Raw genomic sequence first — 72,089 nt, 5'->3', positions numbered from 1 at the left:
AGGCACTGTGTTTAGTGCTTCACAAATAGAATCTCATTTGATCCTAACAACAACCCTTTGTGGTAGGTATTATTATGACCCTTATTTTACAGTTGAGGAAACTGAGGCAAGCAGAGGTTAAGTGACTTTTCAGGATCACATAGCTAAAAGTGTCTGAAGAGGGATTTGAACTCATGTCTTCTTGTTCCAGGCTCAACCTTCTGTGCACTATGGAGCCACCTAGCCACCAAAAGACTTTCCATGGGCAATGTCTACATGAACTTGGACAAAAGCATACTAACAAAGAAGTGTTGAACAAAGATGAATTGTGCAGATTTGTTGGCCAAAACAGAGGATTTTATGATGGAAATTCAGGATCAAGTCTTTGACACCAAAAACTACAAAAAGGTTATCATTAAGGATTGAAGACTTAGTGATCAATGTAGCCGATCCAAAAAGAACAGTGGAGAGAGTGCAACATAACCCTTCAGAATGTGAGTACTTACTACCTATCAAGTACCTAGCATGAAAAAGTCTCATAGCTAGAACTGTGCATCAGTATTTACTCTTTCATGGGTTGACAGACCACAAAATCCCACTGCTGTCTGCCTGCTTCTTCTCAGCCATTCTTGCTAGGTCTTCATCTAGGTCACATAAAATAACCCTGGATGTTCCTCAAAGGTCTCTTTCCCTCTTCTCTTTTCCTCTCTATTTTGCTTGGCGAGCTCATCAGCTCACATAGGTTCAGTTTTTTCTATGCTGATGATTCCCTGATCTAAATATCCAGTACTACCTCTCTCCTAAGCTCATGTTACATCTTTTTATTCAACTTCAAAAAGCCATTATTTTATCAACCTGTGTAATAATCTGTAGAACACTGACTAAAGTGGAATAATAGCAGAATAATGTCCTGTCCTAGGTCTGTTTCTATCTGAACCCAATCAAAAGGATGAGAAGAGCAAGATGATGACAGTGAAGATGATTCGTTGTTGATAATTTTTTGTTTGTTGATCAGTTGTCCAACTCTTTATGGCCCCATGGATCATAGCATACCATCAATCTCTCCCAATATCAGGGTCTTTTCCAATGAGTCCTATTTTCTCATTATGTTGGCCAAAATATTCAAGTTTCAGCTTCAGTATCCGACCTTCCAGTGAATAGTCTAATTCATTTCTTTAAGTATTGACTGCTTTGATCTCCTTAAGGTCCAAAGGATTCTCCAAAGTCTTCTCTAGCACCACAATTCAAAAGCTTTGATTCTGTGACCATTAGCTTTCCTTATAGTTCAACTCTCTCACCCTTACATTGCTACAGAAAAAAAGCATAATTTGACTATATGGACCTTTGTCGATATCTCTGCTTTTTAGTATGTGGTCAAGATTTACCATAGCTTTCCTTCCAAGTATCAAATGTCTTTTAATTTCATGGCTGTATTCACCATCTACAGTGATGTTTGAGGCCAAGAATTTAAAATATGACACTACTTATATTTCTTCACCCTTTGTTCACTGAGAAATAATGGTACCAGTTGCTACGATCTTCGTGTTTTTTTATATATTAAGCTTCAAGCCAGCTTTTACATTCTCCTCTTTCACTCTCACCAAGAGGCTTCTTAATTCTTCATTTTCTGCCATCAGAATGGTATCATCTGCATATCTGAGACTGTTGATATTTCTCCCAGGAACCTTAATTCTAGTTTTCGATTCATCCAGCCTAGAATTTCTCATGACATACTCTGCATATAAGTTAAATAAATAAGGTGACAATATGCAGTCTTGTTGTATTATTTTTCTATTCTGAAACCAATCAGTTTAATGCTCAGTTCTAACTCTTGCTTCCTGGCCCACATACAGTTTCTTCAGGAGACAAGTAAGGTGACTTGGAATTCCCTTCTCTTTGAGGACATGCAGCATTTTGTTGTGATCCACATAGTCAAAATGAGGCTTCAGTGTATTCAATGAAGCAGAAGTAGATGTTTTTTCTGGAACTCCCTTGCTTTCTCTACAACCCAGCAAATGTTGGCAATTTGGTCTCTAGTTTCTCTGCCTCATCAAAAACCAGCCTGATCTTTTGGTAATTCTCGGTTCACATATTGCTGAAGCCTGGCTTGCAGAATTTTAAACATAATCTTGCTGGCATGTGAAATGAGTGCAATTATTTGTTAATTTGAATATTCCTTGGCATTGCCCTTCTTTAGGACTGGGATGTAAACTGATCTTTTCCAACCCAGTGGCCACTGTTGAATTTTCTAAATTTGCTGGCATACTGCATACATAAGTATAGCAACATCATCTTTTACGATTTTTAAATAGCACAGCTGGAATTCCATCACCTCCGCTAGTCTTATAATTCACAGTGTTTCCTAAAGCCAATTTGGCTTCATCCTCTAGGATGTCTGGTTCTAGATCACACCATTGTGGTGGCTATTGGTGATGTTAAGAAATTTATTGTGTAGTTCTTTTGTGTATTCTTGCTACCTCTTCTTACTACTTATATTAAATACTATTTATATTCAGTCTCTACCATTTTGCCTTTTATCATGTCCATTTTTAGCATGACATATTCCCTTGATATCTCTAATTTTCTTGAAGAGATCTCTTGTCTTTCCCATTCTATTGCTTTCTTCCATTTCTTTTCATTGCTCATTTAAGAGAAACTTCTTATCTCTCGTTATCATTCTTGGAATTCTGCTTTCAGTTGGGTATATCTTTCCCTTTCTCCTTTCCCCTTCTGCTTTCCTTCTTTCTTCAGCTGTCTGTAAAGCCTCATCAGACAATCATTTTGCTTTCTTGCTGTTCTTTTTCTTTGGAATGTTTTTTATTGCTACCTGTTGTACAATATTGAGAACCTCGGTCCCTTGTTCTTCAGGCACTCTATCTACCAGATCTAATCCCTTAAATTTATTTATCACCTCCACTTCATATTCATAAGGGTTTTTATTTAGGTCATACCCATGTGGTCTGATGGTTTCCCCTACTTTCTTCAGTTTAAGTCTGAATTTTGTGATAAGTTCATGATCTGAGCCACAGTTAGCTCTAGATCTTGTTTTAGCTGATTGTATAGAGCTTCTCCATCTTTGGCTGCAAAGTATATAATCAATATGATTTCTATATTGGCCATGGACATGGTGATGTCCATGTGTAGAGTCACCTTTTGGGTTGTTGAAAAAGAGCGTTTGCTGTTGCTAGTAAGTTATCTCGACAAAATTCTATTAGTCTCTATCTTGCTTCATTTTGTACTCCAAGGACAACTTTCCTGTTACTCCAATTATTTTTTGATTTCCTACGTTAGCATCCAATCCCCTATGATGAACATGACACCTTCTTTTGGTGTTATTTCTAGAAGATATTGTAGGTCTTCATAGAACTGATAAACTTTGACCTCTTCAGTATCAATTGTTGGAGCATAGACTTGTTTTACTGTGATGTTGAACAGCTTGCCTTGGAATTGAATAGATATCATTCTACCATTTTTTGAGATTATTCCCCAGTACTGATTTTCTCACCGTTTTATTGACTATGAAGGCCACTCCATTTCTCATAAGGGATTTTTGCCCACAGTAGTATATGTAGTGATAATAGCTAACATTTATACAAGGCTTTAAAGTTTGTAAAATGCCTTAATGTGATATCTTCCTTGGTCCTCACAGCAACCCTTTGAGGTAGAAGTCACAGGTATTTTCATCATTTCCATTTTATAGATTAAGAAATGGAATCTCAGAGAGGTTAATCAGCTTGCTGGTCGTAAAACAGCTGCTGAGTCTCAGAGACAGGATCTGTATGTAGGTCTCTCTTGACCCTAAGTTTGGCACTCTTCCCACTGTCCCATTTGGCCTCAACTGGAGGGATAGTTCTGCCTCCATTAGTGACTAATTGTGAATTTAAGAAAGGTTTCTTAACTCTCAGTGCTTTGTTTTTCCTTCTATAACTACAGGGAACCAGGAAGATATAAGTTTGAATCCTGCCTCAGACATTTGCCAACTATATGAGCCTGGGCAAGTCATTTAATCACTATGTGCCTCAGTTGCCTTATCTGTAAAAAAAAAGATAATAATGGCACTTTCCTCATAGGGTTATTATAAGGACCAAAAGAGTTAACATATGTAAAATGCTTTGCAGACCTTAAAGAACTGTAGAAATGCTGTTATTATTGTTGTATTAGTTGTGATTGTCATGGGTAGCAACATATTGCTTCTTGGTCTATTAAACATTAAGATCAATTGTAGGGCTGTTAAAAGGCATGATCAAGGACACTCTTTTGTATATGTGTGCCACCATCAGCTAGCTGTGGGCACCATCTTTCAATTGAATTGGTGTTATGGAGAATGTTGTAATGGGATTTTAATACTATTTGCTCTTTACTTCAACTGAATGTCTATAAGATCATTAATCATATTCATAAGAATTACTATTACATATATTGACATAGCATTTTGAGGTTTGCAAAGTACTTTGTATACATTATCTCATTTAATTGACAAAACAGCCCTTTGGGTTAAATCCTAAAGGGGAAATTTATTTTGCATTTTACAGATTTATATTTTACAGGTAAGGAGAATGAGGCTGAAAGGAATTAAATGATTTGTCCATTCATTTTCACTTAGAACAGATTTTGTCACCCTGTGATACCTTCATGTCCTCCAAGAATACCCTTCATTTCCATGCCATTCAGGTTAATATAGAAACCAATTAAGTTGAATAAATTCCACCCTCAAATCTACACTGGGGAAAAATGAGGGAAAGAAACCCCTCAGCTACTCTAGGAAAATTAAAAAAATGTTAACATTGTATAAACTTTGAAGTGCTCGTTATTGATACATATACTGGTTTTACTAGTGTAAGGATCTTCAGTTGTGAAAATTCCCTCCATTGCTAAAGATTAATAACTTTTATATTTATTATAGTCTAGAGAGATGCTTGGGGGCACTGGGAGATTGAGTGTTTTACTCACATTCATACAAGATGTCTGTTTGACATAGGATTTGAACTCTGGTCATCCTAACTCCAAGGCTCACCCTTTATCTACTATGCCAGAATGCCTCACAAAGTGTTATATCAAATCAGTTGTCCCTCTAAATGATATCCTTATTTATTATTCATCTTCAGTTGGGGCAGTCTAAATTCATGGCTACTGGAACAAGGTCAGGGATCCGTAATTATTCCCCAAACAAGAAGGCCCATTGAACCACATAGAATGGGCAGCTTATTTTTAGTGGAGTCTTAGGACCAGGTTAAGACAAAAATGCATCATTCTATGTATCTGGTTACCTCACAAGAGTTTGCTTGGTCTTTTCTAAAGCAAAGGCCTCATTGGGTTTTGGATGGTCCTTACAGTAAACCACAGCAAGTTTCCCTGAGCATTTTGGCCTCCATAAAATTGGGCATGTGAGCTCAGAGGAGTTTTAGCATACACTGACCAGGTGGGAATGGAGCTGTCATTCCTCTCAAATTTTGGCAAAAGGACCCCACGTTGTTGAGCTCTACCAACTGTCTTTTCTGAGAGTTCTCTAGAAACCTGTTATGAGAGTATAGCATTGCATCTAGATGGTTCTGTGTAATATTATGACTCAAATATTATCTCTATAACATGGAAAATCAGCTGGGTGGTGTAGGGCCATTGCTCAAAGTTTAATTTCAACCCCAAAGTTGGGCAATGCCCTATCTGGTTACTCTGGTTGTCCAGCATATCAAGGAAAGTTTCCAAGGAGTGAGCAAGACAGTGGATTCCTCAGAGCACAAGTATCATACTTCTCCCTTCTTTGGTCCACATGATGCTGTTTTCCTTCTGTGCCTATGGTCATGATTCTAATGGAGACCAAAAGATGAAAAGAAAAGGGAAAAGGTAGAAGAATTGGTTGGAGAGGAAACAAGGAAAACATTAAGAAAAAAGAGTAAAGGAAGGAAGATAAGAGAGAAAAGTGAGAAAAAGGCAAAAGAGCAAGGAAGGAGGGCAGGTCTTGCCATTCCTTATGCCTAGAATGCTTGCCAGTTCCCTTTCAGATCTACCCATCCTTCAAAGTCCAATTCAGATATGAATTCCTCTAGGAATCCTTCCTTGACATTCTGCTATGTTATGGCAATGACTCTCCTACCTTCAAGAGGCACTTTCTTTACATCTCTCTTATATACTTACAGAATATTTTGTATTATGCTTATATTTTGGGTCATATTTTCTTAAAATACTTTGAGATTCCCTAAGATTAAAGACAATCTAAATTTTATACCTCTCCCAGCATCTAGCAGAGGAGACTCTGTTCTGTGGATCTTAATAAGTGTTGAATTGATATCTGACCTGCCCTCTAGACTATTAGACCTCAGAGACCATGGGGTTGGGGGTTGGGAAGAAAACTTAAACCACTAAGATTTGGAACTCCCACCTTGGGGTTCATGCTTTCCTTATTGGTTAGCATGTGAATACAAACTCAAATGGCTCATTATATTTAATCAGGTCCAGCCATGCATCATATTCTTCCTCCACCATCTACTTTCCACATACCTTACATGCATACCTCTTCTCCCCATTGCTACTGGAAAGGGTGTGTCAGTCAATTCCCCTGTTTCCTTTCACCATCCTGTGACTTTCCAGGCCAAAGCACTCCATCCCTGGCCTATATGTGTTGTTTTTCTTATTAGAATATAAGCACCTTGAAGGCAGGGGCTGTCTCACTTTTGTATTTATATTCCCAGTACTTGGCACAACATTTAGCACATAGTAAACATTAAAAACATTGTTTTCATTCATTCATAAAAGAAAAGAGGGCAGGAGGGGAAAGAAGAAGAGAGGAAGGGAAGAGAAGGGAAGAGAGGCTGAACTAAAACATCTGGGAAATAGAGGCATCCAATTCTTGAGGGTGTGGATTACCTCTTGTGTCTGTCCCTACTCAGGCCGCCCAAACAGCCCAGCACCTGATCAACATGACCTTATATGAGGGGCAGCTAGATGGCACAGTGGATAGAGCACCAGCCCTGGCTTCAGGAGGACCTGAATTCAAATATGGCCTCAGACACTTGACACTTACTAGTTGTTTGACCCTAGACAAGTCACTTCACCCCATCACCTCGCCAAAAAATAAATAAAATAAAAAAACCCTCATATCACCATCACTTGGCTCTCTCTTGGGTCTATAAGCATGCCTGGTCTTGGTGAAACTCTTATCATTGCTCGAGACAGTGTTTCCTTTGGTGAGTAGTGAAAATTCATCCTGGAAGGAAAGGTGATTATTCCGTGTGTGTGAACTGCTCTCTCTACTCACCCCATAAGACTTCTCACCACTCCTTTGTTGCCACAGTAGGACTCAGCATTGATGGAGCCAGACAGTGAAATGCACCCATCTCCAGTTTTATGAGGAGAAGGAGCAAAAGACAGAGGAGGGAAGATAAAATTTTGTAGCTGACATCCCTTGTTCGGCTACTAATCTTGTGTCCTCACACGAGTTGGCACACACTCTGATTCTGAGACTTCTGCCCTGTTCCATCTAGAGGCTGGTAATCTCAAAGCCTTCATCGTTGAGGTCAGCCACCAGTGAAGTGCCCTGGATGCTGGGGCAGGATTTAGTGAAAGCCTTTCTCAGGGGAAGATCTGAAAACAAAAGAGAGGTCTTTTCTGACCAAAACAGTATAGGTATTGTGAAAATACTCCCGAGACCAGCATGTCTCTTTTCTATGAGTTACCTTATTATACAGATGCAGTAGACACAGAGTAAGCCTGTTTGCCAAAAGGAGCCAATCAGGAGCCTGCAGTGAGCCAAAAGTCTTGTTCAATCCCAGATGCTTTTGCTGGTGTGCACTGACTGACCTTGCTGAGCTGCACACCTCAAACCAGCTTAAAGCATCCTTGTGGTGCAAAATGTCCTGTTTCTGTGTCCCACCTGTCCCTGGAAGAGACTGTCCACTCTTTACCCTCACCCACCCCCAAACTTCTCCTTTGTGGTTTTTAAGCATAAATTGCTCCTGCCTCTCCTAGGCTGTGGGCTCCATTATGTGGTTGCCCTGCCACGCACTTCTAACATCTTTTCCTTTCAATAAATATTTTTTCCCCAGCTCCACCAGAATTCCTCTATGTTTAAGGGCTGGGTTTTTTGAGGTGGACAGTATCATCTTGCATAGAAGCAGGAGGATTGATGATAATAAAGCCGCTTTCCAGGCCTAACATCTTTTGGGATTCCTGTAATGCCTTGCAAGTTTGATACTTCTTCCAACATGATAGTGCTTTCATCAGTTGGGAAATGAAGTAGGGGTCATTCTAATTAGCTAGTGGCATAGAGACACAGGGCAGCTAGGTGGTGCAGTGGATAGAGTGCTGGCTCTGGAGTCACGAAGACCTGAGTTCAAATCTAGCTATGTAACCCAGGGCAAATTACTTCATCTCTGTTTGCCTCAATTTCCTCATTTGTAAAATAAGCTGGAGAAGGAATGGCAAACTACTCTAGTATCTTTGCCAAGACCCTAAATGGGGTCATGAAGAGTCAGATACAACTGAAATGACTGAAGAAATAGAGATACAGGGGCAGCTAAGTGGTGCAGTGGATAGAGCACTGGCCCTGAAGTCAGGAGGACCTGAGTTCAAATCCAGCCTCAGACCAAACACTTGACACTTACTAGCTCTGTGACCCTGGGCAAGTCACTTAACCCTTATTGCCTAAAAACAAAAGTAACAAAACAAAACAAAAAAAGAAATAGAGATACAAGACTATGCTTTTAGTGGAAAGAGTGTTGGCCATTGAGTCAATCGCTAGATCAGCAAGAATTTATTAAGCCCCTATTGTGTGCCCAGCATTGTGCTAGAATCCAAAACAAAAATGAAATTGACTTGTCCTCAAGAAGCTTACATTCTATTAAGGGAAGCAACGTGTACATATATAAAATATTTGGGGGTGGGTGGAGAGAAGGCAACAGCAGTAGAGGGATCGCGAAAGGGCTTACAAAGAAGATGAAATCAGAACTAAGGTTTGAAAACCTTGGTTCATCTTGGGCTTTGCCACTTGCCCTTGGGAGAGTCATTGAGACTCTGAGCCGTAGCTGACTTCTGTGTTAAATGAGGTTGATAAGCTGAACCTCATGTGTTTTTTTTTATTGATTTATTTTGATTTATCAACAATCACTTCCATAGGCTTTTGAGTTTTAAATTTTTCTCCTTCTCCCTCCCCCCATCCCTCCCCAATATGGCACACAATTTGACACGGGCTATACATATATATATATGTATATATATATATATATATATATATATATATATATATATATATATATATATATACATATATATATATGTGTGTGTGTGTGTGTGTGTGTGTGTGTATATATATGTGTGTGTGTATGTGTGTGTGTGTATATGTGTGTGTGTGTATATATATATATGTGTGTGTGTGTGTGTGTGTGTGTGTGTGTGTGTGTATATATATATATGCATTCCAATTAAATATATTTTCACATTAGTGATGTTGTAAGGGAAGAATTAGAACCAATAGGAAGAACCATAAGAAAGAGGATACAGAACAAAACAGAAGAAAAAAAATAGCAAATAGTATGCTATGATCTGCATTCAAACTCCATAGTTCTTTCTTTGGATGTGGATAGCATTTTCCATCATGAGAAAATACTTAGAAGAGAAGTCTTAGATCCTTGCATTGCAGAGAAGGGCTAAGTCTTATCAGCGTTAGTCATTGCACAACATGGCTGTTACTATGTACAACATTCTCCTGATTCTGCTCACTTCACTCAGCATCAGTCCATACAAGTCTTTCCAGGTTTTTCTGAAATCTGCCTGCTCATCATTTCTTATAGTAAAACAGTATTCCATTGCATTCATATACTGCAACTTGCTCAGCCATTCTTTAATTGATGGGCATCCCCTCAATTTCCAATTCTTTGCCACCACAAAAAAAGCTGCTATTAATATTTTTGTACCTGTGGGTCCTTTTCCCATTTGTGTGATCTCTTTGGGATGCAGCCCTAGGAGTGCTATTGCTGGGTCAAAAGATATGCACATTTTTATAGCTCTTTGGGCATAGTTCCAAATTGCTCTCCAAAATGGTTGGATCATTTCACAACTCCACCAACAATGCATTAGTATTCTAATTTTCCCACATCTTTCCCAACATTTATCATTTACCTGTTTTGTCATGTTGGCCAATCTGATAGGTGTGATGTGGTACCTCAGAGTTGTTTTGATTTTCATTTCTCTAATCAATAGTGATTTAGATCATTTTTTCATATGACTGTAGATGGCTTTAATTTCTTCATCTGAGAACTGCCTGTTTATATCTTTTACCCCATTTATCAACTGGAGAATGACTTGTATTCTTATAAATTTGACTTAATTCTCTGTATAGTAGTTTAGAAATGAGGCCCTTATCAGACACACTGGTTGTAAAAATTATTTTCCAATGTTCTACTTTCCTTCTAATCTTGGTTGCATTGACTTTGTGCAAAAACTTTTTAATGTATTGTAATCAAAATTATCCATTTTGCATTTTGTAATGTTCTCTGTCTCCTGTTTGGTCATAAATTCTTCTGTTCTCCATAAATCTGATAGGGAAACTATTCCTTGTTCTCCCAGTTCACTTATAGTATCAGCCTTTATATCTAAATCATGAACCCATTTTGACTTTATTTAGGTATATGGTGTGAGATTTTGGTCTATGCCTAGTTTCTGCCATACTCTTTTCCAGTTTTCCCAGCAGTTTTTGTCAAATAGTGAGTTCTTATCCCAGAAGCTGGGGTCTTTGGGTTTATCAAATAGTAGATTATTATAGTCACTGACTACTGTGTCTTGCATACCTAAACTATTCCACTGATTCACCACTCTGTTTCTTAGTATCCAGGTAGTTTTGATTGCTGCTTTATAATACAATTTAAGATCTGGAATGGCTAAGTCACCTTCCGCTGCATTTCTTTTCATTAGTTCCCTTGATATTCGGGACCTTTTGTCATTCCAAATGAATCTTGTTATTATTTTTTCTAGCTCTATAAAATAATTTTTTGGTAGTTTGATTGGTATGGCACTGAATAAGTAAATTAGTTGAGGTAGAATTGTCATTTTTTGTTATGTTAGCTTGCCCCTACCCATGAGCAACTGATGTTTTTCCAATTATTTACATTTGACTTTATTTGTGCGAAAAGTGTTTTGTAATTGTGTTCATATAGTTCCTGGGTTTGTTTCAGGAGGTAGACTTAAATATTTTATAATATCTACAGTAATTTTAAATGGAATTTCTCTTTTTGTGTCTTGCTGTTGGGCTTTGTTGGTAATATATAGAAATGCTGATGATTTATGTGGGTTTATTTTATAGCCTGAAACTTTGCTAAAGTTGTTTATTATTTCAAGTAGTTTTTTCTTAGTTCTCTAAGTATATCATTATATCATCTGCAAAGAGTGATAGCTTTGTTTCTTCTTTGCCTATTCTAATACCTTCAATTTCTTTTTCTTCTCTTATTGCTAACTCATGTGTTTTTTTTTAAAGTACAAACGAGATTGTATATAGAAAGCACTTTATGACATGCATTACATGTGTGTTATCTGCCATCTAAGTAAAGACAGCCTGAGGCATCATGAGAAGGATCATGGAATGGGAGGCCTAGACCAGGAAGGCACCTCAGAAGCCATCTTGTCCAGGCTCACACCCTAGTGATGAAGTTAATTGACTTACCCAATCTCATACAGGGAGTTAAGAAGTATTCAGAAATGAGGAGCATAACCAGGCCTTCTGACTTCCAGTCTATTGTACCTAGCTCACCTTCCAATGTCTAATCAGACCTGAGCAGATCCCTGAAGGCATTTAGCTCATTTGAAGTCTGTCTGGACAAAGACAATCTTCTACAAGACAGTCTTCTACCATGCTACTCAGGGTCTTTCACAAATTTATTCATTCTAATAAATCAAGGTTTCCCCATTTAGTTTCATGCTGTTATTCTCAAAACTCCTAAAACCAGTTTCCTTTTCCTGGCATCATAAGTTTTTACTAGAGTTAAAAAAGAAATGGGAAGAAATTATGATCAGCCTTACATATGTAATTTAATACCACCATTTCAAAGGATTCTCTTTCCAAACAGACGGCACAGCAGCTGAAATTCTACCATTATAAATTTACTCCTTTGTATTAAACATTTCCCTCCCAAATGCTTTGTAATGCTTAAGTAATAATACCTTGCCTTTACCTGGTATTTTTATGATTTTTAACTCAGCTTTGTATTTTCGTATTTCACCTTTGCAACAACTATTTGAAGTAGGCATGCAGGTATCAATGATCCCATTTTACAGATAAAGAAACTAAGGCTTAGGTGGTTGGTTTGTTTGATAAGTGGCAGAGTTGTGGCTACAACCCAGGTATCTAGGCTTCTAGTGAGTGCTGCTTTCATTGAAAGAATGCCGTAGCTGTAGTCAACTGCATTTGACCATACAGAAAGGCCTATTGTTCCACTAATACCTTCATTGAGTTGGGTTTTGAGCATAAGTACTGAAGGCATCAGAAAGAACCTAACAGCTAGAAAGGTATTAGGGTGAGGGAGAAGGGAGCCTTATCAATCAGTAAGTATTTATTTGGCCTGTCACATGATTAAAAGAAAGAACAAAGGGCCACGATTCAGAAAGACTGGAAATTCTAGCCCCAGTTTTGACATTAATTGCTCCTGTGACCTTGTGGGTGGATGACTAAGTAAATGATTTTTAAAGCACCTTTCAACTTTCTCAATTTTATGATTCTGTGTGTATAGGGACTACCCAACAGATCGTTGGGTAGATCAAACTCTTGGCCTCAAAGAGTTCACATAACTAGAAAGTGTCTGAGGCCAGATTTGAACTCAGGAAGATGAATCTTCCTGACTCCAAGCCTTGCACTCTATCTACTTTATTACCTAGCTGCCCTCTACTTGGAGGGGAGGAATTAAAAAAGATAGTCTGCTTCAGAAGGAAAAATCAGGGCTCATTCCAGGCTGTTTAGTACTCTTACAAACCCACAGCATTAAATTATAGCTGCCACAAGCTCTGGTTTGCTTCTGTCAGTGCTCCAGATCCAAAATATTATGGTCAGGGTAGCTTTCTACAGGCTTAGCAACTGATTATAGACAAGTTTCACCAGGGGTTTAGCCACAAAAGGGAGGAGAAATAAAGGATGAGATCTAGTGGAAATAGAATGATCAAATGAGCAAATTTACAAAAAATTAAAAATGAGCAAATTTTAAGGATGGGAGAGACATGGATGTGTTTATAGGGAAGAAGACAGAAGACAGGGAGAGACTGAAGATTAGTGTAAGAATGGGGATGACTGAGGGGTAATCTGCTTGAGAAAGTGGGTTGTAATGGAATCACATATGCATATAGAGACATTTGCCTTGGCAAGCCACCCCTTAAAGAGAGACAAAGTTGAAGGAGGAGAATGTAGGGAAAGTCATCTGAGGGATGTGAGGGGAGGAACAGGGGTGAAGAAGTGCTCAGTGAATGGCTTCCATTTTTAGACTCTCCAAGGGGTAGGGGCTCTTATCTACTTTCAAATGACATGGATCAAAATTCAACCCATCTATCAAGATGTTCAGTCTCTCCTCTTCCCAGAAACTTACAATTAGGTGGAGGTGGCTCTATCAATTCTATTGCCACATAGCCTCCAGGCTATTAATTTGGGTCAGGCAAACAGTCTTATGATTATGGCCATTTCAGGGGTGTGACTGAGACCGTGGGAGGCAAGGGCAGTTGGAATCTGATCTGTTGAGTGAACACCTACTTTTTGTAGAAGCTGGTTGTCACCGCAGTGGAGATGCTGGTTCTACATTGGAATTAATCCAGATAAGGACTTCTGGATCTATCTGTACAAGAGGAGGCTGGTCTTCCTGCCAAACTTCATGCCTATATGGCTACTAAGGACAAAATTCCTTCTGATTTTACTCTTGTAGGTATAGTTGAAGACAAATGGGCTCAAGTAGTTACACCTATACTCTTTTCTCAATAGTACTTTCTCTTTCATCAAAATTTTTATCTTGAGCAGACTCTGTTATTATTGTTAAATACTTTTTCAGTCATGGCTGACTCTTCATGACTCCATTTGGGGCTTTCTTGGCAAAGACACTGGAGTGGTTTGCCATTTCCTCTCCAGCTCATTTTATAGATGAAGAAACTGAGGCAAACAGGGTTAAGTGACTTGCCCAGGGTCACAGCTAGTAAGTGTCTGGTGTCAGATTTGAACTCAGGAAGATGAGTCTTCTTGATTCTAAGCCCAGTGCTCTATCCACTGTGCCTTCTAGCACTGCAAATGAACAGTGAAGCAGCTAGGTGATACAGTAGACAGAACTCTGAACCTGGAGTATAGGAAGACCTGAGTTCATATCCAGCCTTAGATACTTAGTAGCTGTATGTCCTTGAGAAATCACTTAGCTGCTTTTTGCTGCAATTTCCTCAACTGTAGAATTAGGATAGTAATAGAAACTACCTCCCAGAGAAGGAGGGAGGAAGGAAGGAAAGGACGGAAGAAGGAAGGGAGAGAGGGAAAGAGGGGAAGGAGGGAAGAAGAAGGAAGGGAGAGATGGAGGGAAGAAGAAAGTGAGGAATGAAGGAAGGAAGGAAAGAAGGCAGGAAGGGAAGGAAGGGAAGGAGACAAGAATTTGTTAAGAATTAGAAAAAAGGGGGGCAGAGCCAAGATGGTGGAGTGAAAGCAGTGACTTACTTGACCTCTCCCCCAAATTCTTCCAAATACCTATAAAAAATGGCTCTAAACAAATTCTGCAGCAGCAGAACCCATAAAAAGACAGAGTGAAACAAATTTCTGGCCCAAGACAACCTGGATGGTTGATCAGAAAGGTATATCACACCAGGCAGGGAGAGGCGCACAGTGCAGCATGGGCACGCAGGCCACAGTGAACCGGGAGCAGGCCTCAGAGGACTGAATCATGGGCAGCTGTGGCAGTTTCCAGACCTCTCAACCCCAAAACACCAAAGACAACTCAGAAGGTCAGTGGGAAAAGTCTGTTTCTGTGGTGAGAGAGAAGCTAGGTCTCAGTCTCAGTTCCTGAGCAAGTGTGGCCCTGGGGTGGTGGCTTCTTTCTGAGCTTCCGGCCCACAGACTGAGGGGGAATCGGGTGGCTGATCGGAGGGGGATTGCAGGGATCTCTTTGCCAGTGCTGAGGCAGGAATCTCTTGCTTTGCCCATGCTTGGATCTGACTCACAGTTCTGGGTGGCAGTCCTGGGGTAAGGAGGAGCACTGGCATGGTAGAGCTTGTAGTGGCTCTGGAGAGGAAATCTTCCTCACAGTTCCAAGGTAGAAAAGAGTGCTTGTGGTCACTCATAGACCAGAGCACAGGCCAGGAAAGGAGTAAACACCTCGCCCCTTATCATACCACCTTGGAAGAACTGAAAATTTATGCGTCCCTAGAAGTATCTCTGAAAACAGCTGTACAAACCCCCAAATTTGGGACAGTACATTCTCCACATTGGGAGCAGACCTCGACCTTAATAATGAGTTTATAACTCAAGTAATTGGCTGGGATCATGAGCAAACCTCACAAGAAGTGTCAGACCATAGAATCTTTTTTTGGTAACAAAGAAGATCAGAACATACAACCAGAGAAAGACAACAAAGTCAGAGCTCCTACATCCAAAGCCTCCAAGAAAAATATGAATCAGTCGCAGGCCTTGGAAGAGCTCAAAAAGGATTTTGAGAAACAAGTAAGAGAAGTAGAGGAAAAACTAGGAAGAGAAATGAGAGTGATGCAAGAAAATCATGAAAAATAAGTCAACAGCTTACTAAAGGAGACCCAAAAAAATACTGAAGAAAATAACACCTTAAAAAATAGCCTACCCCAAATGGCAAAAGAGGTCCAAAAAGTCAATGAGTAGAAGAATGTCCTAAAAAGCAAAATTGGCCAAATGGAAAAGGAAGTACAAAAGCTTACTGAAGAAAATACTTCCTTAAAAATTAGAATGGAGCAATTAGAAGCTAGTGACTTTATGAGAAATAAAGGCATTGTAAAACTAATCCAAAAGAATGAAAAAAATAGAAGAGAATGTGAAATAACTCATTGGAAAAACAACTGACTTGGAAAATAGATCCAGGAGAGATAATTTAAAAATTATTGGACTATCTGAAAGCCATGATGAAAAAAAGAGCCTAGACATCATCTTTCAAGAAATTATCAAGGAAAACTGCCCTGATAGTTTAGAACCAGAGGGCAAAATAGAAATTGAAAGAATCCACCAATCACTTCCTGAAAGAGATCCCCAAAGGAAAACTCCCAGGAATATTGTAGCCAAATTCCAAGGTTCCCAGGTCAAGGAGAAAATATTGTAAGCTGCCAGAGAGAAACTGCTAAATCTTGTGTCATTCTGATTGTGCTTCACAATACTTGAATTGTTTCTTTCTGGCAAAACTGAGTATAATCCTTCAGGGGAAAAAAAATGTCATTCAGTGAAATAGAGGACTTTCAAGCATTCTTGATGAAAAGACCAGAACTGAACAGAAAATTTGACTTTCAAATACAAGACTCAAGTGGAACATAAAGAGAGAAATCTCTCTTCAAGAATGGAGTCAAAGATGGTTACTTGTGACTTGAAACTGGTGAGACAAGAAATAATATGGCTGACAAGCCAGCAATGGCTACATTCCAAAGGTATTGGCCAGAGGAAGGAGTGACCTTTTTTTTTTTTTTTTGGCTTCTAACGGCAAGCACTGTCCAATCTAGACAGCCACATCTGGACACATCAGTAACAATCCTGATTTTTTTTTTCATTTGCCCTGAGGTATTATAAGGACATATTAATCTTTCAAAGACTCTTCTGGAAGAGTTCAGGTCCTAATCCAGTCCACTACAGACACTAGCTGATGAGAACTGTGGGACCTAATGGGAGGCAACAACTAAGTTGATATATGGTTTTTTTAATTTTTTAAATTTTTAAATTTTTAAATTTTTTAAATTTTTAAATTTTTTATTATTATTTTTTATTATTTTTATTATTTAATTTTTTAAAATTTTATTTAAATTTTATTTAAATTTAAAAAATTTTTTTTACTCAGTTGATATATGTTTTTCCTTTTCCTGTACTCATTCAATACTTTATGGGTAACCCCTGGGTTACGAGCCTTTAGTAAGGGGGGAAAAGGGATTGGGGTTGGGCAATATTTTACAATTGTTAAAGAAATATGGAGAAGAATTTCTCATTTAGATCAGGCCCAGAACTTCAGGCTAAAATAGTGTACTAATATTTTATAAAATGATACCTAATTATATAATTGGGTGGAGACAGGAGTTTCTAAGCTTCCACATAACCAAGTCACTTAATCTCTCTGGGTTTCAGTTTCCTTATCTGTAAAATGGGTATAATAATCTCTTCCCTGCCTATTTCACAAAACTGTTGTGAGGAACAAATGATATAATTAATCTACTAAAGGGCCATTTAGGAGAGGTTCCTTGACATATTGGGTAGTGCGCCAGCTTTGGAATTAGTGTCATCTGGATGCAAGTCATCATGGATACATACTAATTGCATGACCTTGAACAGGTCATTTAATGTATCAATGCTCCCAGACAACCTTCTAAGACTACAAATTACAGAAATTGCTATCTGTATCAAGGTAAGGAATTTCTATAGTGAGAGTGTTCCATTTGGAAAAAAAAATCACAGGATTTGATTTTTAAAACCTTAAAGGGCTGTAAGTATAAACTAGTATTATAATCTTCATTATCTTATTGTAGAGAGAAAAGGGAAAAAAAAATTCAGTCAACAAACATTTATCAAGCGCCTACTTATGTGCCAGGCACTATGCTAAGCTATGGGCATACAAAGAAAAGCAAAAGGCAGTCTGCTTTCAAGTAGCTCACTGTCTAATGAAGGAGAAAATATACAAACAGCTATGCAGAAAAAAGACACATACAGGTTAGAATGGAAATAGCCAAAAAGCTCTTACTATGTGACAGGCTCTGTGCTAAAATGGGTATTAATGTTGCTTCTAATGCTGTTGTAGTCAGCTCACATTCCCTTTTCACCCATTTAGGAAAATACTCTAGGAAATATCCTTGGTTCAAAGGGACTCACTCAGTGTTACAGAATTTATAAAACTTGAGGGTTCTTATTATAGGATCATAACTTTGGAACTGGAAAGAATTTTAGAAGTTAACACTGTTCCTTTCTCTCTTGCTCCTGTTGAATTTGTTCTATGCCCTCATTGCATGCTCAAGATCTCTTCCAATTCCCCTAGAAGCTTTCTTCTGAAAATGCTCTAAATCCCTATTGATTGGAGAAATGTAAATCAAAACAACTCTGAGGTACATCACACTTATCAGATTGGCCAACATGACAAAACAAGAAAATGATAAATGTTAGAGATGATGTGGGGAAATTGGAACACTAGTGCATTGTTGGTGGAGTTTTGAAATGATCCAACCATTTTGGAAAGCAATTTGGAAATATGCCCAAAGGGCTATAAAAATGTGCATACCCTTTAACCCAGCAATAGCACTTCTAGGGCTATATCCCAAAGAGATCATACAAATGGGAAAAGGACCCACATGTACAAAAATATTTATAGCAGCTCTTTTTGTGGTGGCAAAGTATTGGAAATTGACAGGATGTCCATCAATTGGGGAGTGGCTGAACAAGTTGTGGTATATGAATGTAATGGAATACTATTATGGTATAAGAAATGATGAACAGGATGACTTCAGAAAAGCCCAGAAAGACTTGTATGGACTGATGCTAAGTGAAGTGAGCAGAACCAACATACATTATACACAGCAACAGCCACATTGTGCAATGACTAATACTGATAAATTTAATCTTTCCCAGCAATACAAGGATCTAAGACATCTCCAAAGGCCTCATGATGGAAAATGCTATCTACATCCAAAGAAAGAATTACGGAGTTTGAATGCAGGTGGAAGCATACTATTTATTACTTTTTTTCTTTCTTCTGTTGAGTTTTGTTTCCTCTTTCTGGTGGTTCCTCTTATTGGTTCTAATTCTTACTTACAACATCACTGATGTGAAAATATGTTTAATAGAAATGTATATGTATAGCCTATATCAGATTGTGCACTATCTTGGGGAGGGTGGTGGGGAGGAAGGGGGAAAAATTTTTAAACTCAGAAGCATATGGAAGTGATTGTTGGTAAATCAAAATAAATTAATAAAAAAATAAATTAAAAAAAAAAGAATTTGTTAAGCATCCACTATACGACAAGCACTTTGCTAGGTGCTTTATTGCTATCTCATTTAGGAGGAGAGAGAGGAGAAGAAGCTGAATTGCCTTTCCAAAAATGGCATTAAAATTTTATGACATCCTCCCCAAGCTTCTCTGAAAAATGAAGGCCCACTTTTTGAATTAAAAAAATATTCTTCCTGTGATGTTTAAAGTTTTTTTTTATTTGAAAGAAAACTTAGTAACTACCAATCCCAACCATTTCCAGAAGCCATCACCACTCTAAAACACTCCACAAGTGTTTAACTAGCTCCCAAAGACCTCCAGTGAGGAGAGAAGAGAGGAAACAAGCTTTCATTAAGCACCTACTATGTGCCAGTCACTGTGGACTGTCCTCATAACAGCCCTACAAAGTAGGTGATGTTATTATCCCCATTTTACAGTTGAGGAAACTGATACAGACAGGTGAAGTGACTTGCCCAGGGTCACACAGCTAGTAATTATCTGAGGCTGGATTTGAGCTTAGGTCTTGCCTTCTCCAGGCCCAGAACTTTATCCATTGTGAGCTCTACCCACAATGAGGCATGAACTCACTGCTTTTCAAGACAGCATGTTTCACTTTGGAACAGGACTAATTGTTGTGAAGCTTTTCCTGAAATCAAGCATAAATGTGCTTTGCAACTTTCTACAGATTGATACTGTTACTGTTCTCTGGGGCAAAACAGAAGGAGTCTAATCAGTCTTCTACAGAACAACCCTTCAAATACTTGAAGACAGCTCTTGGTCATGTCTGCCCTGAATCTTCTCTTCTCTAGTTAAAACATCCTTGACTTCTTCCACTGATGCTGCTCAAACATGGTGAAATCGAGGTTCTTCCCCATCTTGGTTACTCTCCTCTGGATATCCTCTGTTGATCAATTTCCTTCTTGAACATTTATGTTCAGAATTGAACACGATGCTCCAGAAGTGGTCTGACCAGGGAAAATTAGAGGGACCTTTTTGTTCCTGAGACCTTTGACTTTCTTAATGGAGTCTCAAATCATATTAGTCCTTTTTTTTCTTTTTAAATTTCCATACCACACTAATGACTCATTCTGAGTTTGCTATCCACTGAAACTATCAGATCTTTTTCAGACAAACTGCTATCTAAACATGACTCCCCCATCCTCTATTTGGGAAGTTGATTTTTTTTATCCCAAATATAAGATTTTACATTTGTCTCTATTGAGTTTCATCTTCTTAGAATCCGTCCAATTGCTTAGCTTGACTAGTTTTGTCCAACAATGTGTTGTTAGCTGGATATTAGTTTTTCTGAAGAACAGAAGCTTAGGATCACCTACATGGTCACAGAGGGTCACATGGTACATGTGGGTGGTCTGCAATACAGCACAAATCAGAAGAAGTTGTACAAATGATATTATCAAAAATGAATCATCACAAAAGATGAGCATTCTTTGTGCTCCAGTGGCATCCATGAAGATGTATAGAGTACTCAGGTGAGTCTCCACTCCTCTTATCCCCAGCACAGTGGGTAGAGCCCCAGGTGGTAAACTCATGGGAACATTTGGGCAACAGTTACATAGGAAGGGCAGACATGAATGAATGGTGATTTTCATTGTGGGAGGGAACTTCCACTTCATTGAGACGACAGATCCATGGGCACATGCTCCTCTTTCCCTCATCAAAGTTGGAAATGTAGGTCAATTATATTGTTGTAGTAGGAAAGTAACCAATGCACTCAGTTTGCTGTCTTCATTATGGTCACATTGGCAGAAGTCAAGAAAGAGGAGGTTTGAGAGAAGAATTTCAGAAGCGGAGGATGAGGCTGGAAAATGAAGAGACCTAGAGTGGAAGCAAGCCCTCTGAAAAGAGTGTGTGTGTGTGTGTGTGTGTGTGTGTGTGTGTGTGTGTGTGTGTGTTAGGAGATAAGTAGAGGAAATGTGCCTTTTCTCTTTCTTAGAATTGCATCATTCAGAGTCTTTCCACATCATGAACTCTGGGCATTGTGTATATTTTTATAGGTGGAAATACACCCCATTTGATAATTCTCCCTGAACTTCAGAAAAGCTCTAGCAATGGCACAGAAAGAAGGCTTTTGACATGCTCAGAACAAAACTTGCCTTTCAGGGAAAAAGGTTTGAGAGGCAGGTCAGTGACCATGAATGAGGCTGGAGAAGGTGCAAGATTCAGGTTCTATCTCACATCTCTGTACCCAAAGACCCATCACCCTAGGCAGGGGTAGGGAACTTGTGGCCTTGAGACCACATGTGGCCTTCTAGGTCTTTGGGTTCAGCCTTTTGACTGAGTACAAGTTTTACAGAACAAATTATTTTATTAAGGAATTTGTTCTGTAAGTTTGGATTCAGTCGAAGGGGTACACTTGAGGACCTAGAGGGCCACATGTGGTCTCCAGGCCCCAGATTCCCCACCCCTTTTAGACCTTTCTTTTCCTAAAGTACCATCTACTTGGGCCCTATTATTTTCTCACACGTAAATTTTGTGAGTTTCAGATTTCTCATTTGTAACATAAGGAGGCTGGATTAGGTGATGTCTAAGGACATTCCTAGCCTTAAATCCTATGATAATAGGAATTCTCCTCTTCCTTTCCTATGATCAGGAGCTGTCCATTAGAGATGTTGTTATTGTTGTTGTTCAGTTGTTTTTCAGTCATGTCCTACTCTTCACGACCCCATTTGGAGTTTTCTTGGCAAAGACACAGGAGTGGTTTGTCATTTTCTTCTCTAGCTCATTTTAGAGATAAGGAAGTGAGGCAAACAGGGTTAAGTAGTGACTTGCCTAGGGTCACTCATGTTTCCCCACTGCCTCTTGGTGTTCCCCCCAACTTCTCCTCTTCCCTCTCCTCTCTTTTCCTCTTTTTTCCTTCCTTCCTTCCTTCCTTCCTTCCTTCCTTCCTTCCTTCCTTCCTTCCTTCCTTCCTTCCTTCCTTCCTTCCTTCCTTCCTTCCTTCCTTCCTTCCTTCCTTCCTTCCTTCTTCTCCTCCACTCTTCTCCCCACCCCCATTCCCATACTTTTGAAAGCATCAGCTTTCACAGCTCAAGCCTCAGAGAATAAGATAATTTTGGAAGGAATTACAGGCAAGCAAAACACATTGAAGGGAGGGTGGTGCTGAAGGTGGGTGGAAGGTTCGGAAATACAATTATCCGTGTTAAAAAAAAAGTTACATGAGGAAAGAACCCTTCCCTTAATGTGGATAGGTAAGTACAAAAGGGGTTATTATCATTTTAGACTCGCCATCCCACTGGCAGAGGAGTGGACATTATGTGATTCTCCTTCCTCTTCCCCTCAACAGGAGAGGATTGATGTTGAAATTGGGAGTGGGAGAGCTGCTCCAAGATGAAGTTGGAAGGGGTGGTGGGCCAAAGGGAAAGGACTCTGCTTCTAGACCAGTGGCAAGCTTAGGAATATGTTGGGAAGGGGATCAATTAGCCTTTGGCAGCTGTGCCAGCTGATCTGCAGCTACATTTTCAGCTAAATAAACTTGTCAATTTTTTATGCTCCATATTTATTTTTACATCTTTGAGGCAGTAGAATGACCAGTGGATTTTTAAAGAAACATATTATGAACTTAAACATATCAACAAAAACAATCATATCAGCACGCAAAACAAGGCACAAAATAATATCCTAAACCTCTAGTCTCTCATAAGACACAACCCAAATAAATTAACAAGTAACAAACAAAGAAAATACTTTAAACTTTTTCAGGTTTGCCTGAAGTTCTGTCACCTTTAACTCTATTTTCCTTCTTTCTCATCCCATCTCATCTCATCTTAGTCATCTTTCTTTCTCTCCATGTAGTTGTCAGTATGTATACAATTCTGATTCTGCTAATTCTATGCTCCATCACCCTGATTTCATCCAGATTTGGGGAAAATTTCATAATCATTCTTTTTATACTACCATAATATTCCTTTGCATTCATATGTAGAACTCTGGAAAGGTGTGTGACTTTATTGGCATGGGAAACACCTCCACCAACACTCTGGTCTTCACCTGTGTATGATTTAATAGATAAATCATAAGGAGTTGCCTGAGGCATGCAGAGGTTAAGTGAATTGCCAAGGGTCACATAGCATAGTACTTTTGTTATTGTTTTCCTTCACGACCTGTGATTTCATTTGTGTAGGAATCACCCTTCACCAATGCAGATCAGCAACTCATCTGATTTATAGCCTTAGAGAGTTTCCCGCCGCACCGAATGATCCGGTAACTTGCCCAGGGTTACACAGGTAGTATGCATCAGAGGTGAGACCTGAACCTAGGCTTTCTTGACTGCAAGCCTGGCCTGTAGGTAAGGGAGATTTAAGATTAAATCCTATCTTGGATTATTTCTGGCTATGTTGCCTTGGGAAAGTCTCTTAACCTCTGCCAGCCTCAGCTTCATCCTCTTTAAAATGAGGTTAATAATATAATCTATCTGATAGGGTTGTTGTAAGAATCAAATGAGTTGCTATATGTATATAAATTAATTTGTAAACCTTAAAGCACTGTATCACTTATCCTCATTATCCACCATGCCATGTTGCTTTTCACAGTTAATTTATGTTACAACTAATTCAGTCACTCTCTGATTTTTTTTTTTTTGCAATTACAAATAGAGAAGCCGTGAATATTTTTTATACAGAGAGGGCACTTTTTTCCTTTTCCTTTTTTTTTTTTTAAGGTTAGAGTTCTAGCAATGAAATTGCTAGGTTTAAAGGAATGATTAGTTTGGTGACTCTTAGTTTGTGCCATATTGCTCTCCAAAAACAAAAAAAAGTGCCAGTCTGTAGTCCAACCAAAAATGGATTAGAAAAACACGTGATTTGGAGCCAGAAAACCTGGGTTTGAATGTCAACTCTGCCACTTGGTATGTTTTTGACCTTGGATTAACTATTTGCTTTCTCTGGGACTTAATTCCTTCAAGTCTAAAATGGCTGACCTAGAAAACTTCCAATATTTATTCCTATAATTCACAGTTACTTAGCAAAGATCATTTTGAATTAACCAAAGTCAAGTAAGAGTTGAACAAGTTGTGTTACAAAGCTGTAGTAGACTACTATTGAGAGGCAGTCAGAGGATAGGAGAAAAGGAATTAGCAGAAAAGAAGAGAAAATGGAAACCCAAGTGTTCCCTCTGGTGGCTAAGAGAAAGAAGTCATTGGTCTGCTCCCACGCCCCCTCTAGAGAATTAGAGGTCCAGGGAGCAGAAGAGCACATATACATGTGCTGTATGGTGACATTAAAAAAGAAAAATACCATCATCACAGAGTTCAAACAAGGAAAACCCATGGTATAGTGAGTGGGATTAGCTTTGAAAATTCAGTCATTCTTTCTTCTTTGAAGTGCATGTTATTTCATCCCTGATGCAATCTCTCTTGCTCTTCCATTCTGCCTCATGTATAACTGTGAGGAACCAGTACTGTTTGGTTTCCCTAACGTTAGGTCAAGAATGAATTTATTTCTCCTCCAACAAGCCTCCCAGATGAGCTACAGAGTTCATTCTCACTTTGTTTTTCCCACCCTCTCCTTGACACCAGCCTTTGCCCGGGCAATATACTTTTCTTATCACTATGCCCTTTCCTTTTTCAATGTGGTAATTTCCCTAAAGTGAGCATCTCCAGTTTAATGCGATAGGGATTCTACTACTTTGAGACTCTCAACTTATTCCAGGCATGAAGTAAAGAGCATGGTACAAATTGGATTCAAGTCTCAAGAATCCTTAGGGTGTATCAGGTGTATATCAGGAAAGTTGGGTAGCATAAGGGGAAAAAAGACCAAGCTTCAGCCTTGGGGACAGGTTTGGAAGCAAAGGAAAGGTACAAGAGGAGCCAGGATGAACCCATTTGGTCACTGAGGGAAATCTGGGAATTCCTATCTTTCTGAGAGCTGAGCTACTATGGAAAACTTAAATTTTGCTGCTTATAGATGCTAGAAAAATAACAGAGAAAAACAACTAACAACCACCCCCCCAAAAAAAGATTTAATTTGCCTGTGTGATGACAATGGTAGTTAATCATGTATTTAAGCTTCTGGACTGGGAGGCTAGCTCTCTGTCACCTACCTATACTGTAGTGCTTCTCAACAAAAAAGATTAAAAGAGAGAATGCCTTATTTATATGATAAAAAATGGAAATCACCCATACCCAAACTTATAGACAGTCAAAAAAGAAAAAGAAAACCAAAACAACCCACCTCCAACTTTCTGCAGGACTCTATGTAGTCATTTTAACTTATAGTACTACTTTGAATAGATTAGGGTTGCCAAAGAGGCAGTCAATCTTTCCCTCTGGACCTATACAGACTACATGACTTATTGTATCAGCAAAGGACAAGGTTTAGGTTTGTTTGCCCACCTTTTGGATCTGTACCACATTACTCCTTGGTTCTGGTCTTCAGTTCCATGCTTCCCCATCATGCCAAATTTTCCTCCTTCCTTCAGTTCATCTCATTCCCGCTACCATTTCATTATCCATATCTGGCACTATCTTGTTCCTTCTGAGTGTTCTTTGGATGCAGTAACCTTCAATGCAAACTTCTCTTCAGTCTGTTTGAGAATTGGTGTCTTTGCCTTATACAAACTACCACCTGTTCTGCTGTTGGCTTCTGGTCTGAGCAGTCTCCATTCTCTCTATGTCTCTATCTCTCTATGTCTGTGTCTGTGTCTGTGTCTGTCTGTCTGTTTCTCATTTGCATCTCCATTATACTATCCATATGTTTCTTCTTATATAGATGCAGCTCTATCTATACACATGTGCTCTGGGGGATGCTTGACAAATGCTTACTTCCCCAGTAATTTTCTGATTGTGACAATTTCTGATTGTGGGTGTTACATTTCTCCATGTTTAGAGTATGATGAATGAATATAAGTTTTAAGCTTTGGGTCTTGTTCCCAGGACATTAGCCAAGTTATTCAACTTCTCTTTCAAACTCTGTAAAAGTGAGTAGTTGCCATACATGTTATAATTAATGAGCTGCATAATTTATTGTTCTAAAACACAGTAAATGCAAAATAAAACTGTAAATATTGCAAGTAATAGTCTCCATTAGAAATGAGTTTCAAAGTTGTTCAAATGTGCTTTTATATGAAAAGGCAAATCACAAAAAAACAAAGCCAAACAAAACTGTGACTCAGATGATATGAATTAAACCAATTATATTATCATCATCAGCAATTTAGATTATGATGGTGGATAGAGAGCTGTTGTTAAAGCTAGAAAGACCTGGGTTTGATCCCTGCTTCCCACCCACATTGACTGTATGAATGTGGGCAAATCATGTAACCTCTTAGTGCTCTAGGCAACTCTAGGCAACACCTTACAGAGCAGGTGCTGACCTGCATTGGAAGAGGGAGTTTCCTCACCTGGGAGTTCCTTGAATCAATGAAGTCATGGGTCCAGGCTCTATCTCTCTCTCTGGCATCATCACTTCAAACCAAAACAAACCAAACCTTTGGAAGCCTGCCATTAAGGAATCCTCCATTAAAGTCCTAGTCCAGGGGTGGGGAACCTGTGGCCACGAAGCCACATGTGGCCCTCTAGGTCCTCAAGTAAGGCCCTTTGATGGAATCCAAACTTCTTCAGTCAAAGGGTCTCACTTGAGGACCTAGAAGGCCACATGTGGCCTTGAGGCTGCGGGTTCCTCACCCCTGGATTAGTCCATTGCATCATTGTAGAAGGAAGATACCCTTAAATTTTTTGAGGCTATGCGTATCCTATGGCAGGTTGTCCCAAGCTAGAAAGGTTTAGATATGGGTCCAGTGATGCCTACTGTTTGTGGCCCATCCTGGTTAAGTTCACAGTGGCACATAATCAGGTTTATTGCAGGATAATGAATTTTGCAACCCCATCACCTCTCAAAGCCACCTAATGAATTAAGGCAGATTGTAACCCGAGTCAGCAAAAGGTGTCCCCATACTGACAGAATTATAGATCCTTGAATTATTGAAGCATTCTTATAAGAAACTGGGCCTGTTTGGATCTGGATTGTGATTTCCTTTCCCCTGCCCACTCCTGACTCACTGGAGGAGTTGGCCTGCTCCTTGCTTCTTCTTGCTATGTTCAGGCCTTTTCTCGTCTACAATCATTCAACATGTGCCTCAACTCCTTTGAAGTTTATGCCAACTCATTATGCCAAATTCTTAGAGCTAGCTACTAACCTCCAGGATACCTCCTGCCTTTCTTAATGACTTTGGAGCCTGTTTTACAGACTTTCTCTCTACTTTGTTTGTCTACCTATCAACTTCTTGCCATTATTCTTGAAGACTTCAGCATTCACATTGATGATCCTTCCAAGGACTTTTTCTTCTACAATTCCTTGACCTCAACATTGATGACTTCCATCTTCAGTCTCCTTCAGCCATACACTGGATTAGCCATGACTTAGATTTTACCATCATGCCAAATTGCTTTACCTCTGGAGAGGTTATTAAAGAAGTAGAGGTCACAATGAGGATGATTCTATCTATGAGTCTCTGCCTATGAGGATGGCAAAGCATAGTTCTAGATATTTTGGTTCATGCTAAGTCAAACACCTTTTGGAGTATATGATCTCAAAATTATAATCTTAATCGGAATTGGTCCTAGCAGGGAAACCATGCACAGGCACATACTTCTCCCATACCACTTCAGCTGCTATAGAAGACTTCTGCTTATTTTGGTTAGAAGTTTGTACATACCAGCTGAAATGATTGGTCAGGGCTAGAATGTTCCTTATAGTTCTCCTTCTCAAGGGCTCGCTGGACTTTCCGGGCAAATGGTACTAGAAGGTAGCACTTTCCATTCATTGTACTGAATATATTGATAGTATCTTTCAGAAAAGATGGAGATGTTTGGAGTAGACAAGAACGCAACTGGACAAATTCAGAGCAGGCTAAAGAGCTGGACTCAAAGAGTAGCTGTCAATGATTCAATATCAGATTGTCAAGAGGTCTCCAGTGAAATGTAGTAGGGATACAAGTTTGTCCCTATGAGGTTTAGCATGTTTTTTTTTTTAATCAATGAGTTGGATAAAGGGATAGATGGCATGCTCATCAAATCTTCAGGTGACACAAAACTGGGGGTGGAGGTTGGGGAAGTGGATAGCTTGTACACTAAATGAGATGCTAAGGATCCAAAAAGATCTTTAAAGACTACAGCCATGGGTGCAGTCTAACGAGGTGAAATTCAATATGAATAAATGAAACTCTTATAAAATTAGTTTCAGAAATATGGGGATAGGGAAGGCACGGTTAGATACCAATTTGCAAAAACTAGTTTGGGGTTTCATGATTTGTAAGCTCAATATGAGTCAGTAAAAACAAAAGAGCTAATGCATTTTGGGGCTACAGAAAGGACAAAATAGTTTCTAAGTGTACGTGATGGTTCCTCCTCCCTTCACTGTGGTCAAACCTCATCTTCAAGCAGACGACTGACAACCATTTATCAGGTATCTTATAATGGCAATTTATTTCTTGTGTGGGTTAGACTAGGTGGCTTTCTAGGTGTCTTGTAGCTAAAATTTTGTGATTCTGTTAATCTATAGATTCATGTAAGGAAATCTAGGAACTGACTACCCCACCTAAAATTACAGCAGGGCACCAGGCCAAGCCCTGGCGCAAAGCCCCAAGTCAGCAACTAATTCTAGAGAGATGTCTAAACCAAGGAAGACACAAATTAGTATAAAAATTATTGCGATTCTGGAGATTCTCCACAAAGGAGGAGAGACTAAGCCTAACACCACTTTAAGAGAATACTTAAAAGAAAAAATACATTTCTACAAGGATTATATGAATACTTAGGAGAAATGAAATAAGAAATTAAAAAGGAAACAAGTGCTGGAGGAAAGAATTGAAAGAAGAATAAGTGGCTTTGAATAGCAAGTGAAGCTCTACCGAAGTAACAAATTCCCTGAAAACTGGAATAGACCAAATAGAAATTAATGATTACACGAGATAGCAGGAAACATTAGAAAAAAATCGAAAGACTAAAAACAAGTAGAAGAAAATACGAGGTGTCTGATATCAAAAGCAACTGGCCCGGAAAATACGATCAGTAGAATCAGCGGACTTCACAAAAGCCATGATTTTTAAAAGTCTTAGACCTTACACTTCATGAGATTATGAATGTAAACTGATCATACCTATTAGAACCAGAGGGCAGAGTGAAGATAGAAAGAATGTCACCATCCTGTCATCTGTTTAAAGAAACCTCCGTGTATTCCACAGCCAAAACCCAGAACTTCATATCAAAGAAAAAAAATACTGCAAGCATCCCGAAAGAAGCAATTCATAAACCAAGTGACCACAGTCAGAATCACATAAGATCTTGCAGTTTCTACTGAAAAAGAAAGGTCTTGAAACACAGTATTTCAAAAGGCAAAAGATAAAGTCTTTAAAAATAGTTTACCTTCAGAATAACTTATCCTTGAAAACTGAGTATCATGCAACTGAGTGGGGTTAGGGGAGGGGAAAATGGATCTTTAATGGAATAGGAGACATTCAAATATTCTGATGAAAAGACCAGAGCTGACATGTGTTTCTGACAAGCGAAGATAAGAGTCAAGAGAAACATGGAAAGGTGAACTTATTTGAGCAATTGGAAGAGGCTGCGTGAAGATATAATGTACCATTCTAGTAAAGGGAGAAGTAACAAGTGTGTCTAAAGAACCTTAGTGTCTTCAAAACATAAATAAGAAAAAATAGAGCTCTTGGGTGTGGCTTAGTTCTATTCTGAGTGTTTGAAGGAGGGAAAGAGAGGGGTGGCTTCATGAAATGCATCAGTGTTGAAAGGAAGAAGGGACTACAACTAGTTATTTCTTACACTTGGGGTGTGTGAAAAGAAGAGTGTTGTGAACATCAGATGAAGCTCATTCTGTTTTTTTTTCTTTATAGTATTAGTAAGAGACAATAGAAAATCTTGGTTAGCATAAACTGATGCAGAATGAACAGAACCAGAAAAATAACGAGGGATAACAATGTTGCAAAGAAAAACAACTTGGAAAGACTTAAGAACTCTGATCAATTCAGTGATCAACCATGACTCTAGAGCACCTATGACGAAACATGTTACCCACTTCCTGACAGAGAAGCCATAGACTCAAGGTGCAGAAAAACAAACATTTTTGGCTATAACTGTGTAGATTTGTTTTGCTTTATTACATATATTTGTTAGGTTTTTTTTTCTTTCTCTTGTTCTTTTAATTGTCTGTGTAGTGAGGAGGTTTGGGTTGAGGAAAGGAGCTTGTGGCCCTGGAATCAGAAGGACTTGAGTTCAATTCCTGTCTCAGACACTTACTAGCTGTGTAATCTTGGGCAAGTCCTTTAACCCCATTGCCTCAAAAAAATGGAGAAGGGAGGTTAGTAATACTATTGCAAAAAAAAAAAAGAGGCCACTGAAACATCTTTTAAAGTGCACAGAAGAGAATAGAAGGAAGCGCAGACCAGCAGGGTAGTTTTGAAAGTGTTAACTGTTTCAAAGTCTATCCTGCTCTACGGGAAAATAGAAGGGGAAGGGATAAGAGAAGGGAGGGGGGAGAGATAGAAGAGAAGGCAGACCAGGGGAAGGGGTATTCAGAATGCATGCCATCTTGGGGTGGGGGAGGGGTGAGAAATTTGGAACTCAAAAACTTGTGGAAGTGAATATTGAAAACTAAAAATAAATAGATTCATATTAAAAAAAAGTGTTACTGTTTCATAACCAATCTCTTTTTTTTTGGTTCTGTTCTGCATATTGAAATGTTCTTTTTTTGTATTTGAGTTCAAAATTTAAAAAAGAAAGAAGCAGAAATCATTGGTAACTTTGGAGAAGACTGGCTCAGTTGAGTTTGACTATAAAGGGAGAAGAGATTATAGGACAATAGTTTGAAGAGCTTGCCGAGTAGGATTTAATAAGGTTTTAATTTTTTTTTTTATGGGTGAGCCAAGCTTATTTGTAGGCAGCAGAGAACAACAAATTGAGATAGAGAAGTTGAAAATAAGACCGAGGAGTTTTGCAGGGGAAATCTTCTGGAAAATGTGGGAGGGAATAGTATCAAGGACATCTGTAGAAAATTTGGCCTTGGTAAAGTGAGGGGCAACTTCTTTATAAGAGACTAGAGTAAATGAGGCAGGGAGAATAGGGGATATGTCAACATGAGATATTGAGAATAACGAAAAAATAGCTCTTACAAATATTTAAAACATTGCCCAGTGAGTTAATCAGAAGAATTAGGAGGATTTTGCAAATGATTTCCTGTAATTTCTGAGCTAAAGGAAAAAGTAATATGAAAGTGAGTATTGGAACAGATAGGGGGCAGGATGATATATAACATAATGTTATATATTCATAATGTTTTATGTTCAAATTTTATGTTCAGGTTTTGACCCATTTATTACTAATAATTGATACCTGCAAACTTACATTAATAGAATCTTAAAAGGAAGGAAGCATGCTTGACATGCTTAGTAGTATGCTTAAGTGCCTACTACATACCAGACACTGTACTGTCTTACAAATAATATCTCATTTGATCCTCACAACAAACTTGGAAAGTAGGTGCTATTATGATCCTCATTTACAATTCAGGAAACTGAGGCTAACAGCAGTTAAGAGACTTGCCCAGGTTCATACAGCTAGTTAAGTGTCTGGGACTAGATTTGATTCAGGTCTTTCTAACTCCAGACCCAATGCTCTATCCACTGTATTGCCTATCTAGCTGCTCTGTAGCATGTACCCTAATTTCCTTAAAAGTTCATTCCTCTGCCTTCCCTGCCCCCCGGATTGTATTCAGTTTTGCTGAATAAGCTATTCGTGGCTCGAACATTGTGTTCGAAGTTCTATGCTCCTTCATAGCTGTGACTGCTAAGTTATGTGCTTTTGTGACCAAGGTTCCACAGCACTTGAATTCTTTCCTTCTGGCTACTTGCATTATTTTTTTCTTTGACCTGAAAGCTCTGGATCTTGACTATGATGTTCCTGGAAGTTTTCACTTGGAGTTTATTTCAGGAACTGACTGGTGGATTCTTTCTATTTTCACATTTTCCTCTGGTTCTAAGAGACTTAGACAGTTTCCTTTTAAGATTTCTTGGCATATAATGTCTAGGGTCTTTTTTGGGGGGGGGGTGGCCATGGCTTTCAGGTAGTCCAATAACTCAATAATCTCAATGTGTTTTCTAAGTCAGTTGTTTTTGCTATGATATATCTTATATTTTCTTCTATCTTTTTTTAGTTGACTTTGTTTTTAATATTTCATGGAGTCATTGGCTTCTACTTGGTCCATTCAAATTTTCAGGGAGTTTGTTGCTTGGACAAAGCGTTGTATCTTATTCCAAGCTCTTATTTCCAATTCTTTGATCCTTAATTCTCATTTATTTTCCAATATTTTTCTCTATCACTATCACTTCATTTATGAAAACACTTTTAATCTTTCAAAAACAATTGCTTTACCTCTTCCAGGAATTCTAGTTGAATTTGTGTCCAAGTTGTATTTTTTTTGAGGCTTTAATTGAAGTTGTTTCAGAGTCATTCTTTTCCCCTGGGTTTGTGTCTTGAACTTCCCTGTCACCAAATAGTTCTTTTCTTTTCTTTTTTCCTGTTTCTTTGCTCATTCTTCAAGCCAACTTCTTGGCTTTTGACTTGATGTTAGAGCCAGGTTCTGTACACTTCTGTGGGAAGGTCTTAGTTGGTCCTCTTGCTGCTTTCTTGGGTGTTGAATGTTGTACCATTCCAGGATCTCAGGGATAGCTCAGGCTAGACACCTGCAAGCTTTCAGTGCTCCCAAAGTGGACTGATTTGTGGCAAAGCCTGATCATTGCCTCCCTGGTCTGAGCTCTGAAAGTTCCTGACCTGGGTTTGAGTCTGAGCAGCAGCAGATTGCTTGCTCCTGTTAGCTAGCCTGAAAGTTGTCCTGGTTCTGAGTGACAGAACTGCAGGCTTCTCTTCGGTTTGGAATTTCTGCCCTGTGACACACAGCAGGCTGTGACTCTGCTCTGCTCTGTGAACTGCTCACAGTTACTACATGCTTCTGGACTTGCTCCTTTCTTGGTGCGTAATCTAGGGTGTACAACCACTGCTTATCCCGGTCCCCCTAGGTTCAGGTCCCCTCCTCAGCCCACCCTGGTTCTATGACCTAGAACTGGTAGTGCGCATCAAAGCTGTCGGTTGGCACCTCTTCTTATGGAAGTGCCCCAGTTATGGGTCTGGGAGATCTTCTTGCTCCATTGCACAAACTGTCCCTAGGTTCTGGAGTGCTAAAATAGGTACTCCTGCCCAGACCCTTCCTCAGCATCCACAGACCTCTCTGTCTCTTGATGCTGACCTAGACTAGAAAAATGATGCACTGTGACTGTTTTTTTTTTTATTTCCTTATCAGGATATGATGCATTTCCTGTATCTATTTGGAGGAGCTGTGGGTGGGGATGGGGAGAGGATGCCACTGCATTTCTTCCTGCTATTCTGCCATTTTGGCTTCTAATGGTGTTAATTTCATTGCCACTGGTAAAGTATACTCACTTGCTTGTGTCCATCAAAGTAAAATAGGAACAGATAAGAAGTGTCATTGAATGATATCCAAGCTTGCTTCAGGATCTAAATTCTATGAAATGTGAGCTGTTGTTATTGGGGAGGGGCTTTATCCTCATTCTTACCATAAAATGAACTTACAGAGTATAGATGCAGGAGTGGGGAACCTGCTGCCTCAAGGCCACATGTGGCCCTCTAGATCCTCAAGTGTGGCCCTTTGACTGAATCCAAACTTCACAGAATAAATCTCCTAAATAAAAGGATTTGTTCTGTAAAACTTGGACTCAGTCAAAAGGCTGCACCAAAGAAACTAGAAGGCCACATGTGACCTCAAAGGCCACAAGTTCCCCATCCCTGGTGGAGTAATCTTGCACTGTGTCTCTTCTCCCCTGTCCTATTATCCCTTCTGTCTCTCAAGTTTCTAAATGTATAGAAAGATCAGTCCTCGTCTATGGTGGGAATACATTTTCTTTCTGGCTTGCTCTCGACTTAGCCATCTTGACACAATCCTGCCTAATCCCACCCATCTTCTTTTTGTTTTTATAAGAAATGATTTATTGGTGATTAAGTACCATTTGTATATCATAGTCTTTTTGGAAGCATTCTACCTCCAAATTAAGCCTACAAGTGATGGGAATTCCCAAGGCAGTTTGAGGCCTGGTAATTTTCTGTCCTCTTCTTTCCTACTTTATTTACCCCAATATTTCCCTTGAGTTCCTAGACCATTTTTTAATGCTTGTAATGAAATTTCATTATTGCTTGGTCCAGTTTTACAAAGTGTCCCCTTGGAAATTTATTGCTATAGAACTGAACCTGAAAATTCATCTAGATAATATTATGACTTTTATTATTTTTTCTTTGGTGCAGCGCAATCTTGAACACTGACTATCTCTTGACCTATTTATATCTTCTTTTCTATGTGAAAAGAGTCTTAGGAATTTTGTTTATATAAATCTTGCATACGTATTGGCAGATAAAACTGATAGATATATTATCTCTTTTGTGCTTATTTTGAGTGTAATTTCTCTTATTACTGATTCTTCTTGAATTTTGTTAATAATGTATATGAATGCTGATGATTTTTATGGATTTATTTTTCATCCTACTACTTAACTGAAGCTATTAATTATTTCTGTTTTTTTCTTTGCTGAATCTTTTGGTTTTCTAAGTATATCATCATGTCATTTGGAAAGAGGAATAATTTCTCCTCCTTTGAACTGATTTTTATAACTTTCATTGTTCATCTCTTATTTTTTTATATCATTCAACAAGTATTTAATTACTATTTGTTTATTTTCAATTTTAATGAAACCTGATTTGAGAGAATATCAATAATCTCAAGGTTATTACAATCAATCAATATTTTAATGAAATCTACTGATTTCAGGGAATATCAATAATCTCAAGGTTATTATAATGAATCAATCCATTAATAAAGGCCGTACAGTACTAATGTACATCTCTTTTTTCTCCTTTTTTGTTGATATTCTTCTGATTGGAAAGACAAGTGTAATATAGAGCAGCCCTAGGTCATATTCTTTCCATTGTTTTCCAACCTAGAATAATTTCTGAGGGAGTGTCTTTATTTTAAGGTCAAGTTAGTGCTGATATTTCTGTTGGATAAAAATAGGTTAGTCTTCATTCTTCAAAGATAACTTCCTTGTCCATTGGCTAGAGAAATTGGCATAGCACCAATTTCTCATGAAGATTTTCAGTTTGACTATCAAAGATGTTATAAGTATTTGGTGACCATGATAAGCAGATAAAATGCTGATCTGCAGCCCTGCCTACAGCAACTTTGGCTTCCAGGTCCATAGTAATATATTCACACTTAACTCCTTGAAGAAGAGTGATCAGCTTTCACATGCTGATTAAAAACCACAAAAAGCTACAAAAATTGAGTTCTCAGATTCAGAAAAAATCAACTGTATATTCCCCAGGGTCCCAAATTGATTTCTGATATTGTTCCAAATAAATCCTGCCCCACCGTTAGCTCCTAATTTTATTAGTTTCTTCTGTTCACCAATTTCTAACCAAGAAACAAACACACCCACCACTGATAAGTAGAAGCTTCAGTTTGAAACCAAAACCCAACAGCAAATAGAAAAGATGGAATAGAATTCTCTGTTTAAAGAGCAAAAAACCCTATTCCTAGAAATATCACAAATAATAATTAAGTTAAATCTTTTTTTTCTTCACTTGATATTTCAGTTACTTGGTCTTCTACTTGTATTTTAGTGGTAGTAATAATTCCTTCGCTCTTGGAGGTAAGCATAGAGGGGAGTACTGTTACAGGGGTAGCAGGGGCCTGAGTAAGTTCTTTCCTTTAAATTAATTACCTCTTGATCTCCAAGACCAACAACATCTTGTCTGTGTCTCCCACTTTCCCCTGTTACACTGGAGTTGTACTCTGACTTGTCCTTGCTAGTACCCTCTATGACTCTAGTACCTGATGGATTTCTATGCCCATGCTTTCTTATTCCTGTCTGACCAGAACTATGAATAGATTGATTGGAATCAGATCTGTGTGTATTGCGTGTCCTGTACTCTGCCTTATCATAGCCAGATTCTGAGTGACCGGATCTGTCGCTGTATTGCTCATGACCTATCTGTCCATGCCTAGATCCTGACCGTCTAGAGCTATCTCTTGATTGGTTGTGGCTAGATCCATGTCTTCTAGTTGTTCGGGACCCAGAGTGATCCCGACTGTCACCTGACTGCCTGTGGCTTGTCCCTGACTGTCCCTGACTGGATTCTGGCTTTCCTCTACCCCCAGTAGGACCATCTCCTGACTGGTGATGACTTGATCCTTGTCTCCTTGGACTTCTGGTCTGGCTATCTCTTGACTGTCCAGGATCAGATACCCTTCTTCCTGTACTACTTGTTCTGGACCCTGATTGTCTGTGGTTGGATATTGATTGTCCATGACCAAACCTGGACTGTTTAGGAGAGGATACTGATTGTCTGCTACTTGATTGTCCTTCCTTGTCACTGAAATGGCCAGAGCTTGATCTCTGCTTTCTAATGGTGCTGGATCCAACATGATGTGTATTATTACCTGACTGTTCATGGCTTGCCCCAGAGTGCCCATGACTTCCTGTACCCATGCTGAAATCAGGATAATCATGTCTGAACCATGAATGCCCATGCCTAATGAATGTCATTTGATCTGGCTGCTGAGGACTAGAATTCCTACCGTTGGTCCTACTATCTCCAGAGTGCCCATAACCAGTCTGTCCATAATCATAGTCTGTATTCCCATAGCTACCGTGTTTCCAGCTGTAACTTGAGGCATATCTTAGTGTTCCATTACTTAGTGAATGCTCCTGAGAGGCACCAGAGACTCTATGGCTGTCACTGGATTGATGTCTTCCTGTTGTCCTTGATTCAGGTTGTCCCTGACTGGATGAGGACTGTTGATGACCAATTCCTGAATGCCTGTATCTGTCTCCTGATTGCCCTTCACTATGATTGGATGAACCATGACTGGATCCCTGTCTTTGGCTTGAACTAGATTCTGAGTCTGTGGATGCAGCCTGTCCATGAGGAGAGACTGAATCTGTGGAATGGTCTCTTGTTTGTCCTCCATTGTCACTTACCTGGCTAGAACTGGATCCCTGTCTTTCTCTTGTCCTAGAGCCATGATGTCCCTGACTGGATGAGGATTGTTGATGACCAGATCCTGACTGTCTAGAGCTGTCTGTGGATTGCCTTTTACTATGACTGGATGAACCATGACTGGATCCCTGTCTTTGGCTTGAACTAGATTCTGAGTCTGTGGATGCAGCCTGTCCATGAGGAGAGATTGAATCTGTGGAATGGTCTCTTGTTTGTCCTCCATTGTCACTTACCTGGCTAGAACTGGATCCCTGTCTTTCTCTTGTCCTAGAGCCATGATGTCCCTGACTGGATGAGGATTGTGGATGACCAGATCCTGACTGTCTAGAGCTGTCTGTGGATTGCCTTTTACTATGACTGGATGAACCATGACTGGATCCCTGTCTTTGGCTTGAACTAGATTCTGAGTCTGTGGATGCAGCCTGTCCATGAGGAGAGATTGAATCTGTGGAATGGTCTCTTGTTTGTCCTCCATTGTCATTTACCTGGCTAGAACTGGATCCCTGTCTTCCTCTTGTCCTAGAGCCATGATGTCCCTGACTGGATGAGGACTGTTGATGACCAGATTCTGACTGTCTAGAGCTCTCTCTTGATTGCCTTTTAGTATGACTGGATGAACCATGACTGAATCCCTGTCTTACCAATGTCCTGGTATCACTAGGTTCTCTGTGACCAGATCCTGAGTGCCCAGATGTATCTCCTACCTGTCCATGCCTGGATCTTTGACTTCCTCTTGTCCTTGAACCAGACTGTCCTTCCTGTGATGAAGTATATTGATGACCAGATCCTGACTGTCTAGAACTGTCTGCTAATTGCCTTTTACTATGACTGGATGAACCATGACTGGATCCCTGTCTTTGGCTTGAACTAGATTCTGAGTCTGTGGATGCAGCCTGTCCATGAGGAGAGACTGAATCTGTGGAATGGTCTCTTGTTTGTCCTCCATTGTCACTTACCTGGCTAGAACTGGATCCCTGTCTTTCTCTTGTCCTAGAGCCATGATGTCCCTGACTGGATGAGGATTGTTGATGACCAGATCCTGACTGTCTAGAGCTGTCTGTGGATTGCCTTTTACTATGACTGGATGAACCATGACTGGATCCCTGTCTTTGGCTTGAACTAGATTCTGAGTCTGTGGATGCAGCCTGTCCATGAGGAGAGACTGAATCTCTGGAATGGTCTCTTGTTTGTCCTTCACTATCACTTGCCTGACTGGAGGTAGATCCCTTTCTTCCTCTTGTACTAGAGTCCTGAGTGGATGAAGATCGTTGATGACCAGATCTTGACTGTGTAGAGCTGTCTCCTGATTGACCTTCACTATCACTGAATTGATCACAACTGGAAACCCTTTTGGGACTAGAATGGGACCGTGAGTGTGCAGATGAAGACCATCTATGTCCAGAAATTGAGTCTCTAGAGTGGCCTCTTGATTGTCCTTCATTGTCACTTGCCTGACTATCACTTGCTTCACTTCTTCTTGCAGTTGATCTATGTCTTCCATGAGTGGATGAGGATTGATGGTGACTAGATGATGAGTGTCTAGGGCTGTCTCTTGATTGGTCTTCACTGTTACTTGAATGGCTATGGCTGTCATCCAGCTTCCCATCCTTGCTGGATCTTGACTGTCCATGACTTTGTCCTTGTCTTTGTTGCCTGCTTCTTGTTGACTGTCTGGAAACATCATCTTGCCTTTCAGACTCACTCCCTGATGTGTGGTGACCAATCATTCCCTTATCTTGTTTCTTTGACCTTTTTGACTTACTGATTTTTGAATTCCTGTGTGTTGAGCCTGTTTGTTGATTCTCATTCTCCCCATGATGGCCATCTGAACTAGACCCCTTTCTTCCCCGTCTGGATGACTGTCCATCTGCATTGGATCTATGATGATCAGTACTTGTACTTGGCTTGTGTCTCTTTCCCCCCTGCTTTCTTGAGCTGAGCCCATTTCTCTCTTTCTCATTCTTCCTTGAGTTATGGTGTCTTTTCCTAGAGTCTTCTCTGTGTTCTGAGTTTGCTGAGCTACTTCTCCTTCTCTTCCAAGGAGAGCTGGACCATGATTGGTGCCTATGCTTTTTTTTCTCCTGTGAATGCCTAAAACTGTATTGAAGTTCTTCTGCTTCTGTGTTTGATTGATCAGAACCAGAACCATCTTCTTCTTCCTCTGTCTCACTCTGTTCTTCTTGGTTATGGTGATCTTGGAATTTTTGCTTTGACCCTGATGCTTCACAATACTTTTTGCTGATAGATTTATTGAAAGACAGAGCCAGATCGACTAACATTAGAAGAAACTCAGCAAAGTCCACTTGATTGTCATGGTCTTGGTCCAGGATATGCATGATACCTTCCACAACTTGAGGATTTTTTGGTTTCTGTATCAGAGAAAAGAATACAGGAAGAGTAAATCAATATCTTATCCATTGTGCAAATGTGGGTACTTATTACACCTAGATGGGATCCAACCAGGAATATCTCCAGGCTGATGCAGGCTAATATTGTGCAACTGATGTCCGTAGAGACCAAGAAGAAAAAGAAGGTTCTCAAAGAATAGCAATACACAGCGAGGTTACTTAGGGATGAAGATGAGTAGCTGCAGATGATTGTGAATGTAAGGTAGTTGCTACATTTTCATTAAAATGAATCAAGTGTTAAATTGACCAAACTGTAATTGAGTATTTTGGACTTGATCAATAGGAGTTCTTCTTGTAATTGAATACAAACTTTGGATGTTCCTTTTTACTTCTCCCTGCCTGTAATAATTGCTCTTTCTAGGAGAGACTTCTTCTTTAGGGACAGGTAGCTTATTGGTATAAATTAATGTTCAAATTAATTAACGTTAGAAGGAACCAGAGATATAGTGACGACACTGGATATCTATGCCTAAGTTGGAGGTAGGAGTTTCAAATTATGTAATGAAGAAGGACAGAGAGAGTATTTTGTTGTTGTTGAGTCATTGTGACTCCTGTGGAGCTTTCTTGGCAAAGGCACTGGAGTGGTTTGTCTTCTCCCGTTGTCCCCATTTTACAATTGAGGAAATGAGGCAAACAGAGGTTAAGTGACTTGCCCAGGGTCACACAGCTAGTAAGTATATAGATTTGAACTCAGGTCTTCCTAATGTCAGGACCAGCACTCTATCCACTGCACTACCTAGTTGTCACAGAGAGAATATTACATGCCACTGAAAATGAATTTTGTCCTCTTCCCATTTTCCCCCCCACCATTGACTCTCTTTAGTCTAATAAGAAGTTCATTGATTAAATTCTACTGATTTTGGTCCAGTTCTATTAATTCGGTTACACAAACATTTGTTGATCCTTTACTCCTTCCAGGTAGAATTCCAGGGAATTCTATCTGGAGGACTTACAAATGGGTTATCAGGTATATGGATTTTTTGTGTGTTGCTTTTCAGATCCTGAGGTTGTGTATCAAGAAAATAGCTTCAGGGGCAAAGCCAAGATGGCAGAGTTAAAACAGTGATGTGCTTGAGCTCTCCCCCAAACCCCTCCAAATACCTATAAAAATGGCTCTAAATAAATTCTAAAGCAGCATAACCCACAAAAAGACAGAATGAAACAAATTTTCAGCCCAAGCTAACCTGGATGGTTGATCTAAAAGGCATATCTCACCGGGCTGGGAGTGGAGCACAGTTTAGTGTGGGCATGCAGGATGCAGAAAACCTGGAGCAGGCCTCAGAGGACTGAATCATGGGCAGCTGTAGCCACTTCCAGGCTTCTCAACCCAGGAAAGCCAAAGACAACTTAGAAGGTCAGTGGGAAATGTCTGTTTCTTCTGTGAGAGAGGAGCTAGGTCTCAGAGCCAGTTTCCCTAGCAGGGAGCACTGAGCTTGGAGCACTGCCCTGGGGCGGTGGCTGCCTCCTGAGCTTCCAGCCCACAGACTGAGGGAGAATCGAGTGGCTGATCAGAGAGGGATTGCAGAGATCTCTTTTCCAGTGCTGAGGCAGGAATCTCTTGCTTTGCCCATGCTTGGACCTGGGTTACAGTTCTGGGTGGCAGTCCTGGGGTGAGGAGGAGCACTGGCATGGTAGAGCTTGTAGTGGCTCTGGAGAGGAAATCTTCCACATAGTTCCAAGACAGAAAAGAGAGCTTGTGGTCACTTATAGACCAGAGCACAGACCAGGAAATGAGTAAACACCTCGCCCCTTATCTTACCACCTTGGAAGAACTGAAAATTTACAGGTCCCTAGGAGTATCTCTAAAAACAGAAACCCCCGAATTTGGAACAGTACATTCTCCACATTGGAAGCACACCTTTACCTTAACAAAGAGTTTATAACTCAAGTAATTGACTGGGATCATGAGCAAACTTCGCAAGAAGTGTCAGACAATAGAATCTTTTTTTTTTTGGTAACAAAGATAAAAACATACAACCAGAAGAAGACAACAAAGTCAAAGCTCCTACATCCAAAGCCTCCAAGAAAAATATGAATCAGTTGCAGGCCTTGGAAGAGCTCAAAAAGGATTTTGAGAAGCAAGTAAGGGAAGTAGAGGAAAAACCGGGAAGAGAAATGAGAGTGATGCAAGAAAATCATGAAAAACAAGTCAACAGCTTGCTAAAGGAGACCCCCCCCAAAAAAAATACTGAAGAAAATAACACCTTAAAAAATAGCCTAACCCAAACGGCAAAAGAGGTCCAAAAAGCCAATGAGGGGAAGAATGCCCTAAAAAGCAAAATCGGCCAAATGGAAAAGGAAGTCCAAAAGCTTACTGAAGAAAATACTTCCTTAAAAATTAGAATAGAGCAATTAGAAGTAGTGACTTTATGAGAAATCAAGACACTGTAAAACAAATCCAAAAGAATGAAAAATTAGGAAACAAAATGAAATATCTCATTGGAAAAACAACAGACTTGGAAAATAGATCCAGGAGAGACAACTTAAAAATTATTGGACTATCTGAAAGCCATGATCAAAAAAGGAGTCTAGACATCATCCTTCAAGAAATTGTCAAGAAAAATTACCCTGATATTTTAGAACCAGAGGGTGAAATAGAAATTGAAAGAATCCACCAATCTCCTCCTCAAAGAGATCCCCAAAGGAAAACTCCTAGGAATATTGTAGCCAAATTCCAGAGTTCCCAGGTCAAGGAGAAAATATTGCAAGCAGTCAGAAAGAAACAATTCAAGTATTGTGGAAACACAATCAGAATAACACAAGCTGTAGCCACTTCTACATTAAGGGACCTCAGGGCATGGAATATAATATTCCAGAGGGTCAAAGAGATAGGATTACAAGCAAGAATCACCTACCCAGCAAAACTGAGTATAATCCTTCAGGGGGGAAAAATGGTCATTCAGTCAAATAGAGGACTTTCAAGCATTCTTGATGAAAAGACCAGAGCTGAATAGAAAATTTGACTTTCAAATACAAGACTCAAGTGCAATATGAAGAGGTAAACAGGAAAGAGAAATCATAAGAGACTTACTAAGGTTGAACTGTTTACATTCCTGCATGGAAAAATGACATTTATAACTCATGAGACCTTTGTCAGTATTAACATAGTTGGAGGGAAAAAATTATATGTATGTAGATAGATAGATAGATAGATAGATAGATAGATATAGATAGAGGGCTCAGGATGAATTGAAGATGAAGGAGTCTTATCTGAAGAATAAAATTAAGAGGTGAGAGAGGATTATACTGGGAGATGGAAAAAAGGAGAGGTAGAATGGGACAAATTATCCCACAAAAAAAAAGCAGAAAAGAAAAGGCTCTTACAGTGGAGGGAAAACAGGGGAAGGTGAGGGAGAATGAGTGAATCCTGTTCTCATAGGATTTGGCTTAAGGAAGAAATAGCATACACACTCAATTCGGTATGGAAATCTGCCTTACCCTACAGGAAAATAGGGGGAGAAGGTGACAAGAGAGCAGGGGAATGATAGAGAGGAGGGCAGATTGAGAAAGGGGGTAATCAGAAGCAAATGCTTCCAAGGAGGGACAGGGTCAGAAGAAAGAATAGAATAAATGGGGAAGGCAGGATAGGATTAAGGGAAATAGAGTTAGTTTTTCACAACATGACTGCTATGGAAATGTTTTGCACAACCACACATATATAACCTATATTGAGTTGCTTGCCTTTTCAGTGATGGTGGATAGGGAGGGAAGAAGTTAGAAAATTTGGAACCCAAAGTTTTAAAAACACATGTTTAAAAAAATATATTTTCACATGCAACTGGGAAATAAGAAATACAATAAATTGGGTACAGAAGCATATCCTGCCTTACAGGAAAATAGAAGGGGAAGGGGATAAGAGAAGAGGGGGAGAGATAAAAGGGAGGGCAGACTAGGGTAAGGGATATTCAGAATGCATGCCATTTTGTGTTGGGGGGAGGGCTGAGTTGGGGTGAAAATTTGGAACTCAAAATCTTGTAGAAGTGAATGTTGAAAACTAAAAGTAAATAAATTGAACAAAAAAAAAAGAAAAAAAGAAAACAACTTCACCCCTAACTCTGAGGCTTTCTAAGACCATAAATTGCAAAGCAGGTGCAGACCTGTATTGGTTTCTCTGGTGTTTCCTCACTAGGAGTTCTTTAAATCAATGGTAGTAAACTGTCAAGTAGAAACAGATCCCTGCTAACTACTTATGGACTTAGCAAAAGACAAATTAATATTTTCTACATTGTGTTTTTATTTATTTTGTTAAATATTTTCCAATTGCATATGAATCTGGTTCTGGAAAGTCTTAGACACTGTGGCCTCTGCCTGTGGGTCTTGGCACCTCTGCTCTATGCCAGTGAAATCACAGTCCCTTCCCAAAACACCAAAGAAAACCAAAACCCAAAGTCCCTAAAACATGACTGTGTAGACGTTTGATATTGGCATGCATCTCTTACCTTCATAATTGGCTGAAACTCTTTTTCTAAAAGTTTCTTCAGTTCCTTTTTGCTTAGTTTGTCACAGTCCCCTTCCTCTTTGGCATATTGGTAGAAAATGTCGATGACTTGGGTAACACACTGTATGAGGTTAGGCATCTCTTGTGCAAGTGTACGTGAACCTGAATAGAAAAAAAAATAAACATTTCTGTCATTCCTCTTCTTTCCTTCCAATGTCTTATATTTTTATGATACAATCATAGAATATCAGAGTTGGAAGGGACCTCAGTGACCATCTAGGCCAACCCATACCTGAAAGAGAGTTTGCTTTAAAGCATATCTGACAAGTTGTCATCCAGCCTTTCCTTGAAGACCTCCAATCAAAGAAATCTTGTTACCTTTTGAGGAATCCATTTCTAATTTGGAATTCCCTAATTGTTAGGAAGTTTATCTTTTCATCAAGTATAAAATTGCCTCTTCAATTTCTACCCATTTCTTCAGGCTCTACTTTTGGGATGAAAGAAAATAAGTCTAATTTTCTTTTTTTTTAAACGTGACAGCTCTTCTAATATTTTTAAACAGCCTATAGTTAATCTCACCCCTGTCCCTCCCCAGTCTTTTCCCTAAGCTAAGCAACCTTAGCCCTTTTAACTGATCCTCATGTGGTATTAACCAAAGACTCTTCACCATCAGTAACCCTCATCAATACAAAGAATGGTGAAAACATTTTGCATCTTTTTTTCTTCTCCTTTATACAGTTAGGAAGAAGAGGACAGGTATGATGCAGCCCTTTTAACGAAAACTAAATGCCTTATCCAAGGTAAAGCAGAAAGCCAGTGAAAACAAAAGTGAAAGCTGAGTTTCCCAATCTCTAATCCAGGTTCAATCTAGAGCCAATGAAATTTTGGTCTTCTTAACCATAGCCTCAGGTGGCTGCAGTACACAAGGTGCTGAAGAATCTCTGTCTCCTCTAGAGGCCCTGGACCACTGACTATCCACTTAGATCTTATAGGGTATTTAAGCCAGGGAAAGTAGATAAATCCAGAAACTCACCAAGAGGAAATTATCCACAGAAGATGGCCATGGATCAGGCCTTAGACTCTGCCTCATTTCTACACTTAACCAAAACACTCTTTTTCACTCACCATCAGGAATAAGCCCCGGAGTTTTCTTGGACATTTAGCAAGAAGAAATGAAAGCGGAATGGTACCAATTAAAGGAAGCCAAGTGGTGGTTAATAGGAAATATCTACACTTAAATCAATCAATCGAGGCTGATAACTAAACAAGGTTCTCTGTCTCACTTAAATCCAATTCATACTCAAGTCAAGACATGATATCATTGGTCCTCATCAAGAAAGAAGGATGAACAGCAATAAAAAAAAATTATTTAATGCCTACCATGTGCTAGGTGCTGGGCTAAGCACTGAGAATACAAAAAGAAGCAAAAGACAATCTCTACCCTCAAGGAGCTTGCAGTCCAATTGGGGAGACAATACTTAAAGAACTGAAAATAGCCCCTATCTTTTCCCCCTCACCTCCTAAATTTATTTAAACTAAATAGTCTAGCAATGCAGAGCTATTAGAAGTCTTAGAAGAGCCAAACTTCCATCTTCATTTTTCCGCAAGATAGAGATAAACTTTCATCAGTATCACCTGGCCTTAAAGATACATAAACAGCAAAGCTTTCAAGGGCTCCTTGTACTCAAGCATATTATAATATCACAGCATTGCAGCATATCTCTAAGGGACCTTAGAGATGATTTAGTTCAATGCTCTTCTTTTTTATAAATGAGGAAACTGAGGCTCACAGGGTTTAGGTGATTTGCCAAATATCACCCAGCTATGAAATGATAGAGTTGAGATTAAAGCCCAAGTTTTTTGTCTGAATTCTCTCTTTGCTGGACCATGCTGATTCCTAGATTCACTCCTTAGTATCTACTATGGTCTATAATCTTAGATTGTCTAGACCAACTTACCCAGTTCAATGAAAAAACAAGGAGGATGTGAAGTGAAGCAGCTTTCAGGGTACCAACTGTCTGTGATGCTGGGCTTTTTATACTGGGTTAATTGTCCATCTCAGAAAGGTAACACCTTTTATGTGGTATGCCCTGATTCATCTGCAGCCAAACCCAGCTCCACCTCTGTCTCCAGGATATTGTTTACCCAATTTATTTGTGACTGCCTTGACAACTTCCAGATTAGGATTGGTTTCAACCCCACCTATCAATGACCTGTAGAAGGATCTCTTTGGACATCATAAGCTCCTTGAGGGCAGAGACCACAGGATACTACAGTATTGGGCAGGACCTTATAAGTCCTCCAGTTCAAACCCCTCATTTTACAGATGAGTAAATTTTGGCAATGTTTCCTATTGCTCTATTTTTATATCCATATTTATTTATGATATTGACCTGAGCATATGATTATACACAATTTGTATGATAACCACCATTATTTTTCCTATATTGATTGTGATTTCTAATTCTCAATTTTCATAATTTGATTTTTTCTTGCTCTTTTTTTTGAATTAAATGTGTTATTGGTTTATCAATGCTATTGATGAGTCATTTTTAAACTAGCTTTTTATTTTATTTATTAATTGAAGTCTTTTGTGTTTTCTTTTAGTTTGTAACTTTTTAGTTCACTTTTTTGTTTCTCAATTTATTTGAATTTATTTAACTAGAAACTGAACTGATACAAACCAAACATTAATAAATCAATCAACAAGCAAGAATTAAATGCCTATATATGAAGCATTGTGCTGTCCAGTAGGGATAGAAATACAAAAGCTAAGTTTTCCAGTTCTGTTTTTTCCATCTTCCAGCTCTCACTGTCTATCTACCCTTTTGAGTACCAGTTCCACTTAAATGCCCTCCTGCCCCCTCCCCACACCCCACCACTGAGCTAATTGGTTATGGTAAGGGAGTGAAAATACTTCTTTCTCTCTTTGCCAGACTCTCTCTACAGTCATTGCTCAGTAACTTCTAGAATGAACCTTAGATCTTTCAATCCAAATTTATCACCTGATTAAGAATCTAGTAGCTGCTATCTACTGACCCCCAGCACACTCTCCTTCCTTCCCACAATGAATTCAATGCCTGGCTTATAGTTTTTCTCTCCATTCCAACTCCTGCCTTCATCCTAAGAGAATTCAGCATACATATTGATGCAATTGCAAGCATCCTAACTTCCCAGGTCCTCAATCGACTCATTTCCCATAACCTACTCCTCCACTCAACCTCACCTACACATAGAGATAGTCCTTCCAGGGTTGTTGGGAAGATAAAATGAGATAATATTTGTAAAGGACTTTGCAAACCTTAAATTTTAATAAAATCTAACTTTTCCATCACCTTTAAAATTCCTCATGGCATCCCAGTCCCCACCCTCTCACCTGAAGACTTTGCCACATACTTTGTGAAAAAATATTGAAGCCATTTTTGCCAATCCTTCTTTTTCCCCCTTCTCATCTCAAATCATCTAAGTATCTTCCTCCACTACCTCCTCTTTTAAACCTTTCTCACATCATGGAATAGCTCTTCTCCTTGCTCAGGCAAATCTTTTAGTGAGACATGGACACATATTTTGTGAAACAAAAAAAAACTTAATTCAGAAAAAAAAACTTAAGGTAAATGGAGGAAAACATAAACCTAACTCATAACTTAAAATGAGAATGAATTAAACTATTCAATAAAATGAGTGATAGTTTTATAAGAAAGCAAAGTCCAACAATGTTAAATATATATGAAAAAACAAATAAATGAAATCCTTAACATGTATATGACCCCATTCCATCCCATCTTCATCAGAAGATTGCCCCTCCTATTATCCTTGCATTAATCTTCAATCTTTCCTTGTCTACTGACTGTTTCCCTGCTTCCCAAAACATGCCTATCCTTCCCCCCATCCTTAAAAAAAAATCCTTCTCTTGATCTGACAATTTCTGGTAGTTCTTATCCTGTATCTCTTCTCACTTTCATGGCTCAAGTCCTTGAGAAAGCCATTCAAGATCTGTGTTTCATTTCCTTTCCTCTCATTCTTTCCAAAAACTTGCTCTCTTTTCCTGCTTCTTTTCCACGTCTGAGTACTTCTCCTTCTCCTTTGCTGGATCTTCCACTGAGATACGTCCACTCTGTAGGTGTCCCTCATGGCTCTATCCTTGGCCCTCTTCCATTCTCTTTCTATGCTATTTTATTTGGTGATATCATTAGCCCCCATAGAGTCAATTATTATCTCTAGGAAGATAATTCCTCTCTCTCAATCTTTCTCTCTCTCTCTCTCTCTCTCTCTCTCTCTCTCTCTCTCTCTGTATGTATGTATGTATATGTATATGTATATATATATATATACACATATATACACACACATATATAAGTATATGTGTATGTATATGTATATGTATATGTATATGTATATGTATATGTATATGTATATGTATATGTATATGTATATGTATATGTATATGTATATGTATATATATGTATATGTATATGTATATGCATATGCATATGTATATGTACATATAAATCTCAATCTCTCTCATGACCTTCAATCTAACATAACTCACTGATTGGGCATCTTTAACTGGATATGCCGTATACATCTTAAATTCAACATATCAAAAACAGAACTTGTTATCTCCCCTCTCCCCCAACTTCTTCCAAAATTCCCTATTATTGTTGAAGGCACCACCATCCTCCCAGTCCCTGAAGTGTCTTTGACTCCTCATTCCCTCTCAGCCCAAGTCATGGCTTATCCACTTTCACAACATCTCTCTCCCTTTAACATTGCCACCAAACCTGGCCTCAGATACTTTGCCAGCTAGAGCACTAGACCTGGCATCAGGAAAACCCGCATTCCAATATGGCCTCAGTCATTTAGTAGCTACATAACCATGGGCAAGTCACTTCACCTTTGTCTGCCTCAGTTTTCTCATCTGTAAAATGATCTGGAGAAAGAAATCACAAACCAAACCTGTTGAATTTGAGATTCTTGTGGGATAGTGAGCTTGAAATGTCAGATAGGCAGTTGGTTATGTGCAGCTGGAGCTTCAGAGAAAGACTAGGACTGGATATGTAGATGTAGAATCATCTGAATAGAGATATATTTAAATGCATGGGAGCTGATAAGATTACTACATGAAAGAGTATAAAGAAAAGAGAAGGAGATTCAGGACAGAGCCTGGAGGTACACCTGTAATTAGGGGGAGTGATATGGATGAAGAACTAGCAAAGGAGATTGAAAAGGAGCAACAGACAGGTAGAAGGAGGACCACAAGAGAGCCATTTCAGGAAAACCTAGAAAGAAGACAGTATTTAATATAGGGTAGTAAAAAATTATACATACATACATACATACACACACATACTATAGAGAACTCCAGAAGCACAGGGACTGAGAAGATGCCATTTGATTTGGCAATTAAGAGACCACTGATATTTGAAGAGAGCAGTTTCAGGTTAATGATGAGGGCAGGAAGCAAATTGCGGAGAGTTTAGAAGAGAGTGAGAGGAGAGGAGAGGAAGTGAAAGCAATGAGTATAAATACATTTTTTTTCTGTGAGCTTAGTTGAGAAAAGAAGAAGACGTATCAATAATAACTAGCAGGGAAAGTAGATGCAGTGAGGGTTTTTATATTTTTTTTCTCACTTGTTAATATTAGTGTTTGGGAATATTAATTTGTCCCTGACTACTACTGTTTCATCCCATAAATATTGATATTGCATTTTTATTATCTTTTATATGTACTTATAACATGTGTATGATATACAAGATGTGTATATATGTATGTGGAATGCAGTTTCTCTGGTACTATAGCTCACCAGTCTCTATCCAGTGTCCTTCCAACAAAATCAATCACCAATTAATGTTTATCTATATCAATTTGACCAGTGACCCTTCCTTAATAACAATAATAGTTAACATCATTTAAAGACCAATTTTGATGCTGTCCCAGCTTTTACCTTTTATAGCAAATTTTCAAAATCGGAGCAAGTGTTCAGTAGAAGATATAAACACAATGCAAGTATATACTGTTTTCAATCAGAATGTCTAGTCATTCCATATCCAAAATAACTTAGTAAATTTGTATTTGGGCTTTCTATCTGCATGCTAATACTTATATAGTCATGTCTAAGATTAAATAGTTCATTCTTTCAGGATGCTATGGGAATAATTGGACAAAGGTAAAAAAAAAGTTTGTGAAACAAAGATATGCATCTATTAATATGTGAAGTTTAAAGTCAGAAACTGAAGTCTTATTTTAAGGAATAGAATTTCAGCATCATCAGTCATCTTAGTGAAGAGTAATGTTTGTATAATATCTATTCCATTTGAATATCAGTAACAGCCAAACATGTTCTACTATAGGCAATTCATTTGATATATATTGTTCTCTGTATACAATTGGGAATTAATTACATAAGTGTATCTACAGATCCCATCCCAAGTAAATTGGAGTAAAGTCATCCTTTCATAAGAAGATTCATTTGTGCAATCTTTGGACCTAGGGGTGGAGAGCCTCTTCTTGCAAGAATGTTGTTACCTCTGTTTCCTTATATAGGGTTAGATCCTTAATAGCATCTGATTCTCCTAAAGGAATTGGAATGAACTGAAGTGGAAAATGTTTGAGAAAGCAATAAGATCAGACAATCCTTTATGTCAAATGTAAATGATTCTAATGCTGCACGTAAAATCTAAATTCTTGAAAGTTTCAGGTGAAATATGGATCCCTAATTAGATGTTCCCCTTACAGCTCTATTGTTGATAAGATCAGAACCACAAGGTTCCAGCTATTTTTCACCACATGAACTAGTTATTGGAGAAGCAAAATTTGAGAGACTATACTTATTTGCATCAAAATTTGTTTTGTGAAAGGTTTTAGCAAGAGCATTGCAGAAGTCTCTACAAGTAACTTGGAACCAGAGAAGAAAATTTACTTAAAAGGTGCCCCTGAGGACAAGAATTTTCCGAACTTCCCCAAGAAAAGTTGTTCTAGAGACTAGACAACTACATGGGACATCTGAGATCCAAGATGAAATTTGCTGATTAAATGAACTTTGAGAGTGGATTACTAAAATGCAAAAAAGACTTAATGTTAGTTAATGTGGATGGTCATTACTGTATTACTTTGGCTTTTTGCTGCACTATACCTGCATACTGAGTTTTCTCAGTTATCTTGGTGTCAGTAAAGCCCCCCCTAGAATTAGTCCATAGTTTTAGACATTTTTACTATGGCTTGTACTGTGATTGGTCAATTGTGTTCTCCTTGCATTAACTTGTCAGGGAAAATTGTGAAAGTCTCCCATTGACAAAAGAGAGAAAATTGAAAACAAATCAAATGATTCTGATCTAATTTTGTAATTGAAATTATTATGTTTCTTTGTCTCTGATCTTATTTCAGAAATTCAGCTGACCTGTTCTGAGTAATGCTCAGAAATTCAGTTCTTCCACTAATCACCAAATGCCATTGATTCTTCCTTTGCCTCCCCTAGGGGTGGGATGGAAGAAAATTATGATGATTGTGTAATTGTCTTATTGGTCATATTGTTTTCCTACTTGTGCTTATATTGCTGTTGTGGATTTTGCCTCCAGTGTAACTCATTGGTAGCCTCCTCTTATTCCTCCATTCATGCACTACTTAGGGAACTATGTGAAAGATAGTGTTGGGAAGATTTTATGAGCAGGTCACAAGAGGTGGCTGTGGGAATGGAGAGAAGGGGTTGGATGCAAGGAATGCTGTGGAAGTAAAAAAAAAATGCTTTGGCAGCAGATTGGTTATGAGTGATAAAGCATTGAGGATAAGTCTGAGGTCATAAATGTGGAGGTCTGGAAACCTTCTAATGCCTTCCCAAAAAGGAAGTTTGGAAGAGGAGTGAGTGTGGTATATGAGATAATAAATTCTATTTTGAACATGGTGAGTTTGAGATGCCTCTGTAATATTCCAGTTTGAAATGCCCAATAAGTGAGAGGAGCCTGAAACTCAAGTGGCTATAGCTGGAATTATAGACCTCTGAGTCATTTTCATAGAGATGATAATTAAGCCCATGGGAGGTGATAGAGTCACTGATTGAGAAGAGAATGAGAGAGAAGAAAATAGGGCCACAGCTGAGCCTCATGGAAGACCCGTGGTTAGGGGTACAATATGGCTGATGAATCAGCAAAGGATACTGAGAATAAGCCCTCAGATAGGAAGAGAGCCCAGAGAGTGTAATATCATGAAAACCTATAGAAGAGTGAGTGCAGGGCCTGTCAGGAGTGACAAATGTAGTAGGGAGGGTGGGTAGCTAAGTGGGTGTGCTAAGTACTTAAGTTCTTCAGTGTTATTTCATGAATGTTTTCACCTTGTACAGTGTTTCTGTCTTATCATATAGATTCAGTTCTAGTTACTCTTATGGGATATGATTTTACCTGTGACTGCCTTTCCTGCAAAACATAAGAAGACAGACTAAGTTATGCAAGTACATTGGTGGCCCACTGAATTACTCTATTAATATGTAGACATACACACACATATACATGTATGTGTATGTATACACATGCATATACAATTTATTTTAAATTTAGAAAATTTATATATGTATGTATACACACATATGCATACACACACATATACACACATGCTATAGCTGGACCTGGGCCCAAAGCTTAAAGTAGGAAAAGACCAGATTATATTGCATTTAAGAAATTCCCTTCTTATGAGATTTTTGGGTTGAGGATTGTGGAAAAATGTAGCAAATGCTTAATAAAAGCATTTTTATTCATTCATCCATCTATCTTGCTCATCATCCATCCTCTTTACACCTGTGATCTTTTCAGTCTACCATCTGTCTTCCTTTTTCTCCAAAGATTAGGAGGTCCTCTAGCAGCCTACAGGACCAAGTGAGTTATTTAGCTGGCAGATCAATGAGGTTTGAATTCTCCCTCAATGGGTTATCCTTAAACAGTTTCAGAACTTTCCAAATAATCAGAAGTTATTTACTGAGTTCTTCACATACTCAGTAGAACGACCAATAGTCTATGATTCAGAAAACTGGAAATTCTAGTCCTGGTTAAGTCACGAATTGCTTCTATGACTTTGTGTGGAGGTGATTTCACCTCTCTTTAGGCCTAGTTTCCCTGTAATTTAAATTAGGAATTGGAGTAAATGCCGTTAAGGTTTTGTTTAGCCCTAAAATTCTATAATTGTAGGACCATCAAATAGTGCTGCTGCCTTAAAGGAATTTGCAATCTAGTTACAGGAATTATATGCCCCTGTGAAAGTATAATGAACAAGGAAAGTAGTATTTAAGAAGTAAACTATGGGAGAGAGAGAGAGAAAAAAATGAGAGGAGAGAGAGAGAAAGAAAGGAGGGAGGGAGGGAGAGAGAGAGATTCCAAAAAGAAGATAAAAAAGACAGGCATCATCAGAAAAGGCTTCCCAGAAGAGGCAGGAGTCAAACTGGGCTTTGAAGGACATTGTGGAGAGAAGAAAGAAAGGTATTTCAGGTGAGAAGAACCCCAAGAAGGGAAGTCATACATGAGAGGCTGAGCATGGTCTGTTTTTGAGAAGGGAGGGAGATCTGGCTAGAGGGGAGATTTATGTCAGGAAGTTAAGGTTAAGTAATGCTGCCTAGCTGAGGCAAGCCAGATTGAAGTGGGGCTTGAAAACCAGGCTGAGGAGTTTGCTGCCATGACATAATATTTGGTAAAAGTCTTTCATACAGTGGAGGTTAAGATATAAAAATGACACTCCCCTTATAGTGGCTCTTAAATCTTGGGACTCCTTACTCGAATTTTGTCTTTGTATGGGGAGAAACGGGTGTCTTTTAGAGAGGAAAATGAGAACTCATTTCCCTCCTCCTTCCCCCAAAGTTGTGGCTATTTACAAATACTCAACAATTCTAGTGTCATGGATGAGGATGGCTTATTGAAATTTATATCTAAGCACAGCATAGGAGAGTTTATTCAGTTGGGGAGAGAGTAGTGTTTGGCCTCTATCACCCCCACTGTGCTACAGGGCAGAATGGTAGGTGGTGACTCAAGGGAGGAGTGCCACATGCTCTCCGGTTAAAGGCACAGAACCCGGGGTGAGGGGGGAGGGCAGCTTTAAATAAGGTTTTCAAATAAAGGGTCTTCCTTGTCAGTTGACATATTGGAAGCGAGACAATGGGATTAGGGAACATGGATGTGTAGCAAAAGTGAGGAGGGGTGGCCAGCAGTGGGCCTGGAGTCAGGAAGATCTGAGATTTCAGATCTGGACTCAGAGATATGTTAGCTGTGTGAAACTAGGCAAGTCTGTCTGCCTCAGTTTCTTCAACTGTAAAACGAGGAGTATAAGAATACCTACCTCTCAGGGTTGTTGTGAGTACCAAATAAAATAATAATTATAAAGGACTAAAAATGTTATAGAACTGCTGTTATTATTGCTATTTTTTTTTGCTATTTACTATTATTATTATTTTTAAAAATTAATAAGGGACACTTACTCAAGATGAAGAAAGTGGAATTATAACTGTACTACACCAGCAAGCTTGCCAGAGAATTTCAGCAGCCAGCTCTAACTAGAACAGTTTAAGTATCAGAGTTGTTTAACCAGAGATGGTCCTAGGAGAGTGGAACCATAGACTCCTCTGGCTATTTGCAAATCATCTCACAGCAACAACCTCTGCCTTGTATTTGCTGTTAATCCAGGCCCAACATGCAATGATCAGTGTAGCTTTGAGCTTAGTGACCATGGGACAACATGGACACAAATTTTTGTTGTTGTTCTGTTGTTTTCAGTCTGTGTCATTGTGACATCCTTTGGAGTTTTCTTGGCAAAGATACTGGAGTGGTTTGCCATTTCCTTCTCTAGATCATTTGACAGATGAGGAAACTGAGGTAAACAGGGTTTAATGATTTGTCCAGGGTCACACAGTTAGCATCTAAAGCCAGATCTGAATTTGGGAAAATGAGTCTTTCTGACTCCAGACTCAAAGCTTTATCCACAGCACAACCTAGCTGCCTTTAAAGTAGGGACCTGAGCCTATTCTTGTCCCTTGCTTACTTGGCCAATTCTAGGTCCAGCTGGGCCTCCTGCCCTCTCTCCTTGAGAGACAATTTTATCTGTGGTACTGTGGAATTGAGGAATGTATTAAGAATGTCTTTTTAGATTTTGGTCTACAATTAGGTAGCCCAAGGTCCATTGGTACATATATTTTGGTCATGTCCTGTATAGATGAACAATGACCTGGGCCCAAAGCTGAATTAGAGGAAGAGAGCAGACTGGATTGCATTTGGGAAACTGCTTAATGCTTTCAATGATTCTGAGCTGCTCCATCACACACAAACCCTAACCTTCATCAGAGAAACTTGCCACAAAGATTTTTTTTCCTCAAGTACCAGTTTCCTTTCTAATTTTAGCTGTGTTGATTGACACACTAGAAATCTGTGTAATCTAACTTCCGTTAGATCCTCACTACATTAAGGGAATCCTTTTACTCTTCCTTAATTGTTCTTCCATCTTATTCCCCAAGGTTTCTGTTCTATACTTTCTCCTGTCTCCTTGAGCATTCCGTGGCACTCCCTCAGCTAAGGTCCTCATGTCTTACTTTACTTCAGAAAATAGAGGCCTCTTCCATTCTCTTTATGAATTTCATCTCTCTGATAAAAGGTGACATCTCTCTTTGACAATAACCAATCCTTATTCTTTTTGACTTCTTATGACCATTAGACTGCATTGACCACCTTCTCCTCTTGGTACTTTCTCTTCTCTGAGACTGTTACCTTGCTTTCTTGGTTCTCCTATGTAGCTTAACTTGCCTTACCTTAGCCTTCTTTGCTGGATCACCCTTATGGTGGGTGTGTTCTAAAACTTCATGCTGGAATCTCTTCTCTGTATTCTACTATATTATATGATCAGCTTCTATGATTTTAATGATCATCTCTGTGTATGGTGATTCCAAGATTTGTATGTCTAGTCCTGGTCAATTTCCAGAGCTCTAGTCATAGATTGCCACGAAGATTGCCGTACTAAGCCATTCAAACTGGATGTCTCACAGGCATCTTAAACTCAATATTTCCAAGACCGAACTCATTTTTTTCCTACCTAAGCCTGCCTCTCCTCTAAATTTCCCTGTTTCTATTGGATGTACCACCATTCTTCCAACCCCCAATATTCAAAAACACTGGTGTCCTGTTCCATTCTTCATTCTTCAATCAGTTGCCAGATCTTGTTGTTGATTTTTTCTACTACCATAATGTTTATGGCATCTATCTCTTCTTACTCTCCAGCCACTACCTTAATTTCAGGCTATATAAGAAGTTCAGCCCTGGGACATGGTTACCAGGCACTTCCTGGGGTTTTCCTATGTCAACATTCAGCAGCCAGCAGATGCTGAATGTGCCCCAGATACCATAAACTTTGATGTAATTAAAGGCAAACAATCTGTATTGTGTGGTCTCCTTGGGATCTCTCATTGAGGAAATAAAGAGTTGGGAATGTTTTCATTAAAAACCTGGGTAAATCCATAGACAACAAAAGCATTTTATGGCATCTTTCTAGCATTTGGGAACGTCTTGCTCATCAAGGTGATGTGTGACGAGATTGGTCCTAAAGGCTATGAACTTGTGCACTTTTAGACCCTGGATCTTGCAGATAGGGCCATTGAGATGAGGAATGGCATGCCTCTCAATGACCTCAAAGTGTTTGTCACTAGATTCAAGTCAAGTGAAATGAAACAGAGCCAAAGCTAGAGAGTTTACCAGTGTTAATATAAAAAACTTCAGTGTTGATATGGATGATGAAAGATAGAAGGAACTTTTCAGCAAATATGGTAAAACTCTGTGTGCAAAAGTAGTGACTGACTATAGTGGAAAATCCAGGAGGTGTGTCACCTGTTTTCCTTGTGGGTGGGAGTCAGCTGTTTGTGCCACCCCAGAGGAGACCATCATGATCATGGACCAGCTGTCCTCGGGGAGATGCTGCGGATTGGGTGCTGGCACAGCAAGAGCTGGGGAGCCAAAGCAGTGCATTACATTGGATCTTGGCTTGGAAGAGTTTTTACAGGATGGGTGCAGTGAACTTTTCAGAGCACCCAGGCTGCAGCAGCCCCCAGAAACTCCTTTGCTGCTGATGACAAGGCCACAGATCCTATTCCTAAGGACTGCCCTGTCTCCTCCTATAATGAATGGGACTCACTTGAGGAGGTGATTGTAGGTAGAGCTGAAAATGCCTGTGTTCCACCTTTCACTGTGGAAGTTAAGGCCAACACATACAAAAAGTATTGACCATACAGCAGCATGGAGGCCCATATTTTTCGCAAGGAGCATCTGAAAAAGGTTGTTGCTGAAATTGAAGAAATGTGCAATATTTTGAAAATGGAAGGAATGACTGTTAAGAGGCCTGATCCCATTGATTGGTCTTTCAAGTACAAAACACTAGATTTTGAGTCTATAGGTTTGTATAGAGGCATTCTAATTGTAGTTAGAAATGAAATTATTGAAGCTCCCATGGCATAGTGTGCATGCTTCTTTGAGTATCAAGCATACAGATCAATTATCAAAGATTATTTCCACTGTGGGGCTAAGTGGACAGTGGCTCCTAAGCTCACAATGGCTGATGAGCTTTATGACCAGGATTATCCAATCTATTCTGTAGAAGACAGACACAAATTGGCTGCTCAGGAAAAATTTGTTACGACTGAATATGAGCCATGTTTTGATGCTGCTGACTGCATTTGAGCTGGAAGAGATATTTTTGCACAGAGAAGTCAGGTAACTAATTATCTGGTCATTGAGTGAACACGTAGGCATCTTGCTCCAGACTATAGGGTGTATATCCTCTCCTTTAAAGATCCTAATCCAATGCATATTGATGCCACCTTCAATATCATTGGACCTGGTCTTGTGCTTTCCAACCCTGATCAGTCCTGTCATCAGATTGAACTTTTCTTTTTTTTTTTTTTAAATTTTATTAATTTATTTTGATTTATCAACAATCACTTCCATATGCCTTTGAGTTGAAAATTTTTCTCCCCCTTCCTCCCCCCACCCAAGATGGCACACAATTTGATATAGGCTTTACATTTACATACCCATTAAACATATTTTCACATTAGTGAAGTTGTAAGTAAAAATTAAAACCAATAGGAGGAACCATCAGAAAGATGAAACTAAACTCAACAGAAGGTAAAAACAAGTGATAGCGATTCAACTTCCATAGTTCTTTCTTTGGATATGGATAGCATTTTCCATCCGAGGCCTCTGGAGATGTCTTAGATCCTGTAATGCTGAGAAGGGTTCAGTTTAACAATCTTAGTCACACATAATGTGGCTGTTATTGTGTACAAAGCCCTCTTGGTTCTGCTCACTTCACTCAGCATCAGACCATACAAGTCTTTCCAGGTTTTTCTGAAGTCAGCCTGTTCATCATTTCTTATAGCACAATAGTATTCCATTACATTCATATACCACAACTTGCTCAGCCATTCCCCAATTGATGGGCATCCTCTCAATTTCCAATTCTTTGCCACCACAAAAAGAGCTGCTATGAATATTTTTGTACATGTGGGTCCTTTTCCCATTTGTTTGATCTCTTTGGGATATAGCCCTAGAAGTGCTATTGCTGGATCAAAGGGTATGCACATTTTTGTAGCCCTTTGGGCATAGTTCCAAATTGTTCTCCAAAATGGTTGGATCATTTCACAACTCCACCAACAATGTATTAGTGTTCCAATTTTCCCACATCTTCTCCAACATTTATCATTTTCCTGTTTTGTCATGTTGGCCAATCTGATAGGTGTGATGTGGTACCTCAGAGTTGTTTTGATTTGCATTTCTCTAATCAATAACGATTTAGAGCATTTTTTCATATGACTATAGATGGCTTTAATTTCTTCATCTGAGAACTGTCTGTTCATATCCTTTGACCATTTATCAATTGGGGAATGGCTTGTGTTCTTATAAATTTGTCTTAATTCTCTATATATTTTAGAAATGAGGCCTTTATCAGAGAGACTGGTTGTAAAAATTCTTTCCCAATTTTCTACCTTCCTTCTAATCTTAGTTGCATTGGCTTTGTTTGTGCAAAAACTTTTCAATTTAATGTAATCAAAATTATCCATTTTGCTTTTCATAATGTTCTCTATCTCCTGTTTGGTCATGAATTCTTCTGTTCTCCATAGATCTGATAGGTAAACTATTCCTTGTTCTCCCAGTTTACTTATGGTATCAGCCTTTATATCTAAGTCATGAACCCATTTTGACTTTATTTTGGTATATGGTGTGAGATTTGGGTCTATGCCTAGTTTCTGCCATACTCTTTTCCAGTTTTCCCAGCAGTTTTTTTCAAAGAGTGGGTTCTTATCCAGAAGCTGGGGTCTTTGGGTTTATCAAATAATAGATTACTATAGTCATTGACTACTGTGTCTTGCATATTTAACCTATTCCACTGATCCACCTCCCTATTTCTTAGCCAGTACCAAGCAGTTTTGATGATTGCTGCTTTATAATACAATTTAAGATCTGGAATTGCTAGGCCACCTTCCCCTGCATTTCTTTTCATTAGTTCCTTTGATATTCTGGACCTTTTGTTTTTCCAAATGAATCTTGTTATTATTTTTTCTAACTCTATAAAATAATTTTTGGTAGTTTGATTGGTATGGCACTGAATAAGTAAATTAGCTTAGGTAGGATTGTCATTTTTATTATATTAGCTCGGCCTACCCATGAGCAACTGATGTTTTTCCAATTATTTAGATCTGATTTTATTTGTGTGAAAAGTGTTTTGTAATTGTGTTCATAGAGTTCCTGGGTTTGTTTCGGGAGGTAGACTCCTAAATATTTTATAATGTCTACAGTAAGTTTAAATGGGATTTCTCTTTCTATCTCTTGCTGTTGGGCTTTGTTGGTAATATATAGAAATGCTGATGATTTATGTGGGTTTATTTTATAGCCTGCAACTTTGCTAAAGTTGTTTATTATTTCAAGTAGTTTTTTACTTGATTCTCTAGGATTCTCTAAGTATATCATCATGTCATCTGCAAAGAGTGATAGCTTTGTTTCTTCTTTGCCTATTCTAATGCCTTCAATTTCTTTTTCTTCTCTTATTGCTAAAGCTAAGGTTTCCAGTACAATATTGAATAACAGTGGTGATAATGGACATCCTTGTTTCACCCCGATCTTATTGGAAATGCTTCTAGCCTGTCCCCATTACATATAATGCTTGCTGAAGGTTTTAGATATGCTATTTATTATTTTAAGGAAGACTCCATTTATACCTATGCTTTCTAGTGTTTTTAATAGGAATGGGTGTTGTATTTTATCAAAAGCTTTTTCTGCATCTATTGAGATGATCATGTGGTTTCTGTTGGTTTTGTGTTGATATGCTCAATGATGCTGATAGTTTTCCTAATATTGAACCAACCCTGCATTCCTGGTATAAATCCTACCTGGTCATAGTGTATTATTCTTGTGATAAGTTGCTGCAATCTACTTGCTAGTATTTTGTTTAAAATTTTTGCATCTATATTCATTAGAGAAATTGGTCTATAATTTTCTTTCTCTATTTTGACTCTTCCTGGTTTAGGTATCAACACCATATTTGTATCATAAAAAGAATTTGGTAAGACTCCTTCTTCACCTATTTTCCCAAATAGTCTATATAGTATTGGAATTAATTGTTCTTTAAATGTTTGATAGAATTCGCATGTAAATCCATCTGGCCCTGGAGATTTTTTCCTAGGGAGTTCATCAATGGCTTGTTCAATTTCTTTTTCTGAGATGGGGTTATTTAAGTATTTTACTTCCTCTTCGGTTAATCTGGGCAATTTATATTTTTGTAAATATGTATCCATTTCACTAAGATTGTCAAATTTGTTGGCATATAGTTGGGCAAAATAATTCCTAATTATTGTTTTAATTTCCTCTTCCTTGGTGGTAGCTTCTTCCTTTTCATTCTTGATACTAGTAATTTGGTTTTCTTCTTTCTTTTTTTTAATTAAATTAACCAAAGGCTTATCTATTTTATTGTTTTTTTCATAAAACCAGCTCTTAGTTTTATTTATTAGTTCAATAGTTTTCTTAATTTCAATTTTATTAATTTTTCCTTTGGTTTTCAATATTTCTAATTTGGTGTTTAGTTGAGGATTTTTAATTTGTTCTTTTTCTAGTTTTTTTAGTTGTATGCCCAATTCATTAATCTCCTCTTTTTCTATTTTATTTATGTAAGCATTTAGAGATATAAAACTTCCCCTAAGAACTGCTTTTGCTGCATCCCATAGGTTTTGGTATGTTGTCTCATTATTGTCATTCTCTTGAATGAAATTATTGATTGTTTCTATGATTTGTTGTTTGACCCAATCATTTTTTAGGATTAGATTATTTAGTTTCCAATTATTTTTTAGTCTATCTTTCCATGGCCCTTTATTACATATAATTTTTATTGCATCATGATCTGAAAAGGATGCATTTAATATTTCTGCCTTTCTGCATTGGATTGTGAGGTTTTTATGCCCTAGTACATGGTCAATTTTTGTGTATGTGCCATGTACTGCGAGAAAAAAGTATATTCCTTTCTATCCCCATTCAGTTTTCTCCAGAGGTCTATCATACCTAACTTTTCTAATGTTCTATTCACCTCCTTAACTTCTTTCTTGTTTATTTTGTGGTTAGACTTATCTAGTGCAGAGGGGGAGGTTCAGGTCCCCCACTAGTATAGTTTTGCTGTCTATTTCTTCCTGTAACTCCCTGAACTTCTCCTGTAAGAATTTGGATGCTATACCATTTGGTGCATATATTTAGTAATGATATTACTTCATTGTCTATGGTGCCTTTTAGCAGGATGTAGTTTCCTTCCTTATCTCTTTTGATTAGATCTATTTTTGCTTTTGCTTTGTCTGAGATCAGGATTGCTACCCCTGCTTTTTTACTTCAGCTGACGCATAATATATTCTGCTCCAGCCTTTTACCTTTACCCTGTATGTGTCACTCTTTTTCAAATGTGTTTCCTGTAAACAACATATTGTAGAATTATGGTTTTTAATCCATTCTGCAATCCATTTCCGTTTTATGGGAGAGTTCATCCCATTCACATTCACAGTTATGATTACTATCTGTGTCTTTTTCTCCATCCTTTCCCCCATTTATGCTTTTCTTTCTCCTTTTTCCTTTCCCCCTTCACTAGTGTTTTGCTTTTGACCACGCCTCCTTCAGTCCCTTCCCCCTTTTATTATCCCTTTCCCTTTTCTTCCCCTTTAGTCTTACTGCTTCTTCCCTCCCTTCTTTCCCCCTCCCTTTTCTTTCCCCCTTTCCCTCCTACTGCCTATAGGGCAAGTTAGATTTCTATACATAACTGATTATATTATGCCCTTCTTGAGCCAAATCTGATAGAGTAAGGTTCAAACAATGCTCCCCCCCCTTCTTTCCCTCTGCTGTAATAGGATTTTGTGTCTTTTCCTGTAATGTAATTTACCCTTGTCTGCCTCCTCCTTTCTCAGTACATTTTCTAAGATCAGATTGATCCACTTATTTGGATCCATTTAACCCACTTGATTAGATTTTTTTTTATCATTACATCAAAGTCAACTAATATCCACCCTCTTTATGTATACTCCTTTAACAAGGTGTAATAACAATACAGTTCTCAAGGGTTGCAAGTCTCATATTCCCTTGTAGGGGTTTAAACAGCCCCCCCCATTAACAACATATTGTATCCTTCTGTCCCATTTACCTTTTTAAGTCCTTCTTGAGTCCTGTACTTGAAGATCAAATTTTTTGTTGAGCTCTGGTCTTTTTATCAGGAAAGTTTGGAAGTCTCCTATTTCATTGAATATCCACCTCCTCCTTGAAAAATGATGCTCATTTTTGCTGGGTAATTGATCCTTGGCTGCATTCCAAGCTCCTTTGCCTTAGGAATATCATGTTCCATGCCCTGCGGTCTTTTAATGTAGAAGCTGCAAGGTCCTGTGTAATCCTGACTGTGGTTCCATGATATTTAAATTGTTTCTTTCTGGCTGCTTGCAGCACCTTCTCTTTCATCTGGTAATTTTGGAATTTTGCTATTATATTCCTTGGTGTTGTCAATTTGGGATCTCTTTCAGGTGGTGATCGGTGGATTCTTTCTATGGTTATTTTCCCTTCTGGTTCTAGGACTTCTGGGCAGTTTTCCTTTATGATTTCCTGAAAGATACTGTCCAGGCTCTTTTTTTATCATGATTTTCAGGTAGTCCAATAATTTTTAAATTGTCTCTCCTGAGTCGATTTTCCAGGTCGGTTGTTTTACTGATGAGGTATTTTACATTTTCATCTATTTTTTCATTTTTTTGTTTCTGTTTGACTGATTCTTGCTCTCTCATAGAGACATTAGTTTCCATTTGTCCAATTCTAGTTTTTAACAGATTGTTTTCTTCTGTTAGTTTTTGTACTTCCTTCTTCAACTGGCCAATTGTGTTTTTTAGGGATTTGTTTCTTCAGTGTACTCTTCTGTTAGTTTTTGTCCTTCCTTCTTCAATTGGCCAATTGTGTTTTTTAGGGACTTGTTTTCTTCAGTGTATTTTTTTTCCAATTGGCCAATTGTATTTTTGAAGGACTCTTCTACCTCTCTCATTTGACTATTAAAATCCTTCTTGAGCTCTTCTAAGAAGGCTTTTTGGGCTTCAGACCAGTTCATATTCCCTTTTGTTGTTGCAGATGTGGGTTTGTTGACAATGTTGTCCTCTTCAGAATTTCTGTCTTGATCTTCACTCTTCTCATAATATGAATCTATGGTGTTTCTTTTTACTCATGGTGTTTCTTTATTCCCTGGCCTTTAAAGAGATTGAGCTCTCCTGCTGGGGAACAGAGGGTACTGACCCAAGCTTCTTGTGTTGGGAGCCTAGGTCTTGGTCACTGGCTTTGTGCTGGGGCCTCTTATGCTGGAATTGGAGGCTGTAGGTTTCTGGCAGCTTACCTTGTGTTGGGCTGGAATCAGCAAGGCTGGAACTTTCAGGCAATTCTAGGTTGCCTGCTTTTTTTCCTTTAGCTTTCTTCAGCTCCTTTTAGATGGTGCTGCAGGGTGTTTATCTGCCTGGGGCCCTGCAGTGTTGTCTCCTCATTTCTGCTAATGCACTGGAGATTCCTTTGGGTGGAGTGCCGAGGCACCTGGTGGTTTTCTGAGCTGGTTTCCATTGGTTCCCCTGCCTCACTGAGGCACTCGGAGGTCCAGGTGTTGGTGTTTGCCTGCTTACCACCTGGGCTTCAGGATTTTTCACAATTGGAGGCTACAGGGCTCTGAGCTCACCTGGTGTTGGGTTGGAATCAGCAAGGCCGGGGCTTTAGGAAGCCTTTAGCTTGTCTTCTTCTCCTCCTTTCAGATGAATGCTGCAGGGTACTTGTTCACCTGGGGTCCTTTGTAGTGCTGCTTCCCTCATTTTTGCTGAGGCATTGGGAGACACCTTTGCTGGGCTGCTGCACTGCTGCTCCTTGTCTTTCTTCTAGTTCAGGTGTTTCAGGATTTTTTTTCTGGGGTGATATTTTCTGGGTTTTCAGAGGTTGATAGGGGAGAATGAGAGCAACTACCTTTTCCCTCTGCCATCTTGGCTCCCAGAATTGGAAGTCCCAGATTGAATTTTTCAAGAAAGCAGGATGGACTATAGTTACTCCTTCAATTCCAGTCATCCCAGATGACCATCCACTCTGGATGTCATCCAAATGGCTTTCCATGAATGTCTTAATTCTGGATGAAAAATGTATTATGGTAGATGCGAATGAAGTTCCAATTCAAAAAATGTTTGGAAAACTGGGTATTTTGACAATCAAAGTTAATATTTGTAATGCCGATTCATTGGCAACAGTTTCCATTGTTGGACCTGTGATACATACTCTGCAATCCTACTTTGACTAAAATTGGCCAGATGAGTGGTTGTGGCTACTTAGCTTGAAATAAGCCTAGTAAGCTTATGTATAAGCTTCATTCTACTGATAAAACAAATGCATGGACTAGCTGTATAGTGCTTTAAGCAACCATGTCCTTAACCAGAGTCTTGAACCTAGTTTATTCTCACTCTCTTCCATATAAGGGAAAAAACTTAATTGCTAAGTTTTTGGGCTGACTTTTTGAAACACTTTGTTTCTACTTCCTATTCACCTTGGCTTTAAGGGTGAACTTGACAATGTGTTTCAAGGCAAAGGTTAGCTGCTAGAATAACTTGGCCACTAACATTTAACCATCTACTTCTGTTTAATTTTCTATCCAAAAGGCAGCTTGAAATGATAGCCCTGGATTTAACATTTGTTTTCTCTGTTAAGTAGTGTTGTGTTTAATTTTCTATGCAAAAGACAGCTTGAAATGATAGCCCTGAATTTAACTTTCTTCTGTTAAGTAGTGTTGTATATGTCACTTTTTTTTTCAAAATAAGAAAAGTACTTGAGTAGTCACATTTTAAGTGGTACCAGAAATCTGCCTCTTTTTCTAACAGTATTTTGGTTAATTTTTTATTTTCATTTTTATAAGATAAGCGAAATTGTGCAAACATCAAAGGGAATTCTCCAGGAATTTTGTTAATATTCTCATCTCAACATTTAACATTAGTGTTATTTGCTTCTAAAAACATTTTCATATGACTTACCTCTTTTCAAATGAAATATTTTGTCCACATTTCCCATTATTTCTAAGGTTCTTACAGAAATATTCAATGCAGCAAGATGTAATTTTCCATCTCTAACTTTTTGGTGTGTTCAGTAGCTATATACTACTACATCTACAAGTTTCCTTTCTTTGGTAAGTTAAGATATGTTTACATAAGTGCAGATTCTTTAAAGCATGGCTGAGAGATGAGAGTATTCCATAATTAATGGAAAAGAACCTACATGCATACATATGACCTGGTTTTAATGTTAGATACTAGACATGTATTTTTTATGCTAATAAAAATTTGTGTGTTTAAAACAAAACAAAACAAAAAAAGAATATCCAAAGGCTTTGGTCTTCCGAGTTTTGAGAAACATGAGGATGTCAATAAGACAGTTGAAGAAATGAGTGAAAAAACATCAATGGGAAAATGGTGTTCGTAGCTGTGCACAGAAAAAAAAAAGTTGAATGCCAGGCTGAATTAAAATGGAAATTTGAGTAGCTAAAATAGCAGAGATTAGCTGCTGCCAGAGGGAACTCTAAATTAAGAACCTGGGTGACACCATTGATGAAGAAAAACTGAGAAAGGTGTTTTCTTTTTTTTGGATCAATAACCTGTACCACGGTGATGCTCACAGATAGGTGAAGTAAAGGGTTTGTCTTTATCTGCTTTTCTTTGCCTGATGAGGCTCCCAAAGCAGTGACAGAAATGAATGGTTGCATCATGGGCCCTAAAGCCCTGTATGTTACACTTGCACAAATTAAAGAAGAAAGAAAAACCCATCTTACTAAGCAATATATGCAGCATATTGCAGGCATGAGAATCTCCCCTGCCAAAGGATCATCAATCAGTTTCAGCCAACTCCTGGGGGGTTACTTCATGCAAGCAGTGCCCCAGGCTCAGAATAGACCCCCTTATTATACTCCTAATCAAATAGCCCAGATGACACCTAATCCACCATGGCAACAACTTGGGAGTCCTTAAGGCTTCCAAAGAGTGCCAAACTCCATTCTCCAGTCTGGCCCACACCCAACTTTTCTCTAACAGACGCCAGCCAGGCTTCTTGTGGTCTTTCTACTACATGTCAACGAGTGGGAATGCTCACTGCTGGGCAAAATTTATCTCCTAGACCCCTTGTAGCTACCGCTGTACCTACAGTTGTCCCTCTTTACAAATACGCTGCAATTGTCCAAAGCCCCAACACAGTTACCCAGATTTTGCAGACATCTCAGCCAGCATTCCATGTGCAAAGCCAGGAGCCCCTGAAAGCTTTCATGCTGGTTCCTGATCCTCCCCAGGGACACAAGTAGATGCTGGGAGAGTTTGTTCCTGTTGATTCAAACCATGCACAATAATTTAGTGGGGAAGATCACAGGTATGCTGCTAGAGATAGAAAAATCAGAACTGTTGCACATGCTGGAGCTTCCAGAATCACTCCATTCAAAGGTAGAGGAAGTTGTCACATTATTACAAGCTCACTATGCCAAGACAGAAGCTGCTCAGTAGATGGTCATGGTTGCTGCTCCTTCTTAGACCAGAAAAACTGGAGACTGTGAAGCTAAATAGTCCCTTCATTAGATGTTCACTCAACATGTGGAGACTTCTTCCTGGTTCTACAGACTGAAAAGTGAACAATGAACAATAGATGACAGAAGAAGCTGCTGCCATTCTGTATGGTTTTTTTTTTCCCTTTGGGAAAAATCAATTTGAAAAGTTAAGTCTTAAAGACATACACATTTTTCAGTGGTCCAAATTCACAGGTTTCTTGTGTGTGTCCTGGACCCTGTTAACTTTTAATTTAATTTAATTTTTCTCTCCTAAAAAAGCTTTTCTGACAGCATTATTTGGGTTTTCTTGGGAATTGGTTTTCTTTGAAAAATCCAATTTACAGAGTCCAAAAAAGTATTTCTCAATAAAGAAGTAAAACTTAAAAAAAAAAAAAGAAAAACAACCAGGTACAGACAAGGTACATGCAGGAGAAATTGGGAGTGGTGTTGCTTATTGATTGAGTTAAAATAGCAGGTAACCCACAGGCCAATGGAAAGATGAATGGTGCATGTAATCAGGTAATGGTATCTTACTAACAATGCTTTTGGTCAAAAAGTGGCAAATGTGCAAATACTCACATATATCTGTAGTATTGATTTGGAAATTCCCTCCAGTAATGCAGATTGTGTCCTATCCATGCCTGCCCATCCTTTTCAGCTCTTGTCCATAAATTCCAATATAATTTCCATAAGGTGTCCATCCAGTGCTGGAGACTTTCATCTAGCTTCTCTTGACATCAAAAGGTTTCACAGGAGCGCTGTGGTTGTCTACCTGTCATTCTTTGCTTTTGTTAAATGACTAGCCCATCTTCTTGTCTTACTGTGCTATACAGTTCCTTGATGACTTCTTTTACAGTGAAGTCTCAATGTGAATAATGAATCTCTTGAAGTGCTTGCATGTATTTGGGTTTGGACCATTCAAAGTTATAATTATGTAAAATATTGTAATTAATTGCAGTTGGTGGAAATACGTGGCAAAAATTTGAATGATGAGACCATTTCAGAGGATTTATTGCTTGCTCTAATCAGTTCCTAGATGTACCGTTCTTTGGAGTATTTCATTGCTTATCTGTTAGAGATGGCTCATACCCACAGTGCACCTTTCCATCACCCTCTGTGTGATAGTCATTTTCAAGTCATTGAAAGTCATTGTGTTCTATTCTTTGCTAGCATAAACATATCACCCAAGAATATATCGTGAGGAAGGGAGATGGGCTGATTCTTTAGAAAGAATATAGCCTGAATGTTGTCCTGGTGATCTCAAACTGAAAAGACCCAGAGGAAAACCTTTATCATATTAGATATCTGTTGCTATGGGAGATTTATGGAAGAATGTGGACTTGAGTGCCCATATCTGTAAAGTCACGGGTATATTGAGGTATTGTTAAGAAAGTATGAAGTCTAAGAATACCTTGAAAGGCCAAGCCACATCAACTGACAGGATACATTTTATTTTATCCATAAAGCAAAGAAGATAGATACAATAGGATGCAATTTTTATTTCAAAATAAATTATAATATCTGTTTGCAATTATTAGTATTTATAACATATTTGCAGAGATAAGAGAAATTATATTAAATTATGAATAAATTTGCAACACTTCATGTCCTTGGTTTTCCTAGTATTAATGACTTATTTTTTTAGAATCAGATTTGTGTCCTTTGATCACCAGGATTCAGTTTAGAATTAAGGAGAGAAAACTTATCATTGGGCAGGTAGTATTGCCAAAACATAAGTTACATAACAACAAATTTAATGCATCACAGTGGCTCATCTGCATTCTTCTGAGAGTTGTTAGGCCATGTGACATCTGGTTTTGATTAGGGCCAGACAACCACTTTATTGAGGAAATAGCTATATCAGAAGTATGATTGGCCTTGTGGGAGTGAAGAGTCATTTAAGTTTGTCACGTTGAATGTACAATATCTTCCTAAAGGAGTTGGATGTCAACACAGAGGAGGTGCTAGTTCTAGAGTGGGAATCTGTCCTAATGAATGCTTTTCAATTTGCTGATGTTGCTGAAGCTAATGCCCATGCCAAACTACACATCTCAATGGCTGTATAGAATAATGTGCATTTGTGCACAAGTATAATTCCTTTGGGTTGATTTGTAGATGAACTGGGCTGGTCCTCTTGGCAAGATATGAAGAAGGTAAATTTTGTCCTAGTTGTCCGTATTCTCCCCTTTTTGTGCTTATTTCTGAGGGTCACTTTAGCTTTTCCCCTTTAGAGCTGAAAATAAGCCAATAAAGGGCAGTATGAGGTACTCATAGGAAAGAAGCTAAAATATTGGACTCTGGGTTATAATCACGTCAGTTGGGTTTGAGAAGAAGTAAGGTAGAAAAAAGAACTACAGAGAGGTTATGAGGCTGAAATTCATAAGGCCAGAGAAGAAAGCAATTCTTTTAGTAAGCACAGATGGATGTGTGTGTGTGTGTGTGTGTGTGTGTGTGTAGGTGAGACAGAGAGACAGAGACAGAAACACACACAGAGAATAGCAGTAAATGAGTTTAAAAATTTCTCAGATATGTTTTTACATAAAACAAATCTAGGTCATGTGAGCAATAAGATGGAGAACTAAACATCTTCTCTGATCCCCAAGATTTCTCAAACCTGATCAAAATAGAAGAGTGAAAGAGAAAGCAACTTCCAGCTATCTCCATGGTTTAGATACCTGAACTCTAAAATAAGGTTAAAAAAAACCAAACCAACCAACTTACCCTGAGCTCATTCAATACCCTTCCCCCCCAATGACACTTATGGCAGAGAGGCTGCACTAGCCAACCAAGGACCCAACAAATGGGTTTTCAACAAAATTCAACCCTACATGCCACACCAATCCTCTAAGTTTGTTCAACCACAAGAGACAGCCAATGTCTTAGGAGCATTCCAGGGGCGAAAGCTTGTTGGGGCTGAGATGGATAACCACTGCAGTAGTGAACCATGTTTTGTGCTGTAAAATATCTCTATCGGAGAGCAGAAGAACAGAGGGAAAGGGGCAGGAAACTTGTCTAGACTTGAAATAGAGCTAAACACCATCTCCAGATCGTCTCCTCCTAGAACTTTGGAGATCCAAACTACAGAAATCAACTCTATAGCACCAAGACACCAACAATCTAAACTGCCAATTCTGGGCCAAAGAACTGAGAAGCAGAGGGAATGAGATGGGATACTGGGAAAGGGCAGTGTGTGTGTGTGTGTGTGTGTGTGTGTGTGTGTGTTTTGGGAAGCTGGGGCATGTAGCACTCCACTAAGCCTGAGGGAAAGAGCTTTAATATTCAACTGGGGCCAATTTTCTCCACCCAAAAGTCACCTGGGGCACTGACTTACAATGGTGAACTATGAATTTCCCCGTATGGGAGGAGGCTGAAACACTTAGATCCATCCTCCAAGGAAACCACCATCCCAGCAAAAAGGATGAAAAGGTCTCAGGAGAGAAAAAAAAAAAAACAACTCCAAAACCTTAAGCATAAACCTTTCAAGAGAGAAACGTTAACAACAGAGGGAAATAACTGCCTCCAGGTCTAGTAACCCAGTTGAGGCATCTGAGAAGAAATACTACAAAACAAAGGAAAACAATCCCATAATCGATGAGACAGAAGAGCCTGTGGAATATGAGGAAAGCATGGAATAATACACAGTTCCCGAGTGGTTTAAAAAATGAGAATTATAAGAGCAAAATTTATGACCTGCACAGTAAAAATAATGGGCAGAAGAGGAAAAAACTTCAATCTGCAATAGCAAGTTTCCCCAAAGTCATCTTTGGAAGGTTGTTTGGCAGTTACATGGATGGTGAATTGGGAGGAGGGGAGAGACTGGAGGCTGGAAGACTAGTTAGGCTAATAAAATAGTTGTGGTATGAGGAAATTAGGGGCTGAACCTGGGTGATTCCTGAGTGATTAGAGAGAAGGGGATAGAGGACAGTTGTTACAGAGGTGGAAACAACAAGACTTGGCAACTGATTGGATATGGAGAGGTGAGGAGGACAGAAATGTCACAAATAAGTTAGAAACCTGGGTGATTGATTAGGAAGCTGGCAGTGCCTTTGGTAAATTGGGGGAAGTTTGGAGGAGGAATAGGTCTAATAGAAAGATGATGAGCTATATGTAGCCGTGAGGTATTGTCATCATCACATCATCTTGTTGTTTGATTCTCTCTTCAATCCTGGGTCTGTTTTTCTTCTTCTCCAACCCTTGTGGTATCTACTTTTTCTTATTCTCTGCTTATATCTCAATGTACATGTTTAACCAAAGAAACAAAAGAGAGAACAATAGACTAGGAACACAAATTCTCAGAAGAGAAGGACAATCTAGAAGAGAAGCAAAAAAATAATAACACTAAAAGAAAACTTGCTCATATCCAAACAAAACATAGTGATCTTGAAAATAGGACATGCAGGATTAGATTCTTATAATTTGGCCACTGCTCAGTTTCTCTGACGTGATTCTCTGTGTAAAGTAATTTGGAAATGCATTTAACAAAACTGAAGTCATGTGATTGGTAATGGGTTTGTTTCAAGTTTCAAATTGGTGAACTTTTTGTACCAGTTATGTCAAGCAACTTTTCATAATTTGGTTACCACTAAAATAACTTGGTTGTTGTTGATTATTGTTTTAATGTGCAAACTAGCCAAAAAGCTTATTTGGGTTATGGCTTGCTGAGAACTTGCGAGTGTGTAGAAATCTCTAATGACTGGCTTTTTACACCAGGACAAATTTAAGTTTGAGATGTAAATCCTGGAAAAGTTTTTCCTAAGTTGTGATTAATGAAACTTGCTGTTTGAGGTAAAAGTTCATAGGATTTTGTTTTGAGTTGTTTGATGGATCATAATAATCCATCAATAATCAATAATCCACCATGTAAGAAATGCCGCAAGCCACTCAGAGAATGTGGTACTGGGGGGAAGTCAGCATTGGGAAAAGCTGAGAGGACAATTTTAGCCTCAGTCTAAGATGGGATC

The 72,089-nt window shown here is 38.8% G+C and overlaps 1 protein-coding gene and 3 pseudogenes across 1 annotated transcript; 3 read left to right on the top strand and 1 right to left on the bottom strand.

The window, feature by feature from the left end:
• Positions 1 to 35,804: 35,804 nt before the first annotated feature.
• LOC144457498 (uncharacterized) lies at positions 35,805 to 44,173 on the bottom strand. Its single transcript, XM_078154844.1, has 4 exons — positions 44,036 to 44,173; positions 38,334 to 39,557; positions 37,674 to 38,081; positions 35,805 to 37,169 (listed from the first exon to the last, which is right to left on the bottom strand). The coding sequence occupies exons 1-4, from the start codon at positions 44,171 to 44,173 to the stop codon at positions 35,805 to 35,807; spliced, it is 3,135 nt and encodes a 1,044-aa protein (XP_078010970.1).
• A 12,139-nt stretch (positions 44,174 to 56,312) lies between these two features.
• LOC110217108 (polyadenylate-binding protein 1-like 2) lies at positions 56,313 to 56,787 on the top strand (annotated as a pseudogene).
• A 167-nt stretch (positions 56,788 to 56,954) lies between these two features.
• LOC110216978 (glycine amidinotransferase, mitochondrial-like) lies at positions 56,955 to 64,854 on the top strand (annotated as a pseudogene).
• Positions 64,855 to 65,870: 1,016 nt separating this feature from the next.
• On the top strand, positions 65,871 to 66,565 carry LOC144457618 (polyadenylate-binding protein 4 pseudogene; annotated as a pseudogene).
• Positions 66,566 to 72,089: the final 5,524 nt, after the last annotated feature.

The sequence above is a fragment of the Phascolarctos cinereus genome, unplaced genomic scaffold, assembly GCF_003287225.1.
Source record: "Phascolarctos cinereus isolate Bilbo 61053 unplaced genomic scaffold, phaCin_HiC Scaffold_5;HRSCAF=322, whole genome shotgun sequence".
Classification (NCBI taxonomy): Eukaryota; Metazoa; Chordata; class Mammalia; order Diprotodontia; family Phascolarctidae; genus Phascolarctos; species Phascolarctos cinereus.
This window is presented reverse-complemented; position numbering and strand designations above follow the sequence as displayed.

Coding starts and splice junctions, on each gene's coding strand:
- LOC144457498 (XM_078154844.1), bottom strand. CDS start 44,173: ATGCCTAACCTCATACAGTGTGTTACCCAAGTCATCGACATTTTCTAC. Junction 39,558..44,035: donor AGTTTCAGCCAATTATGAAG/GTAAGAGATGCA, acceptor TCTCTGATACAG/AAACCAAAAAATCCTCAAGT. Junction 37,170..37,673: donor AGGGATCCAGTTCTAGCCAG/GTAAATGACAAT, acceptor AGTTCTAGCCAG/GTAAGTGACAATGGAGGACA.